The 72,089-nt window shown below is 40.8% G+C and overlaps 2 protein-coding genes across 2 annotated transcripts; both read left to right on the forward strand.

Annotated features, from left to right (window-relative positions):
- The first annotated feature begins 20,026 nt into the window (after positions 1-20,026).
- RPL34 (ribosomal protein L34) lies at positions 20,027-24,666 on the forward strand. The gene is made up of 4 exons (XM_057310000.1): positions 20,027-21,521; positions 21,604-21,703; positions 22,002-22,105; positions 24,541-24,666. Exons 1-4 carry the CDS (start codon positions 21,457-21,459, stop codon positions 24,623-24,625), a joined length of 354 nt encoding a protein of 117 aa, XP_057165983.1. The 5' UTR covers positions 20,027-21,456; the 3' UTR covers positions 24,626-24,666.
- A 628-nt stretch (positions 24,667-25,294) lies between these two features.
- On the forward strand, positions 25,295-58,167 carry OSTC (oligosaccharyltransferase complex non-catalytic subunit). Its single transcript, XM_026499154.4, has 5 exons — positions 25,295-26,391; positions 47,200-47,473; positions 51,305-51,398; positions 53,124-53,321; positions 57,590-58,167. The coding sequence occupies exons 2-5, from the start codon at positions 47,335-47,337 to the stop codon at positions 57,606-57,608; spliced, it is 450 nt and encodes a 149-aa protein (XP_026354939.1). The 5' UTR covers positions 25,295-26,391; positions 47,200-47,334; the 3' UTR covers positions 57,609-58,167.
- The last annotated feature ends 13,922 nt before the right edge of the window (positions 58,168-72,089 follow it).

Genomic DNA, 72,089 nt, shown 5'->3' on the forward strand with positions numbered 1-72,089 from the left:
ATATTGCCAAGGCAAATGGTTGCCAGGCGTTAAGGATGAGGGAGTAGGTGGAGGCGAGTGAACAGGTTATAAAAGGGCAACATATACAGTCTCTGTGATTCTGGAACTGTTGAATATCTTAACTGTGGTGGTGGGTGCATGAACCTTCCCCCCTTAAAAGAGGGAAGCAGAAGAGGGAATCGGAGAAATGACAGTGTAAGAAGGACTTGGCCAACATTGCTGGCCTTGAAATGAGGAAGGGAACCAAGAACCAGGGAAAGCAGGTGGTCACTAGAAGCTGGGAAAGGTAAGGAAATGGACTCTGTCCCCTAGAATCTCCAGAAGGAATACAGTGCTAATGACACCTTGATTTTAGCCCAGTGACACTCATTTTAAACTTCTGACCTTAAGAACCAACTGTAAGATCATAAATCTGTGTTGGTTAAGCCACTATATTTGTGGTTATTTGTTACAGCAGTACATAGAAAACTAGTACGAAGTATCAAACATCATTGTAAGAGCCCATGACATGAAGAAACAGTTTACTATGCTTACCCCTACTTTTACCCATTCCACCTTTCTTTCTTCTTTTCTGAAGTTCTAGGCCTGCTGTGATCATTACCTTCAGAGAATTTCCCTTAGCTATTGTTTAAAGGTAGGTCTGCTGACAATAAATTCTCCTCCTTTCCCCTTGCCTGAGGGCTAATTAGATTTAAATACCACTATCCTAATTCTAATATAATTAAATCATTTTTCTAGCCTAAAAACTAAATGAACCGATGTTAAGCATGAAATAAAGGCATACTCTGATGCAGAATCAAGGGGCGATACAGACAATAGGACTACAACTGGGCCAAAAAACCAGACTGGAAGTATATCACAAATTTATAATGAATGGAAACTAAAATTTGCTGCAGCACAGCAAAATGAAGAAAATTATTTGTTTTATAAAAAAATTTTAAGTAATAAATTGGACAATATGAAGAGATATTTTAAGCAAATATGCAGTGAATTTGATAAGAAATTTCCTCTTGATAGTAAAAAAGTATCAATAAAATTAGCTTGAAGTGGAAATTAAATGTCCAACAAAAAAACTTTTAATGGGTTTTTAACAGAATCTGAGTTTATAATATTAACAAGCTAAAAAATGTTTCAGATTTTTGCATCCATGAATCAGTCAATAGAAAATCATTTTTTGACAGATGTAGTGAAAGAAATGATTTTAGTTATGGAAATATTGCTAGAAAATTATGAAGAAAAGACTAAGAGATTTTCTAAAAAAAGTGAAAGATCACAACTGAGCCACCAAACACAGACCTTTCTAACAATATCAAAGATCAATTGCTTCCTAATTTGACATAATTTGACTAAGTCCTTTAGTTTAGCCTTAGATTGGTCATGTGAACATAAGAGACATTGGCCATCGACACTTTGGTATATTTGTTTCTCAAAGGACTTCCACAATTATAAAGTGTTATCAAATCATATGGGGGAAATGAACTTGTGGTGCAGATATTTTTTCATCTTTTATAACCTTCAAAGAAGAATTTCAGCTAGACATAAAAATCGTGTTTCTAACATGTCACATTATATGACATTTATATGAAGCCTAAAATCCAGGTTTATTGGAATTTTAAAACAAGGGGCTGCTGTTCCTTTACTGCCCCATTCCAAAGTATAATATATTGAAAATATTTCTGCTCAGTTTTCTTTTTTTTTTTTTTAAAGATTTTATTTATTTATTTGACAGGGAGAGAGACAGTCAACGAGAGAGGGAACACAAGCAAGGGGAGTGGGAGAGGAAGAAGCAGGCTCCCAGCAGAGCAGGGAGCCCAATGCGGGGCTTGATGCCAGGACCCTGGGATTACACCCTGAGCCGAAGGCAGACACTTAACGACTGAGCCACCCAGGCACCCCTGTGCTCAGTTTTCTGAAGCAGACTCTATGAAAAGTGTTATGGGTATACTTGTTCAGAAGTTATTTGGTATACACGTACAAATGCTACCAATTATTTCTAACTTATGGCACCGTTGAAAGAAATAGAAGACCATAATTTTAGTGATCTTGGCAGTGTTTGTTGCCAGTGCTTGTTGATAGTCTTGGAAGGATTTTCAAAAAATACTACTGGGGCACCTGGGTGGCTCAGTTGCTTAAGCGTCCAATTCTTGATTTCAGCTCAGGACATGATTTCAGGGTCACAATCTCAGGGTCATGATCTCAGGGTCATGAGATTGAACCCCACATCTGGCTCCATGCTTGGGAGGGGGGAGTCTGCTTCTCTCGTTTTAGCTCTCCCTCTCCCTCTGCCCCTCCCCTGGCTCAGGCAAGCACACCTGCATGCGCTCTCTCTCTCAAATAAATTAAATCTTTCTAAAAAAAAATAATAAAATAAAATAAAAAGATATTGTGAAGTCCGACTTCAGATTTTCCTGAAACAGAGGAATGCTTGCTAAATATTTGATAAGACAGAAAATAACAGTGCGATTTATATTTTCCCAAAGATATCAAACTAATTAAATTTAAAACTCTAAAAGAAAGGGTTTTGACCAGCTAGACAGGTACAAGAATTTTTGTTAAGATTTAAATGCTTCATAATACAAATTGACAATTATGATTTTACACATATTTTTAATATGAATCAAAGTTCAGGAGATTAACTGCAATCAATGCCATTATGTAATTTGATTGCAAAAAAGAACTCATGAGAAAAAAATTTGAAGAATGCTTTGTTATATTGGTAAATTAAGAATTACTTTTCAAATTATGCAGTACCCCCATTAAACTCAATGTTAATAATACTAAGTACACAACAGGTAGTGAAATTACTTAACTTGGATCAGTGTAGTTTTCTAAACTGATATGCTTTTGCTTCAGTGTCAAATCAGTTCTTCTAAAAATAAACCACCTTTGTCAACGTGAATGCAAATGTTAAAGGAAGATATCTTTTGGAACTTAATATACTTACTGGAAAAATTTTAAGTGTGTTTGGAATAACTGGGGCATGTGAGCCAACCTTGTATGAAAACAAATACAAATCATGTACTTCCAATGAAAATTTATTGTCTAAATTGAGATGTCCTGTAAGTATAGGACACACACCAGATTTCAAGTACTTTGTATAGAAAAATTTTAAAATATCTCATTAACAATTTTCTTTTGGGATTACATATTGAGATGCCAATATTTTGGGTTTATTGGGTAAATATATACTATTAAAATTAATTTCACTTCTTTTTTATTTTTTAATGTGATTACTAGAATATTTTAAGTTACACATGTGGCTCCCACTATGTTTTCAGTGGACAGCAATGACCTAGATATTAATCCCTTGTTTGCTTTTGATGCTGCAACAATTCTCTTCCTATTAACTTTGTTTTTGGTGTCCTTCACTAAACAAGAAAAAAAGCCTTAATATTGATGGAGTCAAATCATCAGTTTTTCATTCATGACTTGTGCTTTCACGGTTGAATACACTTCACAAAGATACTCTTCATTTTCTTTTACTCTGTATTTTCAGAGTAACTAACTTTTCAGTTAGTTTTTTAATTCATCTAGAATTCATCTTCGTACGGTGTAAGTCAAAGTCCAGCTCTTCTTTGGCTGATGAGAAGTTTTCCTAATACCATATACCAAACAAGACACCCTTTTCCATTTTCTGTGGCACCAAATTTATTAAATATCATATTCCCACATACGCAAAGATGTACTTCTGAACTCTGTAGTCAGCTCCATTGGTCTGTTTCTACACCAGACTGTAATGTTTTTTTGCTTTTAATATTCCTTAATAACTAGAAGTTTGAATTATTTCCCACCGTAATGGGTAGTAAGGAGGGCACGTATTGCATGGTGCACTGGGTGTTATACACAACTAATGAATCATCGAGCCTTACATCGAAAACCGGGGATGTACTGTATGGTGACTAACATAATATAATAAAAAATCATTATTAAAAAAAAATTATTTCCCACCGTAATATTAATATATACTGCCACTGAAACTTCCTTTGACTGCCTTTTCTTAAGGAGGTTGTTCTCAGTGAGTCTTGTTATAGAGTGAAAATCTGCCTGTTCCTTTTAGACAGTTATCTGGTCTCGTGAGCTGAATATGTTGGATAATATTTGAACCACTTTTAACCCAGAACCCAGTAGAATAACCCTCTCAATACAAGACTTGTATAGCAGCTTGATCAGCAATGAATGGCCATGAAGCTTTAGGGGTTTCCCTCCAGATTCCACTGTTTGAAGTGGAGCTACCAGCTGTTTGAAATTGTGGTTCCAAAGGTGAGTGGAAACAATTTATGACAAATGAGTAAATTCAAAATTATTTCATTCACTGCTAGACCATTCTGAGGGATGGAGCAGCCAGGGCCCAATCATTGTTTATAAAGAATCTTCTACATGTTGGACATTAGGATTTCAAATATAAAGAAATGCATTTTATTTATACATTTATACCTTGCTTCTTTCCTCAAAATAAACTTAAAGATGACAAAATGAATAAAATATCAAACTTCCCCTCAAGGATTTCACCATCTAGGAGAAAAACATATGTCAAAACCATTACCACAATACTGGGGCCCCTGGGAGGCTCAGTCGGTTAAGCAGCTGCCTTCAGCTCAGGTCATGATCCTGGGGTCCTGGGATCGAGCCCCACCTCGGACTCCCTGCTCAGTGGGAAGTCTGTTTCTCCCTCTCCCTCTCACCCTCTCCCCTCTGCTCATGCTCTCTCTCTCTCAGATAAATAAATAAAATCTTAAAAAAAAAAAACCATTACCACAATACAAAGTAAAAGTAGTACAATATAGATATTATTAACAAAATAAGGGACAATTAATACGTAATGGGGGGTGTCTGGCTGGTTTGGTTGGCGGAGTGTGCACAACTCTTGATCTCAGGGCCATGAGTTCAAGCCCCATGTTGGGCACGGAGATTAATTTTTTAAAAATTTTTAAAAATAAAAAAATACATAAGGGGAAGAAATTAAAGTATTACATTTGATCTGGGCATTTTAAAATGGTTGGTGAAAATTTTAACTCTAAAATGGAGTGATCTTGGGGCTATACGTTAACCAAGTGATCAAACTTAGCATCACTAATAGTGAAACAATGATGTGATGCGACCCCTGAGACGATGCAATGAGAAGTACACAGCATCTCCTGAGTAGTCTTGCGAGAAATGGTTAGCACGCATCTAATCAAACGTCTACACCTAACTTTCAGTTTATCAAAAGTACAGGAGATAGAGGAACTAGTTAAATGACAACATGAGAAAAATAATCAGACGAATCCCAAATGTGAGATATTGCACAACACAACCAGCAGCTCTCAAAAAGGCAACATCATGATAGAAAGTATAGCGCACTGCTCTTATATGAAAACTGACTAAGAAACGGAATAACCAAATGCAGCGAGTTAACAACTTGATTTGATCTTGGTCTAAAATATATATACAACATTCTTGAAACAATTGGATGAATTCAACATGGAATTACTATTAATTTTCTGAGGCATAACAGTGGAATTGTGTTATATAGGAGTATATCCTTATTCTTAGGGGTTTCATGATAAATGTTTGGCAGGGAAGTGTCGTGATATCAAATTTACTTTGAAAATATCTAGAGCAAATACAGGAAAATGTTAACAATTATTGAATTCCAGCAGAACATAGGTGAGTTTCATTGTAGAATTCTTTTAATTTTGATGTACATGGAACTTTTTCATAATAAAACTTAGGCTAACTTGATTCTCTTCTGTAGGTGATATGAATGTTAAAAAATAAGAAAAGAGTAGGCATTGAGCAACTGAGAAGGGCAGCAGGGAGAAAGACATCCTAGGCTGATGGGAAACCTTGAGTAGAGGCATGAAGGTAAAATGCTTGCGTATTGAGAGACTAGGGAGTTGTCCCTGTAGACTGTATAAAAGTCATTTCTGCTACACCATGTGGTTGATGAGTACACTTTACTGAGCTCCTGCTATTGTCACTGTCTCTTGTATCACTTTGATACTTTGGCTGCCAGTGATAAAAAAATCAGTTGAAGAAAAAGCTGAACAGCCAGGACTCAAGAAGAACTGGAACCCAAACATCTCTGGGGATCTAGAAATCCATAACAAGTCTTCCCAAGGGGAATGGATCAGCTCCAACCCTCTTCCCTCTTTGGGTTACTTCACCTATGAGTCAAGTCTTAGGAGAGAGGTTAAGATCTAGACACAAGCAGGTTCTCCCAGCATGGGCACTAAGGAATTGATTTCTTACTGAGTGGTATTCTTGCTCACCTAAATTCAACTCTATTGAATTCTATCTTCTATTCTTTGAGCAACCCTTGAATACTTCTCCTTTTGCTCGTTAGCAAGAGTTGCCTTCTGTTACTTGCCACTAAAGAACCATGATACAATTTCCTTTGTCTCATTTTTATTTGTAGTTAGACCCTTGGACATTTTGCTGTCACACGGTTCATGACACAATTGCTTGTTGTGGTTTTTTTGTCTGAATCTTTCTAGTAGATATAAAATTAGGAGATTTTTTAAATGTTCCCTCTGGATTCGGTAGGGTATAGGGGTTAAGGATGGAAAGTATAGTAGGATAAGGATACGGGATAAACAAAGAGAGAAAGACAGAGAAAAAGAGAAGAGAGGAAGGGAAAATAATTTGAGAACAATTTTGGTACTGGAGTAAGTTTGTTAAATACACTGTGGACCCTCACCCTTAAGGAGGCTAGGATAGGGAGAAGCAATGGTTTGAGAACTAGGACAATGCTGGAAAATGGGTACGGGGCAAGTAGAGTAGGAATTATGGTTGAACAGCCAAGGCTTTAAGGATTTTTAAATCCTCTGGAAAGGAGAATGAATATATACAAAGTCTAGATAGAGCAGGAAGGGGGCACCTGGGTGGCCTAGTTGGTTAAGCATTTGCCTTCGGCTCAGGTCATGATCCCAGGGTCCTGGGATCCAGCCCCCCCCCCCCAAAAATCAGGCTCCCTGCTCAATGGGGAGTCTGCTTCTCTTTCTCCCTCTGCCCCTCCCCATCGCTCCTGCTCTCTTCTCTCTCTCTTTCTCTCCCAGTCTAAAATAAATAAATAAAATCTTTAAAAAAGTGAAATGTTTAAAAAAAAAAGAAAGAAGATAGAGCAAGAAGTTCCTCAGGATTCAAGGCAATCCATATTGTCAGGTAATGATGCTTGGACCTGTAACAGCTATAAGAATTATTAACGAGAGTTTTGCTTTTAAGAAAGAAATTAAGGTGAATAAATAGATCTAAGGTTATATTTTGGAGTTGGAATTAGGAAAGATAAAAGTGAAAAATTTGGTACAAAAAATTTGTGGGCGAGGGAATCTTAAGGGGCAAGGACTGTGGTTTCACTTCTATGTTTGCAGCCCCTGCCACTGCACGTGGCACAAAGAGAACATTCAAATGCTTATGAGTAAACAGTTACGTGGATGGATGAGAGAGTAATGTAGGAAAAAATTATAATCTGTGGCTATTTTAAAGAATTCCAGAGATGCTACAAGTTTGCAAGGATAGGAATGACCATGGAGGGAACCTTTTCACACAGTTCAGTTTAGCTAAATATTTGTTAGATACACATTCTGTGCTCTGCACCTGCACTTGGGAAGGATACGAAGATAAAGTACAGTCTCCACCCTTATATAACTCACAGTCTTGTGTGTGCAGAGGGAGAAGTAAGTACATTAAGTACCTATAAGATTGGAGATACCACATAGCAAGAGAGAAGTAAAACGAATGTATGAGAAAGAATCTGAACGAGAACTCGTGTCTTGTTGAGTGGGAAGTTAGAAGACTTAACATCAGAAATATTAGGAAGTATTAGGAGGTATTTAGAACTATGCCCGAGGCACTGGCAGAATTTCCAAAGATAAAAGCATTCAGGAAGCAGCAGCAGCACCAACAAAAGCAGGGAGCTGGGAGATGTAGGCTATGTCCAGGAGGACAGGTTGTGATCATACTGGGAAGGTCTTGAATGCCGGCCAGGCTAAGGATTTAATTGAAGGTACTGGAAATCACGTAAGGTTTCTGAATGAGAGAGTTCCGTGGTTAAAAGCAGCGTTTTAAAGAGCATGAGTTCGTCGGGGTTTTGTAGGACCCTGGACTCAAAGTCCGGTCGAGGGCCCGCAGCACGAGCTTCACCTGGGAGCTTTAGAAATGCCGAACCTCAGCTCACCTCCCAGACCCACTGAATCTAAGCCTACAGAGGAGCGACAGTCCCCAAGCGATCCGATGGCACGTTCAACCTTGAGAAGCACTGGTGTAGAGTGGAGGAGGAAGATCTGACTTCAGGAGACCAGTTAGAGAACTCGGCCAAAGAGAGATGAACAAAGATGTCAGAAGGAGGCCCGCCGAGGCTCATGAGGTTGGCCAGAAAGGGGGAGCCATAAACGAGGCAGAACGTGGAGGCTAGATGGCGATGGGGTATTTCTGCCTCATTCATTTTCCTAATAGATTAATCTTCTTCCCTTTGTTCATTAAAGTCATTGTCTTAACACATTTTTCTTCTATTTGTTCCTTCTGTTCATTGGCAAGCACTGTTTCTTTCTGATTGTCCTCATTGCTCACAGGCCATAAAACAAGGGACATTTTCTCAAGCCTTGTTCGTAAGGAAGGCAGATTGCGGCTATGGCTGTGCCGCGTGCTGGAGTAAAGAAACCACAGGAAGAGATCAGGAGGAAGAAGGACAGTGCAAATACCTTCTCTCCTCCATCGGGGTTCGCGTCCCTTCTGAGTTTAACACGAATCAAACAGGTGTGCGTTCAAAGCATGTGAGTGTGTCTTCCTCAGCTTTTAATCATCGGCTTCAAGAAAATTCAGATCTCTCAGAAAGAGGGAAAAATAAACAGTGGAGCGGGGTGACTCATTTACACTTCAAATATACTTTGAATTGGTTATTCCTCAATTAATCAAATAGCTGGTGTATCCCTAAAGTAGTATAAAGTGACACGCTGTGTGAAATCAATTTTTCTTTCCCAAATCATTAAATCCAGTAGCCTGTGACTACATCCCTGCTAATTCTGGTACCAGTCCTTTCATCCTCCATTAACGCTGGCACGCCTAACAGCCTGTCAAGAATAATTTCCCAGGACGTAAATAATTCAGAAATTAAAAATTAATAAATAATAACAGAGAACTACTGGGAAATAGGCTGGGTCAATTAGTGTGTTCTGCATTCTGTTTCTTCGCAGTGGGGGGGGGGGGGCAGGCACATTCGTTACTTGAATCTTTCCTTCGATTCTGAGGTCTGATTTACAGCTCTTCATTACTGGATCCAGTCAGACACAATTACCTCCATCACTATCTCAGTTCCTAACTTCAAAGGAACGAACGTTTTCTTGTCTGCTTTTTTTTCTCCTTGCAGCAGGCTCAGCTTGACATCCCTGGAATGTCTTCCACGCAGACTAATTAATGAGTCTGCGACTTATATTCACTTCTCTTCTTTGATGTGCTACCTTAGTCAGTCGTCCCATTTAATTAGAATTTCAACGATAGCTTTACTTATCTTGTGGCTAGATGTAAATTAAAATAACGGGACTTTAATTCTCTTTCGTACGCGGTTATGACATTTTGGAAGAAAAAGTTTCAACACAAACATGATACTATGTACTTTCTGTGTGGGGGGGTGGAGAATTCTGCCAAATCATTTTCCTCTTGCTACAAAAGAGTATTGCTCTGGAGCAAGCAATAACGGAAATGCACTGGATTTTTCTATAGCATCGTCTCACCAAGTCCTTCACAGGGAGAAAAAAAATTGTCTCAATTTGCATAAATAATTGGATCAAAGCACAGGTCATGTCACCAGCCAAGGCAGTGACTGTTTTGAAGAAAAAAAGTAGCTCCAGAAAAATCAAGGCTTTGGTGTATCAACCCCTTATAGGCTTCTGCCCTTTTCTGTCAAGCCATGCCATTTTCAATTTTGGTAAAATTCTGTAGTGGCTTCTTTAGACTTCTTCCACAAAATAGCACAAGGAAAATTAAAAGGCTCCCCCAAGAACACAGCAAACATTAACAGAGCACAAGATGTGATCCTGATGTGTGATATGCAAAACTGGTTCCTAAAGGAGAGCAGAAAACAGCCTTTCATTTCTAGGCAACAATACTAAGGCCACTCTTCCTCAAGCTTCTGCTGTGTGCCAGCCTCGGTCGCGTGCTTTACCTCTGTTAAATCTCCCAGCACACCGGTACATAGGCTTCTTATCCCCATATTATAGGTGAAGAGAGAGTCTCCGCGAGGTTAACCTGCTCTGCTAAGGTCACAAAGGCAGCACATGAGGAGGACGACAATAGAGAAAGTGGAAGAATAAAGTTTCAAGCCTTGGAGCATAGCGTTTAAAGCCTTCCATCATCGAGCTTTATACTGTCTGTCTGCCAAACGCATGTTCTTTCTACTCAGTTACATCAGCTCATCCAAACGGCATCTTCAGGAGCGCCTGGGTGGCGCAGTTGGCTTCAGCTCTCAGTTTCAGCTCAGGCTGTGAGCTCAGGGTGGTGAGATCGAGTCCTGCGCTGGGCTCCGTGCTCAGTGGGAGGTTTGCTTAAGACTCTCTCTCCCTCTCCCTCTGCCCCTTTCCCTCTCTCTCTCTAAAATAAATAAATAAATCTTTTTAAAAAATGCATCTTCAGCATTAACCCAATGCCAGATTTTAGTATAATAATACCTTATTAATACATTGTTGATGGTTGCCTTAATGTTTATCAATATCGGCTGAAACTCGGTCATTGTACTTATAAACAGCGATCTCGGTCATCATAAGTACATTATTTTTAAATAGCAACTACAAACAGGTAATCATATGCCATATACATAAATTATAGAATAAGAAAACAAGCTTCACATTTTCTTATACTTTTTTTTCCCCAGGGATAAGATTACTAGCTTTTCTCTTTGTCACTTAAAAAAAAAAGTTACTAGCAAGAACATCACTGGCAATTTCACACAATTATTCTATCCTTGCTCTCAATTCCCCTCCTCTCCTCTCAGTAACAATGCCCAGTAAGACAACAAACAGAAGTTAGAGGGACCAATGGAAACTTACTTCATTAGTAAGACATGAAACCACTGCATTAATGCCATTTTGAAGCTAACCTTTCAGGGATTTAATACAGCTGTTCTTTAACAATAGAATTTGGTTCATTTGCTACTTAAGACATGATTATTTAAATTAAAGTTAATTGGTTTCCTTACTCCCCTTTAGGGCATTAGGCTCAGAACATTTCTATTAGAAAAATCTAATTTGTTGCAAATTCCTATTTCTAAATTTTAAAGTGGTTAAAATATTCCGATATTTTAACTCTTTGTAGCAAAAATCATCTCTGAATGATAGCTCAAATGGCAAAGCAGTTAAAGATGCAGGTGACGCCATTAGCACGAGGGCAGCATAGGCGGTGAGAAGACACAGAGCTCCAGGGTTAGGGAAGCCGTGGCTCCCTGGCAGGGCCTGTCAGAGATCCAGGAGAGCTCAGACCACCCCTGCCACTTTTCTTGAGGTTCCCAGTACAGAACATCCCCAGTCGACAACGGTTCTACTTGACAATGGTGCAAAAGCCATACACAGTCACTAGAAACCATCGTCGAATTTTGAATTCGGCTCTTTTCCCAGGCTGCCGATCCACGGTGGGGTACTCTGTCATGATGCTGGGCAGGGGCAGCAGCCAAAGCTCCCGGTCGGCTGCACGATCACAAGGGTGAACCGCTGACGCCCGGACGACCATTCTGCACCCAGGCAACCGCTCTGGTTTTCGCTTCCAGTACGGTATTTGATCAATTACAGAAGCCATTCAACACTTCATGAAAAAATAGGCTTTGCGTTGGATGGTTTTGCTCAACCGTAGGCCAATGTGAGTGCTCTGAGCACGTTTAAGGTAGGTTAGGCTAAGCGGGGATGTTCATGTATTGTTAGGTGTATTAAAGGCATTTCCAATTTACAATATCTTCAGCATATGATGAGTTCATTGAGATGTAACCCATCGTAAGTGGGGGAAGATACGTATAAATTTAAAAATGACGACCTGCCAAAGCAAGATTACCAAAACCACGACATATTTGAAATGTTTACACTGAACCAGTCAAAACTTTTAATACACAAAATACAGTGTGATATAATTCAGCTATTCACAAATAATCACAGGATTAATAAAATGCATTAATTCACGGAGCTCTACAACGGGTGACATCCAATAATGGGACAAACTGTGTATGAGTTCTACAATGAAAGTCTTTCTATTTCTGTCCTGCATCTCAATAACTACCTCTATAACCTCATCTAGAAATAATGTTGACATTCTTAAGTTCAAGCTCTTGAATAGGAAGCTCAAGTGCAAACGCTCCCTCTCACCATTCTTTATTGTCTCCGATCTCATTCATTCATTAAAAAAAGTATTTTGGGGTGCTTACTAGGCTCCATATACCACTCTAGGTATTGAAAATATATCCATCAAAAAAATGTTTTTAAAAGGACAAAATCTCCCTACTCATGCAGCATACTTCTAATGGAGGCAGACAAAGTATAATAAACATTATATATATAAACACACACATACATATATATACATACATTATACATATGTATGTATAGTATGTTAGAAAGTGTTAAGTACAGAAAAAAACAGAACAGGGTAGTGGCAGGGAGGGGTGTCTGGGGGGCCCAATGAAGGACAGAAATGAGCAATTTAATTAACATATAATGTATTTTTTGTTTCAGGGGTACAGGTCTGTGAGTCATCAGTCTTACATAACACCCAGAACTCACAACACATACCCTACCCAATGTCCCTCACCTAGCCACCCCATTCTCCCTCCGTCTACCCTCCAGGAACCCTCAGTTTGTTTCCTAAGATTAAAAGTCTCTTATGGTTTGTCTCCCTCTCTGGTTTTGTCTTGTTCCTTTTTTTCCTCTCTTCCTCTATGATCCTGTGCCTTGTTTCTTAAATTCCGCACATCAATGAGATCATATAATAATTGTCTTTCTATGATTGACTTAAGAAATGAGCAATTTAAATGGGAGAGTTAGAATAGGCCTCACTGAAAAGAAACCTTGAGCAAAGAAGCAGAGAAACAGAGTAAGCCATGTAGTTATCTGGGGGAAGAACATTCCAGGCAGAGAAATAGCAAATGAAACAGGAACACCATGATGCCTTGTGCAAATTAGAAAAGGTCCCCCACCTTTCTCTCATCGCCCAAATATTGACTATATTAATTGATCTGAGGAGAATATTTAAATTATCATCTTAATAGATACATAATAGATAGTAATACTTAATAGTATCTTAACAGATACTGAGAAGGAAATTAACATTCTTGACATGGTTTAAAAAAAAAACAATTAAATGGTAATTGATGGCTATTTTCTTAACACAAAACTTAGGAGATGCTTTCCTGCTAATGTCAGGACCAAAATAGAAATGTCCATTATCTACACTACTATTCAATATTGCATTTAAAGGATAAGCCAATGGAACTGGGCAAGAGGCATAATAACTAGAAAGGTTATCTGCATAGTATATCTGGAAAACACCCCAAAATTAATAAAAAATTAAATACCAATAATATGAGAATTTAGTAAGATAGCAGGATATAAATTAATAAACAAAAATTCACAGCCTTCAATAAAAAGAAAGCAGTTAAATGGAGTAATGGAAAAGAGGAAGCCATTTACATTAGCAACAAAACAGTAAAAAATACCTACATATAAACTTAATAAGAAATGTATAAAACCTATATGAATAAAACTTTAAAAATAGAGGTGAGTAAACAGAATGATATCCCATGATACAATGACTCAGCATCATAAAGAGGTCAATTCTCCACAAGTTAATATATAAATATAGAACAATAAAAATGACAACCAAGTTTTTGCTAGGAGCTAAACGAGTTGATTCTAAAATTTGCATATTGACATGCAAAGTTTAAAATTGACAATTTTAGTTGATAGGAAAGTTTAAAATTATTTTTAATGTTTTGTATAAAATATCTTAAAATCTATAAAAAGCAATCAGGCACATGAGAAGACAAGATAACAAAAGCCAAGAGAAATATCAGACAAAAGAAAGACATCTGTGGGGAATTCAGATAATGGAGTTAACAGTCATAAAACACTAAAATAATTATGCAGAATACACTCAAGCACTCAAGGTAATAGAAGTCAAGATTGAAAAAGTCAGCATATAATGGGAAGCATAAAGAGAAAAACAAATGGAAAGACTGGAACTGAAAAATAAAATAACAAATTAAAAAGTCATTGGGATGCATTTAATAGTGCATTAAATATACTGAAGAGAGAATTAATGAAGTAGAAGACAGGTCAAAAGAAAACAGAATGAAGCACTGAAAAAACAATAGTAAATACTAAAGAGAGGGTAGAAAACTGTGGTGGCTTTAAAACATAATCCTAACGGGGCACCTGGGTGGCTCAGGTCATGATCCCAGGGTCCTGGGATGGAGCCCTGTGTTGGACTCCCTGCTCAGTGGGGAGCCTACTTCTCCCTCTCCCTTCCTCCTGCTTGTGCTGTCTCTCATTCTCTCTCTCTCAAATACATAAATAATAGCTTTTAAAAATAAATAAATAAAATATAATCCTTAAATTATTGATACTCTATCCATCAAGAGGTGAGGATGTAAGTCCACTGTCTTTGATCCAGGTTGGTTTGTGATATTATGATTTTAAAAAGGAAATACAGGGGCACCTGGGTGGCTCAGTTAGTTCAACATACGACTCTTGATCTCAGCTGGGTTCATGACCTCAGGGTGGTGAGATCAAGTCCCTCGTTGGGCTCTGTGCCAGCAGGGAGTCTGCTTGAGATTCTCTCCCTTTCCCTCTCCTTCTGCTCCCCCTACTTTCTCTCTCTCTCTCAAATAAATAAATAAATCTTGAACAAAATAAAATAGGAAATATATATTCAGTCTTGTTCGGACACATGGCTCCTAAAACCCTTAGAATTTCCTAAGTGATAAGAGCTATAAAGTCTTTTGTTGGGGTAACATGGTGACTTTTGGACCTCACCTAAAGCTAGGGGCTGGTTGCCTGAAGAACCAACCATATGATTACAGAATTGGTTGGGGAACCAAAATGCTTTTATGTGCCACTGTGCTAGGCCTAAACTCCATGGGAACAAAAGATCCTTTTTTTGGGTCCTAACCCTATGTATGTCTTCATCTGGTTGCTGATTTGTAGCCTTTAATAACTTTTGTAATAAATTGGTAATCAAGTGAGAAAATGGTTTCCTGAGGTCTTTGAGCCACTCTAGCAAATTAATCAAACCCAAGGAGGGAGTGGTGGGAACTTCTGTTTTAGAGCCAGTTGGTCAGAGGCACAGGTAACAACCTGGATTCGTGAGTGGCATCTCAAGCGAAAGGCGGTTTGTGGAACTGAGCCCTTAACCTGTGGGTTCTGACATTATCTCCAGGTAGACACTATTGGAATTGAGTTGAATTGTAGGACATCTGGCTGGTGTCAGAGACTTGCTTGGTGGTGTAGGGAAACTCCTCCCTCCCCCACCTCCCCCATGCTAGAATTAGTGGCCAGATCTTGAGATGACTTCTAATAACTAGAAGAGAGACCTACAGATACAGTGATAGGAATATACTGTGGAGCTGGAGTCCCAGAAGGAAAATGAATGGGGCAGAAGCAATATTTGAACAGATAATGGCTGAGAATTTCTTAAAATCCATGAAAGATATCAAGATACAGATATAAAAGACCCTACAAACCTCACAGAATTAGGAAAATGTTGCCTAAGCACATCATAGTAAAACTAATGGAAACCAAACCTGAAGAGAAAATATTCCCAAAGACAGCCAGAAAAAAAAGACAAATTCCTTTAAAGAAGAAAAAAGTAAGAATAATTTGACTTCTCAACGGACCACAGGAAACCAAAAAACAACAGACTGATATGTTCGAAGTACCAAAAGGGAAAAACCCACCAACCTTGAATTCTTATTTAGCATAGCAGACGCTGCCGATGTCCTGCGTCATAATCCTTCGGCCCAATTCTAATTTTGGCTTTGTTTGTGGTCAACTGATTAGGAACCTTAATTACATTTTCAAAATCCCTTTTGCCACATAATATAATTATGAGAATATCACCATGAGACAGAAGTCACTGGGGCCATCCTAGAATTCTTAGCCTTCTTCCCACCACACATACTCTAAGACCCACCAATTCTACTTCTAGTTTTATACCCAACTGAAATGTACATTATCTTCACCAAAATACATGTACTGTAGTAGCAACACTGTTCATAATAGCCTGAACTTGGGAACCATGCTATGCCTTTCGACAGAAGAATAGTAGTTTGTTTGCTCAATGAAATTCTAGATAGCAGTAAGAATTTTTAAAATATATGGATGAATATTAACATAAGATTGAACAAAAGAAGCCAGATACAAAGCATGTTGTTAATTTACATAAAGAACAAAAACTGGCAAAACTTATCTATGGGGTATAAGTCAGAATAGTGGTTACCTTTGGAAAAGGGGAAAAGAATGGGAGTATGCAGAGAAGCCATCTGGAGTGCTGATAATATTGTGTCTTGATCTAGGTGTATTCAGTTTGTGAAAATTTATCAAATTATATATGTATTGTATATGCAAAGACTTAAAATTAGTGCTTCAAACAAATCTTAGAAAATCCAAAAGAATCTTCATACAAATTACTAGAAATAATAGAATTGATCAAAATGGCTGAAAGTAAAATTAATATACAAGTAATTGCATTTCTATATATCAGCAACAAAAAACTAGAATACATACTTTTTTTTTTTTTTTAAAGATTTTATTTATTTATTCGACAGAGATAGAGACAGCCAGCGAGAGAGGGAACACAAGCAGGGGGAGTGGGAGAGGAAGAAGCAGGCTCATAGCGGAGGAGCCTGACGTGGGGCTCGATCCCATAACGCCGGGATCACGCCCTGAGCGGAAGGCAGGCGCTCAACCGCTGTGCCACCCAGGCGCCCTAGAATACATACTTTAAAAGACACTTTTCACAACAGAATCAGAAAATGTTAACTTTAAATTAACCTAGAAATTAATCTAACAAAAAGCATGCAAATCTCTATAGAAAAATTATAAAACTTTATTAAGGGATATTAAAGAGGACTTAAGTAGGGGTGCCTGGGTGGTGCAGTCGGCTAAGCATCTGACTCTTGGATTCAGATCAGGTTACGATGGTTTCAACTCAGGTTGTGATCTCAGGGTTGTGAGATCAAGCCCTGTGTCGGGCTCTGTGCTCAGCACGGAGTCTGTTTAAGACCCTCTCTCCTTTTCTCTCTGCCCCGTCCCCTCTCTCTCTTTCTCAAACAAATAAAAAAATAAATCTTAAATATAGTACCACCAATCTGATACCTTAGTTGTGTCATATGCCAAAGTTCCATATCTGTGTGGGTCTGTTTCTGGCTCTTTAGTCTATTCCACTGATCACTTTGTCTTTTCTTTATTAGTTCCACACTCTCTAAACTGTTTAGTAAATCCTAACTGCTAGAAGTGCAAATATGCACTGCTTTTCCTTCTTTTTTGGAAGGAAAAATCTTAACCTTTTCTCTCTCCTAGATACATTTTAGAGTCAGCTACTCTGAGTTTTGCTTGCATTTGCATTGAATCCGGATCAATTAGAGAAGAATTAACATTTTTATGATATGAAGTTTTCATAAATACGAATACAGCATCCCTCAATGTATAAGTCCTCAGATTGGTGGGGAAAGGGGGATTCAAAAAGTGAAGCTGGAAAAAAAATAAGATTATACATAATGGAAAAAAAGAAAATTGTATCCCTAACTCACTCTATACACAAAAATCAACTCTAAATGAGTCAATAACAAGACTTTAAATCACTAGAAAATATAGGTGAATATCTTACAGACCTTTGAACAGAAAAGCATTTTTGAAACAAGATGCAAAAAGCACAAACTCCAAAAAGATACATTTGACCACACTGAAATTAATAACTTTTATGAAAAATCTCTCAGATAAATGAATTTTAAACCCCAAAGTTTCCCAGTCCAAGCCAGAAAAAAAGTGTGAGGTAGATTCATCTTATTTCAATCTCACAAAAGTTTATAGAATATTTAGTAAGAGGACTCAGAAGTCAATGCATGGGGAACAGAGAGAAAGATTAATAAAAACAAATGAGGTTCTTAGAAATGTTTAATAAGATGCCCACGTCTCTGACAAGACTGATGAAGAAAAATGCAAATACAGATTGAGAGAGAAGAAAAGTCACGTTATAGAACTGGGCTAAGTATGATACGGGAAAACTATGATAGAGAGACCATTGTTCTTTTCTCTTAGGGTAGAGGGGGGCATGGAAAGATAAGTAAACAATCTGCTGTGTGTTCAGCTTTCCCATCTCCTGTTGGTGTACTCATCTGTCCAGCCCAGTCTCTCTAGAGAAAGAATATATTCCAAGTAAATGCATTCATTTGTTCGCTCATTCAAAAACCACATGTGACTCTCTGTCCAATGCCTGGTACAGTGACAAAAGCGATTCCAGAAGGACAAAGAGTGAAGGACTGGAAAGGAGGAAGTAACGCATGACTAGGTCAGGGAAGAAGCAGCTATTTGAGAGCCAGCAGAGGGAAGGATGTAACCAGAGCCTTCCATCTGGTGTGGTAACAAAGATGTGAGGAACGAGGTAGTGAACAGGACTCACCATCCAAGACAGATCTCTAATACGAACAGGGCATCTGCCCTCACTCACTTGCCTGCTTTCTCACCTCGACAGTCAGGCTGGGAAGCCTGGAAGGGAACCTGAACGGATATTAGCAGGCTCTACTCAACTTCCTGCTTCTGGGCCAACGTAGCAGGCTCGCAGCTGCTCCCTCACTAGACATTGCTTTCAGCTTCAAGAAACTGCCTTACCCACGGTCAGAGGGCACCCAGGGTCAGGACTGACTGATGTGGGAGTGCAAAGGCTGGGCTCCTTCGCCCGTTCGGGACAACTATGAAGAGCCATCCTAATTCCAGAGCTCTGTATTGAACAGCCGAGGCCTCAGTTGTGGATCCCCTGCTCCCACTTTCCTCACTTCCTTAGGGGTGGCTGTATTTTTTTTTTTTTTTGAAAGATTTTATTTATTTGACAGAGAGAGAGAGACAGGGGGTGGCTGCATTTCTTAAGGGCATTCTCCAATACACCAGCATGCAACTCTCCCTCTGTTTACAGGGAGCCTAACCTAGGATAAAAATGTAAAGGCCCTTTTTAGCTTTTTTCCTTAGGGCCCAGTCAAAGTGCTCTTTACTTTTTTGGAGGTCATGAACCTCTTAGACAATATAATGAAAGCTAAGGACTCTTGTCTCAAAAAAAATACACATAGGTACTTAATGTAAACTTTTACATGCTGTTTTAGAGGGTTTTTTCCCCTTCCTCCTCATTTTTAAGGCCCAGCTCAAACTTTATTACCTATGTGAAGCCCTGTACATAATCATTAGACTAACCACTATTTACTGAGCACTTGCTTTGGACAAGATCTATGCTAAGTGCTTTAATTTTATTGTGCCTTTGATCATGGCATAACTCATTTAAAGCCTTGCTCAAAGTAACACTGCAAATAATTAGCAGGTACTGGATTTAAATCCAATTTGTTAACCTTGTGCTTTGAATGAATGACAGGAAAAAAGAAGGGAAAGATAAAGAGAGTAACTCCTCAAAGGTCACCTTATAACAAGTGTCAGAATTGGGATCTAAACCCACGACTAACTACAGAGCCGGTGCTCTTTAGGTTAAATGTGTCCTAGCGCCCTTCAGAACGAAAAAAACTGGATTTTGTCCCACCTCTGCCCTTTGCAGCTGCCTTTGTCAATTTGCGTTTGTTTCTACAGCGATTCCCAAAAGAGCTTTGTGTGGCGCTATTGTGGATTGCTGACGTGCATCCAGGCCCCCAAGCAAAGGCTGCACGCCAGTTGCCGTACAATATGGCGGCGCTACTCATCCCCCGCCCACGGAGGGAAGAGGGGTGGCATCCGTACAACAAGGCGGCGCTGGTTCTGACGTAACTTCCCGTCCGACGCAGTCATAGTTAACCTTTAAACTTGGGCCGCTTCCTTTTTCCTCTTCCGGGGACGGCGTCCATAGGTATGGTTGCTTTTTTCTTTTCCGTACCGCTACTCCCTTTACAATCGGCTGCCATCCGGGGAGTTGGGGGAGCCAGCATCTCTCAGGCTCAGCCTTTTGAACTGGCGTGAGGATAAAGGTTCAGGAGGAAAGCCGGCGGAGAGCAGGTCCCCGGCTTTTTAGCTTCAGACAACCATCGATCCGGACCTCCCGTCCCAAGGCGGGAGTAGCTGGAGTCTGAGCTCCGGGCTTTACCGCCTTCGAAGTGGCGTTTGGAGACCTACGAGTTGTGGTCCGGCTAGTTGAGACTCTGCGAAATCGCAGAACATTTTCATATCTTAGGCCCATGTTTTATCATTGCGCTGTAGATGCTCTCAGGCTTTGGGACGGCGGATGACCAGCATGTTCGGGTCGTTATTTCAAAATGTTTTCTTTTCCAAGGCCAATACCAAGGAAGATAAAAATGTTAATAGGGAGTATTCTGCCTTGGTTTTGGAGCTGTAAACGGAATGGTGGCTGTTTGGGCCTCACGCGTTAGCCTTCGGTGTCGCTTTTGATGTCTGACAATTACGTCTTAGTGTAATGTTAGGACCTTATAACAATAAATGCGGGCTATTTTCTTTTACATCACGTGTAATGAAGTGATTACGAAGTTTGGGATAAAAAAAATGAGGATTCAAGTCTTGTTTATGTGTTCATGTTACTTTGAGTGGTTAACTGAAAAACAGTTCCTGTGCGTACTTGCATATCCGATTTGCTAAGTGACCTCATTCAATATTATTTCCAGTTAATATATGAGAAAAAAAAAACAGATGCCATAATTCAAAGACACTGTAATACTAAAATAAGTATTATTTGGCGCTTGACTTGTCCCACATGCTACTTTGGGGCAAAATAGTGAGCCCTGAGCATCTTTTATGTGACAGGCACTGCAGTAGGTTGAGCAGGTTAGCTTCTGTCATTTAATCTTAATGACAGCCGTGTGAACTCAGTAAAAATATATTTTAGAGACAGGGAGTCTAGCTAGCCCCTTGTGCAGGATCTTCCAGTAGATGGCATAAGTGAGGATTCAATTTAAATGTTCAGATGCCATTTTCCTTTAAAAACTGTTCTAAACTTGTCTCTTAGTAGCACTTTTCTAGAAATCACTCCAAACAGAATCAGACTTACTGAGGAATAAGTCTGGCAAATTTTAACCAAGTGTCATCACTGGTGCTATCAGGAAAACAAACGTGGGCCTCCTAGCATTCTTACCAATCACTTTTAAATATAAGTAGTTTTAAAGTATGGAATTCTTTTCATAAGGTACTTAAAGGATTATTGTATATAAGAATATACATATGGAATGTATAAATTATGTGATGCTGTTTTGTTGCGAGGTTTGAATTATTTCTACAATGCAATTTTATTCCGTTCTTAATTTAGGCATTCAGAATGGTTCAGCGTTTGACCTACCGTCGTAGGCTGTCCTACAATACAGCCTCTAACAAAACTAGGCTGTAAGTATTTCTAAAATTTAAAATACATACTGTTGTTTACTCTGCAGAATGCTGAGCTTTTCCCTGTTCTCTCACTTGTTAGGTCCCGAACCCCTGGTAATAGAATCGTTTACCTTTATACCAAGAAGGTTGGGAAAGCACCAAAATCTGCATGTGGCGTGTGCCCAGGCCGACTTCGAGGAGTAAGTGATCCTTCTGCTTTGAATAACAAGAACTAGTGAGCATTAGTACCTTGTTAAAGGGAATGAGTGAAGGAGAGGTCACCACTGGGAAGATTGAGAAGTACTAAGCATCCATGATCCGGATCTGTCAAGAACATAGACTTTTAAACCCTATATGACAGATAACAGTGAAATGCCTTTCAGATAAATCAGGATACCATTTCCTGTTCTGACCTAGTATAGTATTTATACTTGCCACATGTCAAATCCAGGACAGTTTCTGTTAGAGCACAAAGTAATCTCAACATTGACTTTGCAGGTTCGTGCTGTGAGACCTAAAGTCCTTATGAGGTTGTCTAAAACGAAAAAACACGTCAGCAGGGCCTATGGTGGTTCCATGTGTGCTAAGTGTGTTCGTGACAGGTAAATATAACGTTCTCAAACGTGTGTGTGCATGTGTCTGTTCCATTGCATGCTGATCATAGAAGACTGGTGAAATTTAAACAGAAGTTGCATATTTTAGAATCCTTCCTAGACAGGGATAACGGGTGCTGTACTAACTAATAAATGATACTGGTTCAAATTAATTCACTTGGGATTTGGGGGTATTCTTATGCTAGATGTAGAAATTAAAATGACCTTGGTTTTGTAGGGCAGGCAGGTAAGAAACCATTAAGTTGTCAGTTGGGTAGATGGAGAGTGGGAGGTCTTAAGAGTGTGGGAACAAAATAACTACATGTAGTTCAGGTGTGGCTGGAGCAGAGCGGTGTAGGAGGTGACAGACGAGAGGTAGAAGTCACAGATCACGAAGGCCCAGACAGATTTTTAGCTTGATCCTTAAACATGGTGGGATTGATGGGTTTCGAGCAGGGCGGGGAGACCTTTGGTGGGCCAGAAACTAGAACTGCAGCAGGGTGGGTAGTAACCACATTCTTTCAACGAAAGGTGAGTCCTTGGATCTGTTCTTTGTGAAGGCTGAGGCAGTGGCACCTGCATTAAGACCTGAAGGCTGGGTGGGGACGATTCTAGGACCATGAGAGTGTTGGAGGTAGAGGACTGGGACTTGGGTGTGTGAAAGAATTGGTAGTGGCCTAGGTAGGAGTGGAAGCAGTGGAGTTTATGAAGGTAACATTTACCGGGTATTTTTATGATAAACATTGTCACAAGTCCATCAGGGAGGGATTTCTGTTCTACTTTCTGTGAAGACACCAAGGCTTGTTTAAATTCACATAGCCGGTAAGGGGCAGCACTGGGATTCATCTAGGTTTTATTGAGACCCTTGCTTTTAACCTCATTGATTTTATATACATGAATTGCCTCCAAAGACTTAAGTGGAAGGATTTGTGAGGTGGTTGGTCTTCACAAGCTTAAGGAACTGGTTCAGAAAGTGGGTTGCCTCCAGTGTATTCAGCTAGTTCTGTGGAGTGGTTGAGCTTAGTTTCTAAACCAGATCTGGCACCAAACCTTGCAAGTTCACTCTGCCTTTCAGGAGTTAATTCATAAGGGGATGGTAAGGCATGTTATGGTAATACAAATACAAGGTAAATAAATGTAACTTCCATGAAATACAAGAAAGCTGAACTATGATTGAAGTTTAGAGGAGAAATCACTTTCAAGTAGCTGGGACTCTGGGAATGGGATTCAAGGTGGAACCTGAATGATAGGTAAGTGTTGGCCAAGAGGTTGGAAGGGCATTGTAGACAAGGGATGTAAAGGAATGAGAAGTGGGATTGGAAAAGTATATTGGTGATGAGAGGGTCATGAGTTAGTTTTAAGCAAAAGGGGTTTGGCTTCTTACTGTTGTTTGGTTCCCAGACGTTGCTAAACATAATCGTGGGCACACTTATTAAAAATATGATTTATAGGGGTGCCTGGGTGGCTCAGTTGTTGAGTCTGCCTTCGGCTCAGGGCGTGATCCCGGCATTCTGGGATCGAGCCCCACATCAAGCTCCTCCGCTATGAGCCTGCTTCTTCCTCTCCCACTCCGCCTGCCTGTGTTCCCTCTCTCGCTGGCTGTCTCTCTCTGTCAAATAAATAAATAAAATCTTTAAAAAAATTTATGATTTATAGGCCCCAGCACTTAGAGATTTAGGTGTAGATCTATGGGTAGTCTGTAGGTTAGTATTAGCTGTGATTTTGAAAGGAGTCTGGTTTTTGGGTAAGTTTAGGGCATTTTTAAGGGTCCTGAGTAAGAGTGGCATCAGTTGTGTTTCTATAATGTAATTACATTATAGAGGAGATTAGAAGGAGTCCAGAATCCAGGGATTTTAGGCTGGGTTATTAGATAACCACGGGTACCAATAAAGAGCATAGGTGGAACAGGTTTTTGTGAGAATTTGCTTTCTCTCTGGAGGTAACTGCTTTTAACAAAGGGTAGTGAGTACCTGCCTGTCAGTCCTATACATTGTAATAATAGTGATTAATAAAATGTACTTCCTCTCTAAATGGAGGCTCAAAATACAGAAATTGCAACTCCTTCCAAGTTTAATCTTCATAAAGTCTTGTGAAATGGGTGTGAACATACTGCTGTACCTTACTACAGAGCAGGTAACTTGCCCAAGATCACAGCTGGCCCCAGACAGTCAGGCTGTAGAATCTTTATACTTGGGAAAGTGCCTCTTGCTAATACCTTTTAACCCACCATTTGGGTTCCACACATATAATTCCTTCATGACTCAGAAGAAGAGGGCAGGTGCAGTTAGTATAGAATTGAGGGATTATCTTGCTTTAAATGCCAGCGTAGGAAGGAAACCTTCAGCTAAATGGGTCTGGCCATCTAGTTTCGGCTCCTAAGTGTTCAGTCTGTTCTTGTGGGTTTCATTTACTTTTAAATATTCATTTAATATTTTTCTTTCTAGGATCAAGCGTGCTTTCCTTATTGAGGAGCAGAAAATCGTTGTGAAAGTGTTGAAGGCACAAGCACAGAGTCAGAAAGCTAAATAAAAAAATGAAGCTTTTTTGAGTAATAAAAAAAATCAAAAGGCTTGATCTGTTATTGCTATTGTAATTTGTTAGTATATGTGTTTCTATGTGGTATTTGGGGATTCCATGATTCCATGATTTTTAGGTGAATATTTTTCCGAAAGACAGAAATTGGAGGTCAATGATAGAATTTTTTGATGGCAGCTCTGGAAGACTTGGGACAGTTTGAGAAGAGTGGCCCTTAAAATATCTGGACGTTTCTGTTAATTACACTGAATCATTTCCATAGAATCTCCTTCACCAACATTGATAGGACAGAAAATACAGTGTTGAATAAGTTACTTGGAATGGAATCTTTTTTGCACCATCTTATTTATTTATCACCATCTTATTTAAACCTTCCATTTCCTTAGTTCACTTCAGTTCAAAATGGTCTATTTTAGAGAGCTCAGGACTTCATATTCGGCAAATAATGAGCTCCTCTTGTATATAAAACTTCATGTAATGGGTCTAGTGAAATTCAAATTCTGGTTGATGTTAAATTTATAATCCGTTCAGAAAATTAAAATAACAGACCTTAGTTATATTTATTCTTGAGAGCTATATAATACTCTTTCTAGCAACTCTTAATACAAAAGTATGTAAAGATAGTAATAATAGCTCATCCTTACAGCGCTTAAACTGTACCGAGCATTTTCTAATATTCTACATACATAAGTTCTTTTGAATCACCTTCCAAGACCAATTTTTCAGATCATGTCAAGCTTTTTTTAATCTCAAGGGAAGGTAGAGAGCAGACCCCCCCAGGCTATTTGCACAAGCCAAGAAATCTAGATGTCAAAAGAATTCTATATTTTTGACCCTTTTCCTCAATCTAGATGTTCCGGTCACTGGTATGATGTAACTTAGATGTCTTGGGCAGAGGAGTATTTCCTTTTATAAATGACTGCCCTTTTAGGAAGGGAAAAGCTAACTTCCTGGTAGACACAATTTTTAAACATTTTTGGAGAAGAGGAAAGGTGTCCTGGAAGTAGTAAGTGGCTAAGCTGGCAGAGAAACCGGCAGTAAAGAATTTCTAACACTGGGTTTGCCATGTGCCTGACACTTCAAAGTACTTCACATCATCATTTAACAACCCTGTGATGCCTGTGTTACCCCAGTTTACAAATAAGGAAACAGGCACACGGACGTTGTGTAATAATATCCGGAGCCATTTGTTTTTAGGATTTTTGCAAATGAGACACTTAATGGTTGAAACCAAATGACTGTCACTCCCCATAAACCCAAGAAGTAATAGCTGAGGCCCCTGTTGTCAGCATAGCCTCAGTTGAGATCATCAGGCTTTCTCAAACACCTGCCAGTCCTGAGGCTTGCTAAGCAACCAGGTAATAGAGCTACCTTCTGTAATGTGTAAATCACAATATAAAATAAGATTTCTAATGGGGAGAGAACTGAAAAACGCAATTCTGAGGTAGATTAATTAACCTCTCGTTTCACCATGACTTAGGTTGACCTATAGTGCAGGGACGAGTTTGGTGATCTGTGGTGTATTCGGTGTAAGAATGTAAAACGAGTACGTTTAAAATAACATTCAAAAACCTTGCCTTAACATTTAATTCAGTTATTTGCTTGCTTTGTAGACTAATCTAGTTTTTGAAAGGCTTGAGACGAAATTGTTTAATCCTTGCTGTGGAGGGAACAGCCTTCATTGGCCAGCCCAGCATCCGGGCGCTTACCTCTACCACACAGGGTGTCCTAGGACAGCTTATCTGAACACAGACTACCCGGTGAGTACTACTAAGCTTCAGCAAAATGAGTGGGTAACTGAGAAGTTTGAGAAAGCTAAAGCCTTAAAGTTACATATTTTCAAAGAATGTATTTGTTAAATGGTTTAATGTTTTAAATTTGGAACCTTCTCACTTTCATAAAACATCTTTACAGACAATTTGAAAAGTATGGAAAAACAGAATGAAAACCCTTTAATATCAGTATACAGGTTATCATTTAACAGTTTGATGTTTTCCCGTTTTCCAGGCGTAGGAGAGACTTGTAAATCAAAGTTGGAGGCGTATAAATTTTCAACCCACTTAACTGAAAAATATTTTAATGGCTGCATCTGCCATCAAATCTATGTGCCATAATTGACTTCCTTTCTTTTGAATTTCCAGTTTTTCTCTTTTTAAATACTTGTGAGCATTCTTATATATTTGATTGTTTCATTTATGCTAATCGTTTTTAAATTCATAAGCTGGCCCTGAAGTATGGTACATAAATACAGTTTAGTTACTGGGGTTACAGTATTGCTTGCCAAGTGTCTTAGTTTGCTCAGGCTGCTGTAACTAATTACCGCGGACTGAGGGACTTAACTACAAGCACATCTCACTAAGATGACTAGAGAATGGTAGGGCTAAGATCAAGGTGCTGGAGATGAGTTCTTGATGAGGGCCCTCTTACTGGTTAGCAGAGGGCTGTCTCCTTGTATCGAATGATGGAGAGGAGAGAGAAGCAAGCCCTCTTGTGTCTCTTACGAGGGCATTATGAGGGCTTTACCCTCAAGATTTAATTACCTCCCAAAAGCCCCCCCCCCCCGCTACTTATGCCACTACACTGGGGATTAGGGTTTTGACTTAGGAATTTTGAGGGGGACACAGACATGCTAATGTCCATAACATTAATGGTATGAGATGTGCCTAATGGGTGACCCATTTCTTCACCTGTGTTAGTTCAGCCACTGAAGTTCTTGACCACAGGCCACACTTCTTCAGCTGCCCTCTGCTAATGCCTCTCGTCCTCACCTTTTCCCCTCACACCGTGCAGTCCCCTTCCCCCTCCCACCCCAGCACTCGCAGTGCGTAGATCAAGAACAGATGGGTGGGAGTGTAGCACCAACTCTGCCCAAGTGACCAAAAGGAATTCTGTACTGTTCTGCGTGTCGATTTTGTAAAAAGCAAACAAGCTTTTATTGAATCCAGTTCTGTGTGTGTCACCTAAGTATTCTTGACGTTTCCTAAAAAGACAAGCGAATGTAGTCAGTGGTTTCTTTTTAAAGTCTAGTATTTCTCCTTCCATTGAATTGCTTATAAATTCTATTAGAAGGATGGGGGAGGGGACTCTTCCACCCTTAAAAGCAGAAAATCTCTGTATGTTTAAATAAGTAAATTAAGTTTATTTTCAGTGGTGTAATAACATACTTAACATTTTTATCCTAATGATTTGGAGCTTGGGTTCCCAGCATTTTGATAGTCGCGACGATGTCCAGCTTTAACTATAAACTGTATTTCTTATCACACCAATTAAAATCATATGGAGTAAGGTTGTGAAGCAGAGCTGAATATTAAGGTTTTTCTCTGAAGTGGATTACTTACTAAGAGTTTATAGGAGTAAGAGTTTGGTAAGAGTTTATAATTATTAGGTATTACCAATAGAACCAGTGGTGTGTGGAGCCCGCTCATTCCAGCTGTGAGAGCCAATTGTGTGCATCTCTTCCTAGCTTTGTGTTCATCGATGGCAGGTTGGTACCTTGACATTGGCATGGTGGGAGTATTTACACCTGGGAAATCAGCAAATGCTACAAAAATTCTTTCCCATCTTTGGGAGCTGGATGTTAAATATTACCAGCAAGCCGGGGCGCCTGGGTGGCTCAGTCGGTCAAGCGTCTGCCTTCGGCTCAGGTCATGATCTCGGGGTCCTGGGATCGAGCCCCACATCAGGCTCCCTGCTCAGCGGGGAGCCTACTTCTCCCTCTCACTCTGCCTGCCACTCCCCCTGCTTATGTGTGCATGCTCTCTCTCTCTGTGTCTCTCTGCCTGTCAAATAAAATCTTTAAAAAAAAAAGAAATGTTATCAGCAAGCCACTGTCTATTACTCAAGTTATAGTCTGTCATCACAACTTAAATATGATGCTGTTGGTTTCAGGAGCTCTACATATATCTGAGACATATTTGACAGTGATTTATACTTTAAAATTGTAATAAATGCTTATTAATGCTTTGATTCTGTGAATATTCTGGGATTTGATTTTATAAAATACAAAACAAAGTATTTATTGAATCTGGTTGTGTGACTATAGAGGAAAACAATTAAAAACCTTGCAAAGGTGCAAGTTTCATCTCTTTAAACAATGAGAACTAGATGTGATAAACACTATTCTAAGCCAGGAGTAGAAAAGTTAAGACAGTCTTTATGGATTTCCTTTCTAAAGGATAAGACCCACAATAATTCTGGATCAAAAGATGCTTTCTGCTTCCCAAAATATTAGCTGTTCAGTAACTGAGTAAATCTTAAATGTTTCTGGTTAATTTGAAGGATTATATAAATATTTTTGCCACTATATTTATAGTCTTACAATTTGCTTTAGCTTTCATTCGTTCATTCAGCAAATATTTATTAGAAACGACCATGTTCCCGAAACTGTGCTGTTGGGTAAATAGTAATACAGTAGTCAACAAAGCAGACTCTTCCCTGCTCTCATGGCACATAGGGGAGAGCGTGTTAAACGAGGAAACAACTACATTTTTAATTGCACACTTTGGGATAAGAATCATAAAGAGAAACTCCAGTGTTGTGAAACAGGGCAAGAAAGAACCCTCACGGGATGGTAAAGTAGGCTTTTCTGAGGAAGTGATGTTTAACATTGTGGCAAGGATAAGTAGATTTTAGCTGGGTGACAAGTGGGGAGAACATTCCAAACATAACCAACATCTGCAAATGCCTTAAGAAAGAGATTGTATAAAAAAATAAAAGCAATTCATGCAACTCAACTCACTCTCTTTGTAGCTGAATGAATCTGGTATGTATGAACAAATTGTTAATCACTAAGAGGGAACATCCCTGTTACTATATAGCTTTCAGTCCACCTACGTGGCCCCAGAGCCAAAAGATGTGTGCCTCCTTTCCTTCCTAAGGGAGACCAGTGAAAGAAAGAAAAGCTTTCCTAAACTGTTTAGTTAGGAGCAAAGACACTCTCCTCTGCATTAGAGGATATTTAAATTATGCAATCCCCTAGATAATTTAGGCATCAACCTACTATTGAGGAAAGGGATCAGAATTATTGACTGAATTCCCCTAATATTCATTCAGCTTCTGTATTCCTTGGCCTGTGCAAATAGCCTGAGGGCTTCACTTGCTCACCTGCGTGCTTGCTCGGTCTTTTTCTCTCTCTTGGGTTGCGAGTAGGCTTACAGCTTGACATTCTTAAAGAACAAGTGGCCTTAAAATTCAAATGTTTACTGCATCTTAATGGAAGTCCTATAAAGACGTTGTAAGCTATATGGTCTGATGAAGCTATTCAACTCTACTGATGGTGCAGAAGCAGCCCTAGACGGTACCTGTGTAAACGCTCGTGGCTGTGTTCCCGTAGAGCTTATTTATAAAAACCGATGTTGGGACAGTTTATAAAAACTGAGATTGGGCCCATAGGTTGTAGTTTGTGGACCCTCCCCGCTCTAGATGACCCCTGCTTTCAGCTACAGCTGCCATCTGATGGCCACTGCATGAGAAACCAGCAGAAAACTGCCTTGTTTAGTCTAACCCAAAGGATGATGAGAAAAAATAAAATGATTGTTTTACCCCAGTAAATTTGGGGGTAGTCTATTACATAGCAATATACCACTACAACAGTGGTATGGTGCAATGGTCTTTAAATATGATTTTGCTTGGGGCACCTGGGTGGCATAGCTGGTTGAGCGTTGGAGTCCTGGTTTCAGCTCAGGTTGCGATCTTGGAGTCCTGAGATCAAACCTAGACAGGCTCTGTGCCCTGCACAGAGTCTACTTGGGATTCTCTCTCCCTCTCCCTCTGTCCCTCCTGCTGGTGTGCTCTCTCTCTCTTTTTCTAAAATAATCTTTTTTAAAAAATAAGATTTTGTTTGCATAACCTTAAAAAATTTTGAAAACCTTTGTAGACCTTTTCCCATTTTTAGATTATCATCTAAGACTTTTCATTATAAACTTAAATCATTGCAAAGGATATAATTCCCAGCACAGTAAAGATGTGAATAATTTGAAAAAAAAATCACCTTTTAAATATATCCCATTGAAGCTACATAGCAGCCTTAAAAAAAAATAAAAAGACAAGAATAGATTCTTTTAACAGTTGGATGTTTTATATTCTTCATTTTTCTTCTTGACTCAAACCATTCCATTTCCTTCATGGGATTTTAAACTTCTTATGTTGAAAGTCTGTTCCTGATTGGTGCTTTCCACAATTCTATTTCTAAGAAAGAAAAGCGAAAGAGAGAGGCATGGAGTCATGCCGCCCATTTGCCCTCTGGGTAAAATAAGGCAGCACGACCCTTTTATCTGTGTTGCCTTTGCTTCACTTTCATGGGATTCTCTCTCAGGAATTAGCTATTCTTTTGACAACTTAAGGGAGATGAATGAGCGGAGGATGGTAAATGAAACTTGTCCTTCCCCATCATTCTGCATTTCATCTGAGGTCAGCCCATCCCAGCACCGGCCAGGATATCCTGCTCCAATGTCTAGCATTTCCCTTACGTGTAAGGCAGGGGAAGACAGAGTCCTGCCACTGATGTCTTATTTCTTGAACATCAATCAATCAAGCATTATTTATAATTCGTTTACTATTTATAAGGCAGTGTTCTGGGCAAGAGGATCAACAAAATAGACAAAAATCCCTGCCTTAATGGAAATTACATTCTAATGAGGGGAGACGGAATGAATGAATGAGTAAATACATGGAATATACAGTATGATCTATAGAGAGAAGTACAGCAGGGAAAAAGGACAGAATGCAGGGGGGAGCAAGGGTTTACAATTTAAACAGTGGTATGAGGGAAGGCTACTCTGAGAAGAACTGAAAACAGGTTATCTGGGAAAGAACATTCCAAGTAGAGAACAATCTGGAGGCCAGAGGGTGTCATGTGCCTGGAGTGGAGCGAGAAAAAAGGAGAGTGAGGTCAGGAAGTTCACAAGGGCCAGGTTGTCTCTGTTCTTGTAGCTCACTGTTCCGACCACTACAGCCCTCAGAGCTGGGCAAGAGGGGCCTCTGCTCTGGCTTCCCCCTGCCAATACCCCGCCCCATAAGCAAAGAGTCCAGGGGATTGGAAGGGTTTGCTCCCCCTGAGCATATGTTACCCCCTGAGGGTACATATGGCCTTAGATACCCATGCCCGGCCTGAGTTCTCCTCTCCGGCCTGTCTCTCAGGGAGAACTGTGCCCCTGAGGTGCTCCCTGGAAACCCAAGGGCATTTGCAGTGGCTGTGCCAGGAGCTTGGAAGTGTATGAGCTGAATTGTCCACACAGCTGCAAATGAGGTCCATCGAGGTAAGTAGGGCCAGAGGTCTGGAAAAAAGGGGGCTGGGCAGGGAACAGGCTACTCCTATGCTACCATGCTTAGAGAGCCCTGACAAGTTCTAGAATTCTAATGTTGGGCCTGGTCTTCAAGACCTTTGGAAGGTATGTTTGTCAAAGGAGAGGCTAAAGCTTATCTTGTTGAATCATTTATTGACTCAGTTTATACTTTCCTAGTGTTTAGACATGATATTCAGTGTGATATTACACATGTATTTGTACTCCTGTGCCGAGTCCTGCAAAACATGTGGTCCGCTCTGGCTCTTCAGCTCTTGAGTAGTTGGAAGCCATCAGAGGCTCTTCGTTTGAAGAAGACTGCGCTGATCCCAACATTTTAAATTATCCATTTACTGCCCCCCAATTTTATATGCCTCCAGTCAACGCACCATAGAACACCACCCTTTCTTTTGTAAAATGGGAGACAAATGATTGCACAAGAGGGGATGAGAGGGGGAATTGCTGTGCGCCTTCCTGGGGAGATGAGCTTTAGGAAAGAGTACATATGGAAATCGATAATCCAGAAATTGTTTTCCTTAAAACTGGTGAAGCCCCAGTTCCCCTTGGGATGTCTTCAGGTAACTCTGGAGATTAAAGGTGTGAAGTACCACAAACCACAATTTGAATATCCCTGATACAGGAGAAAGAGTTTTATAATAGAAGCAAAGAGGCCTGGGCTGTTGGCACAGTTTCTGCTACAGGCTACTTCTGTTATCGTGGCAAGTCACTTCCCTGCTCTAGAAGACTGGATTAGTAATCTCCAAAATCTCCCATTCATGGATGTGTGAATTCATTTCATCACCTTGGTAATGAATTGGACATCCGTGCTTCGGACACTGGATGGGGCTTTGAGGGTGAACATGATATCACCAGTGCCCTCCAAGACCTCGCAGTCTAGTTCAAGTGCTTATGGCTCTTGGTAAATTAGTTTAAATCAATGGTTCGAGCTCGGACAGCAGCTATGAGACACGTTGGAAATGTATTGGGCCACTGATATTACCCATTCTGTAATGTACGGGGCAGTCCTGCTCAACAAATTGTCCTGAGTCCTCCATGACCTTCCACTGTCCAATCAGATTTTTATGTAGGTGGGAAACCTACTTATTATATAAGCCTTGGTAAACTCCATTTAAATATAAACAAAAAAATATTTTTGCATGGTTTTAATGAATACTGAATTTTCCAGGAGTGTGCTGTGTAAAACCAAGGGAGATTATATTTTTCTTCTGAACATTATCAGGAGAAATTAAACACTTTGGGAAAAAGAAATAGCAAACCATAAAATTTTAGTCTTCTGTGAGGTAATCCAAGGTTCCCAGTTTTTAGGGAAAAAAACTATAAATATATGGATGAATGTGTTGATTTACATTTTTTCTTAAATTGTTGGTGCTGGATATTGTCTGCACAAAATCTGATTAACAATAAATTAATTCATGGCATAAAATATAAATCTATCATGCTCCAAAAAGAGCACCATGATTTCTAGGTGCTTTGCTTTCTGAATAAGTTAGAGAATTACTACTATGGACAATTGGGAGCTACCACAGGGTTTTAAGTACGTTAGTGTTTAGAACATTTCGATGGAATTCACATCAGTTCATTCAACAGACATTAACTGTGCACTGGCTGTATACTATGCTGGTACTGCCCCTGGGGAGAATTTCTGGAGTATACAAAGTCCCCTATCTTCCTTCTTTGCCCTCTCTTTCCATACACGCAGGCATGTGGCTTGGTGTAGTGGACAAAGCATAGTCTCCACTACTTAGTGATGTTACCTTGAGAAACTACTTGAATTCTCCAAGTCTCTGTTTTATGAGCCCCAAACATGGGTGTAAGAATACCTATCTTCCAAGATTGTTAGAAAAAAATTAAGTGTGACTGGCACCTAGTAGGTACTTAATTAATATTAGTTCTGGGTCCCTTTCCACCTCTCCTCAAAACCCAATCTCAGAACACATCTGCCATCAGCCATAGTGTGAACATGACTCAGTGTGTTCCCTTTAGGCCTATTCACATTTGAACTTTAGAATTCCTGATGGTGGGCTGAAAGACTGACTTCTGTCAAAGGGATTTTGAGCAGGTGAAGCTGGTGATTCAATCTGCTGGGAGTCAAGGATCATTCTATGAAATATAAATACAAAGCCTGCAGGTAAGGCCAAGGACATGGTCAACGGTGAAGAGCACACTGGGATTGCCACCTCTTTACAACCACACGTCAGGGACTCAAGTGAGGTTTGTCGTATGAAATGTCCCTTTCTGTTTTAAAAAACTGAGCACTACGATATGGACAAAGTTCTCACACTTTGGATTCACTGAAGAATCTGATGGTCAGATTGCTGAGCCCCATCTAAGACTTTCTCAGTCAGAAGAAACACCCAGCCAAGAACCTGCATTTTAACAAGATCTCCTGGCTGATTCTCACAGAGATGCATCTTGAACTGCCTTTGCACAAGATCGGGCAGAAAGTATACAGGATTCAGCGTTAGACAAATATGGGTTTAAACCGTAGGTTCCCTATTAGTCACCAATTAGGTGACTTTGAGCAAGTGTCTTGCCCTCTCTAAATCTTAGTCGCCACACCTATAAGATGAAAATAATATACCCGGAGCTGTTTTGAGTGTTCAGTTAAATATCCTATGTTATCCACACCACAGAATGTGTGATCCTTTCCTGCTTCTAGTATGGAACTGCTTCTTATGTATTTATGGAGAAACCAACAAGGCGCATCAAGACGGTCAGGATGGAGTCTTCTCATTTGAATGATCAAAAACAAGTGATAATGTTGGAAATAAACCAAAAAGTCGACTGATACCTTATCCTCCTCTATCATGTTTTATCCCAAATGATTTTTTTCTCTTTGTAAGGATTACACACACACACACACACACACACACACACACACACGCACACACAGCCTGAAAATCCCAAGCTGTATTTGATTAGTTCTGGGCAGAAGCAAGTTAGGGCATCTGAAAACCACAGCTGGAGACATCTATTCTGATGGGCCTAATGCTCTGGGTATTTCCTTTCAACCGAACTTGGGAAAGTACTTTGATATAATGTACATATGGAAATATTTTACAACATTCTTAAAAAGTTAGATATTTTATTCAGTATATATATAAAACATACTTGTCTCTTCAATGTGTGCAAATATGGATAAATCAATGTCTTAAGGAGTCCCTTGTCATTTCTAAGATAGAATTGTTTTGTTTTGTTTTGTTTTGTTTTGTTTTGTTTTGTTTTGTTTCGTTCAATTGACTTCAGTGAGTATGAAAGAGCCAGACTGACAGCCCTGGAGACCGAGTTCTTTTCTCTGGGCTCCCGGCAGACAGCTGCGGGTCAAATGTACCCCAAATACCTTACCTCTGGGAAGATCATTTCTGGAGGCGAGAAGACATGTTGATGTCTCGTTCACTCTGAAAGACGGCGGTGGGGATGGCGGTGGTACGGTAGGCCATTTACACAGGCCTTTGCTTCTGAGGCCGCTGCCGCATTTCCCAAGTGCAACAAAATTGTACTCTAAGTTTTGGTTCAGGAAAAGATTGAAGTCTTTTTTTTTTTTTTTAAGATTTTATTTACTTATTTATTTGAGAACGAGAGAGAGAGAATCTGAAGCAGACTCTGCACTAAGCGCAAAGCCCGACGCGGGGCTCAAGCCCACCACTGCTGAGCCAAAACCAGGAGTTGGACGCTTAGCCAACCGAGCCACCCAGGCACCCCTGAAGTTTGTTGTTTTAAATACTGTTCCTCATCTTGGGGTAAAACATTTCTTGCACAGTATTCTTCATCATAAGACTCTGTTAATAGTGGTTACTTTCAGGAAGAAGAAATAAGGAAAGGGGAACCTGGAAAGGGGAAGATGGCATTCGATTTTCATATTTTTATCCTTTGTACCGTCTGAATTTTGTAACTCCGAACATGTAATCTTATTTAAAAAAAAAAAAACAGGGACCATCTGTCTGATGGTGTTTCAGTCCACTTTTACTATTTATTTTTTATAAATTTCTGCATTTGAAAAATGAAATCTAATAAGGTTCCTTTAAAAAGCTTAACTGGAAATTATTCTTTCTTTTTTTTTTGTTAAGATTTAAGAACTCAAACTCACCAGATAAATACACATTTCTTTTTTTGCTTTTATAAATCTATATGGTTTGCAAGGCAACTAGATGTAAAAGAAAATATTCTGGGTTTGATATTTTATTCATCTGAAAATGTTGCTTTCACAAGATTTTTCTTTCATCATTAAAAGAGTAAACCATTTGCATTTTAAAGATATATTTGACTGCTGTGGGAAGCAGCCTTTTCCATTTTGTGTAATGTTTCCTTGAGTTTATTTGATCACAGAATTGAGGCAAGTTTTTTTTTTTAATAAGTTTGCCTTTTTATTATGCTTGCAAATATAGTTCGTAAATCTCAAGGTATTGAAAAATACATTTTGGGAAAGTACTGCGATTCCTGTAAAGGGGACTCCTGCCCTGCTGTGGCCACAGAAAGAAATTACATGTGAGCAGCTGTCAGAAAAACATACTGCTTGTTGAATTTTAATAGCTTTGCTGGAAAGGTAAATAGTGTCCAGATTTACAGTTATTCTTCTTTTAAAAATTTAATGTAAAAATATGTAATTATATATATTACAGAAGATTACATATATATATTACATGGAAAGATATAATTTAAAATATATGTATATAATTTTAAATATATATATATATGTAGACAATTTTTTAAAAATCTGGAGCCCTAATGCTGCATACTAATGCATTCTTCAAAGTGGCTGAAAGTATATACTGCTTCTTTTTTAAAAAATATTTTATTTATTTATTTATTTATTTGGGGGGGGGCAGGGAGGATCAGAGGGAGAGGGACAAGCAGATTCCATGCTGAGCATGGAGTCTGAATGCGGGGCTCCATCCCACGACCCTGAGATCACGACCTGAGCTAAAACCAAGAGTCTGACGCTCAACCGACTGAGGCACCTAGGTGCCCCTGAAAGTATTACTTCTGTCCCCAATCCTACCCTCACTCCAAGTGGCCTAATAGTATCTGAACATATAGAAACCATCCTTTGGCACAAAGCTTTAATGTATGTAAAAGTGTGGGCTTTGCAATCAGCAGGCCAGGGATCCGCCTCCTTCTTGACTGTGTTAGCTTGAGCATTTTGCCCAATCTCTGTAAGCCTCAGTTTCATCATCTGAAAAATGGAGTCAACAACACCTATTGGATGGATTAAATAAGATAACCTAATACAACCCCTGCGTATAGTGCACACGAAGTGTTGATTGCTTTATGCTTCTAATCTGCTCTTTTTCTTTAGAAGATGGCTCAAATCTTTTCCAAGGTAAACTTTACCTCTGGTGGGCTCCATCCACACACTTGTGCCATGGCCCCTACTTTGCTCCTCTCCTTAACACCCTCCCCTCCTTCTGCCACCTTCTGTCCCACTCTCTTCACAGTTTTCTTCCCCTAACTTATACAAACGGGCCCAAGTACTACCATCCTTAAAAACCCTTCTCTGCTACCACCTTAGCTCTCCTCTCCCTTTCACACCCAGCTGTGTTTGGAGGGATAAACCCTATATTCCTTCACGACACTTATTTTTTAAATTCTCAGTCACTTCTTCCCTCTGCAGTCTGGCTTCTCCTGCCACCATGCTGCTGAAATGAATGAATGAATTCACCAAACATTTATGAGCATTGATCATGATACCATGTCTTAGGACTGTGCCTTGTAATGGAGTCAGATCCGCTCTCAAGTCACTCTAGTGGCATGTACTTAATGATCACCAACGGTCACCAATGACCAATTGTCAAACTCGGTGGCTTCTGTTCAATTTCATCTGACTTGCTGGAAACTCCCCTGTCCAAGCCTTCTCTGCTACTGCTCTCCCACAACTCTTCTGTTCCTTTTATCTATCTAGCTGTATCTACTGTGTAGTATCGTCTTAATCACGTGGGCGATTCCCTAGGCACCATCCTCAGCTCTCTTCCCTCTCTCTTTCTACTTTAGTCTCTGAACCTCTTATAATTTAGCCGCACTTGGTGGGTACGTGTGGGCATATTCTGGGAAGAAAGCTCATAGCTTTTATCAGCTCTGCAAGGAGATCTTTTGGAGGATGATCCCTCTGAACAAAACCTCTGCCTGCTCCAGCTCATGTTTAGGCATGTTCATCCACCGATAAGACACCCTCCCCCCATCTCCCAGATGCTGCTGACTCCTGGATCTCTAACTTTCGCCTCTTTTTTCACCCACCTAAGTCCCCTCCTGGAGAGTCCTTCTAGAACAATAGTTCTCATCAGGTAGATGGCAGGACCTCAGCCTCCAGCTCCGTGAGAGGCATTGAGTGGGTTGGGGGGGATGGGGTCATGCACATATAATCAGAGACCCTGGGAGGAAGCAGCTCCTCCCTGGCTCTTGCTATCCATGGAAGCACTGCGTGACCTTGGCCATTTCCCCAGCCTCCACCTCCAGCTCCAGGAGAAGGCTTCTTCTTCGGTCCAGCTCTTGGACCCAGCTGCAGGGCTGCCCGGGACCATTATTACACAGCTCACTTTCATCAGAGCCTTTCCTTTCCAGAGTGCCCAAGTCTCATATCCATTTGTTGATCAAATTCACCTGACTCTACTTGCGAAAGATCTTTTATAGTTTTTCCATCACCACCAACCTCCCTGCTCTGTGTATTCTCACAGTCTATTCCATGCCCACATCATCTCTCATCCAGTCTTTTACAATGAGGTCCTGGAAGGTCTCTCCACCTCATGCCTTTCTGCTGTCCCCTCCATCTTCCAAACACACAACCGATTATCTCAATTTCATAAATCCTCCAATGTTTTCAGTCTATTAATTCAGATAAAATCTAAGCGGATCGTGGCATTGAAAGACCCTCTACCCTCCGGCTTCACCCTTCCTTTCAGAGTCATATCTCCAGCCATTCTTCCATTTGTCTTCTGTCATACACAACTGCTCATCTTCCCTTGGACTTTTCCACCTCCCTGCCCTTGTTCAGACTGGTCCTCACACCCGAAAAGCCTGACCCTTAAGGAATGTAACTCCTCCTTCAATGCTCAGCTGAAATCTCAAATGTGAGCTCTTCTGTGAGCCCGTAGTTTCCTACCTGCGAGAATGAGTAAGTCCTGCTTCAGGACTCGCTAAGCAATTGGTCCAAAACTCCAACAAGTGTGCACTTCTCAGACAGCCCTGCTGTTGATTGTGTGTTTGTGTGTGTTTCTCCCCTGACCAGAATGACAGTTTCTCAAGGAGGGAATCTGGCACTGGTTATCTTGTTCTTCCTCCACCCCCACCCTAGCGCTTAGAACAGAGCTTGTTCTCTGCTATATTCCCTATAAATGCTTGATGAACGAAGGAAGAAATGAACAGTGAACATTATCATCACCAGCACTACTGCCTGCCCTCACTGGTCCCCATCTCTTCTGAGGAAAGGGAAGAAGTGTAGGAGATTAGGCAGATGCTTTCAGAGTGCACCCATAGTTTTCACAAAACAGGTATTAAAATATGGAAAGGAATTTTGAGATAGGGAAAAAAAGAAGATAGTAATGAACAAAAACAAGCCCAAATTTTACTTTTTACTACTATCTAGTTAGCAGTAAAGATGGCAAGTTGATTGGCATACTGAGATTTTTCAGTCTCTTAGAAAGAGCACCTTGGCAGGGCACCTGGGTGGCTCAGTTGGTTAAATGTCCGACTCTTGGTTTCAGCTCAGGTCATGATCTCAGAGTCGTGACATTGAGCCGCATGTCAGGGTTCACGCTAAGCATGGAGTCTGAGAGTCTCTCTCTTTCTGCCTCTGCCCCTCTTGCTTGTGCTCTTTCTCTCTAAAATAAATAAATAAATCTTTTTAAAAGTGGGGGCACCTTGGCTTGCAATGTGGAGAAAACTGGGGCAGGAGATGGTTGGGTCTGGACTAACAAGAGGTGGTGGAGATGGAAAAGAGGGAACAAACTCAAGAAACACTAAGGAAGTACACTTGTTAAGGTGATACACTGAAGGATGAAAAGAGGTGGAAAATCCCAGGGTTCATTCATTGATTCATTCAACTAATATTCAAGGAGTCCTACCATGTGCCAACACTGTAGAGGTGCAGGGAATTCTGTGATGAAAATACTGTCCCTGACTTCAGGACACTGAGTTTCTGATACTATACATGGTTGTCTGCTGGTGCATAGTAATGAACATCCAAATACTCACTTAGAATGGACACAGATTTGGGACTTATTATCATTCATCCCTTACACGATACAGCAGTGAGCAATACCTGGGTGGAGAGACAGACGTGCTCATGAAAGACCAGAAAGAAGATGTCTGCTATGTTCCAACATAATACTATTTTTATTTACATATTTTAAAGCTTAAAAAAAAAGATTTATTTATTTATTTTAGAAAGACAGAGAAAGTGTGTGGGGGATGGGGCAGAGGGAGAGGGAGAAGGAGAGAGGCAGACTCCCCATTGAGCACAGAGTCCAGGGAACTGGATCTCATGACCCTGAGATCATGACCTGAGCCAAAATCAAGAGTCTGACACTCAACTGACTGAGCCACCCAGGCCCCTCCCATAATACTATTTTTAAAACTTTATTTTAATTGCAAAAGTAATATATGTTTATTGTAGAAAAATTAGGAAACACATTGCAGTTTCAAAGAAGGAAAAAATCTGTAATCTCATCACAAGGCTATTAATCACCTTTATGTCCTTCAGGCTTTTTCAATGTACAGTGCCCAGAAAATGCATACAATAACAAGTGAGCCAATTTCTAGGTACAATTTTGTGGACTGATTGTCATTATTTTAAACCTATTGTGGACATCTTCCACTTCAGAAGATAAACCACTACAGTATCATTTTTCATGGTCCCATAACTATTCTACTACATGGATGTTTCACAATTCATTTAATTAATCTGCTAATTTCAGTGCTTCAGAAGTAACTGATGATGAGGTAGAAATTTTTTCACTAACTTAAAAAATAATGTCTCTTAAAAATAATAATCTCTCTTGAGGCCCATACTAATTCGGAACTTCACAGTGAGGGATCCTGGGGAATGTAGTTCCAGCTTAGCCAAACTGACACGATACAAACCCACCACGGTCCATCCCTTATCAGCATGGTATCCACATACACCTTTCTGAACTGTATTTAACTTAATTTTCAAATAAGGGCAGTGGCAACAATATGCTTTGTCCTAACGTAACGCAACTACCCCTCATACAACCGTAACCTGCTCTCTCCAAAGAGAAAACAAAGTCCTTTTGTTTATTTTTGGATGAGAATCATCCCTCTTCTAGATTTCGAAATCCAGTAACTTAGATACGGAGAGGTCATATCTTATCAACCAATATTATACTATACGTGGTGGGAGAATGGGAAACAGAAAGAAAAAATATTGGTTAACATACATACAAATATATTGATATCGAAACAAGGAAGAAATGCTCATAACTATCACAGTGCTTATTTCTACAACTGCTCACATGGTCGCAGCTGGTAATTATAGTTAGTTTCCACTACCTATTCCATACTCCCTTTGCCCTCAGCAAAAACTACAGCTGGTTGTAGTTCTCTGTCTGCCAGAGTGACCTACAACTTAATTCCTGAAAGGTCTGAGCCATTACCGGTCCTGCCCCTACTGAGTTGTTGTTTTCCATGGATTTTAATCATAGAATATGGGGGGACTCAGAGGCACCTCTGGGGGTCTCCTGCATCCTAAACACACTCCTCCTTACTGACATTTTGTAGTGGTAATCAAATTTTCCCATGAATGTCAAGCTCAAACCCCCGAGTCAATATAGCACCCCTTACTTGCTTTTTGATTCACTGGCATGAGGGCACAGAAGAGGTGAGGTCATGGTTTCATCTCTGTTTAGTGGAACTACTGATGTGTCCCTTGGTGGAAGTATTCCTTTCCTGGGACTAAAACTTCTAGATCAGCAGAGCCTAAAGTTGTAGGGAATGGAAAACAAAAATCTCACTAGTGTGCCACTAGAAGTAACAGTGAGAGAAGCTGCTCCCATTTTCTATACTCGATTCCTGGACTTGCGAATCCTGGTTCTAAGGAAATGGGCACATATATTGATCACTGATTTACAGCACATGCTGCGTCTTGGCAGACATTGTTTGAGCTCCAAGAGGTGTTGACATTTAGCTGGCATCACAACTGAGTTTTCAAAAGACCATTCCACACACTGCTTCAGGGTGATGGGGCACATGCTAAGACCAGTGAATTCCTTGAACATGAGCCACAATTCATTTGTTGTCAAACAAGTTCCTTGGCCAAAGCAGTGCTGTGTGGTATACTGTGATAATGTGTAAGGCATTCTTTAAGTCCACACAGTGGTGATTTTTTAGCAGCATCGTGGGCAAAGAAGAAAAATTCATATCTACTCTAAGTGCCTATTTTAGTAAGAACCAAGTGCCTACTGGAAGTGGCCCTATGTAGTTAACCTACACCAAGTGGGTGGCTCATCTTCCTGGAGAATGGTGCCATTTTGTGGGCTCATTGTTGAGTTCTACTATTGGCAGTCTGGGCACTCAACAGTCGCTCTAGCCAGATCAGCCTTGATGAGTGAAAGTCCACGTATGACCTCCATCCCTGCTGCCACAGTCACTTTGTGGGCTCACTGGACAAAGACAGGAATGACTGGGGAAAGAGGATGACTGATGTCCACAGGATGGATCATCCTATCCACCTGATTATGAATATATTTCTCTACATATGTTGTTCGTTGGTGAGTATGCACACGGGGCACAAATATCTTCATACTTTGAAATTTAAAGTTAGGTCTATCTCCAGATCTCCTCAACAATTTTCCAGTTGTGTTCTAATTCCCTGGCCATCCAGCCAGCCAAATAATTAGTCACTGCCCGTGAGTTACTGCAACTCTGGCCATCGCTCCTTCCGGGCAAAATGAACAACCACGTAGACTCTAACATTCTGCCCATTGGAAGGATTTTCCCTCACTGAGCGGCCCCTCTAACGGAGGCCTATTGTGCAAGTCATTGACTTTCAGGTAGTGCAAGCACGTTGTATAGAACTACCTGTAAAACGCCCCCCCCCAACACACACGTTTTCTCCTTCAGTAAACTGGTCATAGGCACTTTCCATAATGCCACAGGTGTAGACCGGGAGAGAAGAGTCAGTGTGGCAGGGATGTGGGTCATGTACATCTGGATTATTTCTCATGCAACTTAAACGTATTTTTAAGGTCTCCCATATAACACTTCATTTGATGATGGAATGCTGCTGTGGACACCCACATTTATGGGTTGATAGGTTATACATTGCCAAATTGGTGATGGGAGTTCAGGTCTCATGGTAACTTGTTGCCCATGGTCAATAGCATAGTCTCCGCTAAGCTCCAGTGGCAAGCCAGAAGCTACTTCTCAGCGGAGATATTTATCTGCGGAGGATGGCGTAGGTTTGCTGAAAGACTCTAGGGCTTCGTGATATGATTCACCTAAAGGGACTTGTCAAAAGCTCCATAGAGCATCCCTATCTGCCACAGACATTACAAGTGATACTGGACCTGCTGGGTCATATGGCCCAAGTGACAGAGCAGTTTGCTCAGCAGGCTGGACCTGCTGCAGGGGCTTTGCTTATTCTGGGTCCCACTCAAAACTAGCAGTTTATTGGATTACTCATTAAATAGATTGGAATAGCATGACCAGATGAAGTCACTACATGATTAAATTTACTTTAATCCACTCTTGTTCCCCAAGATCCATTGTTTCTTGTAGAAGGGCTGAATTAGCTAACTCAATGGAATGCGGTAGGGATGGCCACTCGGCATCTTTCAGATCTTTGATGGTGGCATCAGTCTCTGCAGCCATCTGTTTTTTTTTTTGTTTGGTAGGTAAAGGCAGTTCTATTGGTTCCACTTAGTCTTTCCTGCCACAAGAGCCCTCACTCTATGGGTCAGGAAACCAATGTGGGGATTCTTCCCCATCTGCATATGTTTATGCCAACTGTACATTTTAGAGTTAATCCCAGCATTCTCACTACCTCTGGAAGGAGAAGTAAGATGAAAGCAGTGGTGAAAGGAAACTCGCTCCACGCATCTCTGTTGTTACAATGGGCATGTACCTGTGTTTTACTTGGGAATTTTCATTTTCAAAAATTTTAAATAATGACGATGATAACAACAAAATTCACAATCTAATATTGCATTAGGAAGAGTCTGATAGAACATGAGACATAATAGTGCCTCACCCAGTGCCTGGCACAGAGTTGCCACTCAATACTTGTTGAGCTGGGGAAACAAACATACTCATGCTTGTACAGAACCCAGAGGGAAAGAGCATCGTTCACAAGACCGTCAACACAACTGCAAAATGTCTTTGCAGATTAACCCGGGTTAAAATTGTATGTTATTATCTGACAAAACAAAACAAAACAAAAACAAAACAACAACAACAAAAAAAACAACACACACAAAAAACACAAAGCTACTTATTTCCTCCCTAATACATATGCAAAAAAAACCACCCTAAAATAAGTAGTATTAATAGTCTTGGTAGCTCTAGGTTGTTTAAAATTTACTTAAAAACTTACTTGTGGGATCTTCCTTCTTTTGCCCGGCAAAGCCATTCCTGATTTCAAGGCTTTTAATTAATATTTTCTACATTAAAGATGAAAATCTTTGCAGATATCAATTTTATGCTCTTTTCTTCCTTGAGTTTATATTTGCTTGTGCACAGTAAGACTTAATCATTTTTGCTTTTATGTATAAATAGCTTAAAATGATAGGCTTTACTGTATATAATGCTTTAAATCTGCATTTCTTCCAACATTTGCCCTTCTTCATCTATATAAAATATCCACCCACTGAATGATTTGATTGTATCGTGCTAAAGGGCATGCTCTAATGTCCATGGTTATATTCATTATTTCCTTGGTTCTTGGTTACAGAGTTTATGTTGTGTTTAACTAAAACATTTTCTGCAGAACTATTTTTGGCTAGGACACAGATGGTAACGGATGTACATTTTTATTCATAATCTTTTTTTTAATAATTAGCTTATAGAATATTACAAAGTCAAGTTGGAAAATATTTCAAATTTTAAGATGTTAAAAATAATAATGAATCGGTTTCTGGAAAAAACTTACATTTTGGAACAGAGTAAAAAAAGTGACAGTAATAACTCAGTACATAGATGAACGTGAAGTTCTAATTAGGTGGTTTTATTTTTTTACTACAAAATGTATATTTTTAATTGAAAGCTTCTAGGTTTTTTTCCCACAATGCATATAGAATTATTTGGTCCTAAAATAATAGGAAGAAGGATAAACTTGTGCCATCTTAAAGATCTCAAGATTATATTTTCAGGGATCATTTCTATACTTCATTACTAGAGAAGTTTCTCTGAACGTGTAGAGTACCGATCTTAAATATCTCAAATCTTGTTTCCATTTACAGCAACCGCCTTTAGGTCTCATCCAATCACAGACTATACTATACTTCTTAAGTTTCACTTCTCAAGCTTCAGTTTTGTCATATGTAAAGTTCTGAGAGTAGTATTTCCCTAACAGAGGTGTCATGAAGATTAAATAAGAACCAGTGTAAATCATTTAACGTAGTATCTGTCAAGCAGTGGTTAATATTAGTTTCCCTCCTGAAGCTATAAGGGAAGCTTAAAAACTTTTAATTTCTTACAAATCAAAACCACAATGAGATACCACCTCACACCAGTCAAAATGGCTAAAATTAACAAGTCAGGGAACGACAGATGTTGGTGAGGATGCGGAGAAAGGGGAACCCTCTTACACTGCTGGTGGACATGCAAGCTGGTGCAGCCACTCTGGAAAACAGTATAGAGGTTCCTCAAAAAGGTAAAAATAGAGCTACCCTATGACCCAGCAATTGCACTACTAGGTGTTTACCCCAAAGATACAGATGTAGTGAAAAGAAGGGGCACCTTCACCCCAATGTTTATAGGAACAATGTCCACAATAGCCAAACTATGGAAAGAGCCCAGATGTCCACTGACAGATGAATGGATAAAGGAGATGTGGTAAATATATACAATGGGATACTACTCGGCCATCAAACAAATGAAATCTTGTCATTTGCAATGACATGGATAGAACTAGAGGGTATTATGCTAAGTGAAATAAGTCAGTCAGAGAAAGACAATTATCATATAATCTCACGCATATGTGGAATTTAAGAAACAAAATAGGATCATGCTTGAAGAGAGGAAAAAAATAAAACAAGACAAAATCAGAGAGGGAGACAAACCATAAGAGACTCTTAATCATAGGAAACAAACTGAGGGTTGTTGGGGGGGGGGGAAGAATAAGTAACTGGATGATGTGATGAGCACTGGGTATTATGTAAGACTGATTAATCACTGACCTCTATCTCTGAAATTAATAATACATTATATGTTAATTAATTGAATTTAAATTAAAAAGTACCTCTCAAATTAAAAAAAAACTTTTAATTTCTGTGTTTTTCCTTATTTTTTCAAGGCAACATAATTTTAATTGTTCCAAAGTTTTCCTTATTTATAAAGCTATGAACTTTAGAAACATTCTGCTTTATAATACCCAGAAAAACTTCCTATGTATAAATACTGATTCTGCTATAAACCCACTTCATTATTGCTGACATTTTGGAGATGGAATTTGAATAAAGAGAGAAAGCAGGATGACTTCAAGATTTTCGGCCATAAAGATTTTAGCATTTATGAAGATAGGGACGGCTGTAGGAGAAGCAAAGTGGAGGGGAAGACACGGGTTATTTAAAATAGTATTTTGGTCACCTCAAGGTATCAGCTTTAGGCATCCTGTGGAGTTGTCCTCGATATTTTTCATACATCTGGTCTGGATATTTTAAACATTCTGATAATATATTAGTTTAGCAAATATTAATAATAATTGTTATTACCGTCCCCGCAACTACATCGGGAAGTAAAAGTTCAGCAACTAGGGCTCTCTCAGGCTCTTGAAAAAACCGCTAATAGAAAAGGTAGAACTTCCCAAAAGTTCCCATTCATCCTCCAGCTCTGGGAACCTAGAGCGCCCCGCGTCCAATCAGCTTCCAAATCCCCAGCGCCGGCGAGTGGGAGGGGCTCCGAAGGATACGGTCCCTTCTGCTGCTCCGGCTTGGCCACGTCTGACGCCCTGCAGGTCCTTGAAGGTACATAAATCACCCGCTTATTCATTCGCAATAATTGAGCTTCTTATTCAAATTTATGTTTAACAAAATTTAAAAATACATAGCTTAAAGTCCTGTTGTTTATCCGTTCTTCATAGTTTCTTCTTTTTCCCCGTAGGTAGACAACCTGCCGTCTAGAGTTGCGGACCTGCAATCCTCCTCCCGGCGCAGGCGCCGGCGAGCGGGAGGGGCGGACTTGTTTCCGGGTGGCGTGTGGGGCTTGAGGTCGAGAGAAGCCGCTGCCGCCACCAGCATGGAGACTTTGTACCGCGTCCCGTTCTTAGTGCTCGAATGCCCCAACCTGAAGCTGAAGAAGCCGCCCTGGGTGCACATGCCGTCGGCCATGACGGTGTACGCTCTGGTGGTGGTGTCTTACTTCCTCATCACCGGAGGTAACTCGGGCTGGCTCGGGCCCCAGAGGCCCTGAGACGGGGAGAGCCGGCCCGCCCCGGAGGCGCGTCTAATCCGCTGACTCTCAGCCCCGGGGGAAGCATCTCTGTGCTCTCGATCTTTTTGGAGGGTGGAGGGAATTTCTGGGGTCTCAAGTATTAACGGCCCAAAGGTTTATTTGCCCTCACGCCCTGTTCTGTATTCTGAGAGGCTACTCATTGTTCTCACTGTTCTCACGCCCATCGCCTTTCCGCACCTCTAGCCTCTTAGCCTAGGGATCCGAATCGAATATATTTTTCAAGCCCATATTGTTGCTCTATTGCCTGCCGTAAGTTTTTTGACAAAGATCCCGGAGGAGTCTAGTCTTGTCCGTTTTACTTCCATGGTTGGTCAAGAAGGTTTGGGACTTTTACCGTATCTTTGTCTACAGTCCCTGGAACGTTGGGAGAGACTTGGCAGTCCTTAGGTTTGTTAGGTCACGCCTAAGGGTCTGGTGTTGCTTTTTGCCCCGATCAACAATGAATGTCAATGGAATTTTCCGAATCCATGGTGTTGATAAATATTTGAGATTGGAGTTAGATTCGCAGAAGGTATTGTATTTCAAAAAGCAGAGGTTGAGAGTTTAAAGAATTAGGAAAATAGCAGTACTGTTGAACACTGCAGAATGTCTTATCCTGTTTGTTTGTTTTCAAATAAAAAGTTGCAAAAGGGGCGTTGTTTTGTATAGTGATGAGTTGGCAATCCGGCTACAGTCTTCCAGCCACCACCCTTTCAAGCCACAGATTGAAGATTTACTCAAGACTGTTCTGCACTTTCAGATTTTGGAAAGTGGAGTACTTAATTTGGAAGTTAAAAAATTGAAGCTTACAGATTAGGGACAGCAAAAGTGGCTCTGTTTTTAAGGAAATAGCCATAGACATCTTTATTTTCATAGGTGTGAAAAGAATTGGTACTGAAGACGGAACAATCTGAAACTGAGGGCTTGGTACTGGAATGTGCCTTTGAATCTACCCCCACTCCCAATCCAGAATCGTGATGGTTAACTTGTACTCATTTAAGTAAAACACATTTTGAATATTTTTTATATTGCTAAGATACTATCCTAGCATAACATTAGGATTAATATTCCTCAGCACATTAATAGGTACTGTATTGAATAAATGAAATTTAAAATGCATGTGATTAAAAAAAATAATAGTCTTCATCTGCTTTGATCTGCTAGTCTCTTTCTCCTAACCCTTACCCCCTTGGAGCCCAAGCCTTCGTTAGAAGCCTCACAGTTTTCCTTCTGTCCACTTATTCCCTGTTGATTGTTGTAATGGGGAGATTCTCCGCTCCAACCCCAGGGGCAGATTGCAAAGGACACCTTTTAGTGGCCAAGGCCATGAGGTATCTCATACAAGGAATCGGTTTTGCCACTGGAAAGGAGTCTCTTCTAAAAACTGTGAGTGTACCTCTATAAATAAATAATATTTATTGCTGAGAAATAGTCAGCAAACAATGCATTGAGCCCCTGTTAAGTTCCAGGCACTAGGTACTGGGAACAACAGTCAACGAAACATAAGGATGCTGCCCTCCTGAAGCTTGTAATATCATGGTTGAGACAGGTTAAATATCACAGAAATCTTTTTCCCTGCATTATTTTTTCCATTACTAATCACCAGAGATTCTTTGAAGAGAAAGAACAAGAAGTTATGAGAAAATAATGGGAGTTGGGAATATCATTTATATTGGAGTGTGGTTCTTAGGGAAATGACATGTTAGCCAAAATCTGAAGAATTGGGGGAAAGGAAATACTAGGCAGAGGGAAAAGAATGGACACATACGGAATCAAGAAACCAATTAGGTGGGTTTTGTAGTTGATTGAGACTAACTAGTTTGGTGGCAGTAGAGATGGAGGAAAGTATAACGAAAGATAGTTGGAAGTAGATTCAGTAGGTCTTGATGGATTGATTGGATGTATGGATTGGACAGAATGAAGTATGAAGGAATCTTTTTTTTTTTAAGATTTTATGTATTTATTTGACAGACAGCAAGAGAAGGAACACAAGTAGGGGGAGAGGGAGTGGGGGAAGCAGACTTCCCGCTGAGCAGGGAGCCCGATGCGATGCGGGGCTCAATCCCAGGATTCTGGGATCATGACCTGAGCCGAAGGCAGACGCTTAACGACTGAGCCACCCAGGCGCCCCAGTATGAAGAAATCTTAACTTTGAGCATCTGAGTAAATGGAAGGGTCGTTTTCTGAGATTGAAGAGATGAGGTTTTTTGGTGGGGAACGGTGAACCAGAGGTCCCTTCAGGATATGTAATAGCAAATAGTAAGTTTGCAGCTATGAGTCTAGAATTGAGAAGAGGTCTCTATTGAAACTGGTTAATTACAGATGTTTTTTGAAATCCTCTCATAAGCCAGATATTGAAGAACATAGAGAAAGTCCCTGTTCTTAGGGAGCTTACATCTAATTCTACTGGTGCTAACATTATTTGATAGGTATTGGCACACTGATAATCATTAATCATTAGCACATGGAATTAAAACCCTGGGAAGGGATGAGTTCAGTTCAGGAGAGAATTGTAGAAAAAGGGCAGTGGATCAAGGAGATCCCAACATTTAGTGGATTTACAGAAGAGGAGGCCCTGCTAGAAATGTAACAAGAAAACACAGGAGTGTCACAAAAGCCAATTTTCCTCCAAAGAAAATGTATTTAGTAAGCTGGATTGAGTGTCGCTGGGAAGCCTCCTAAGATAACTGAAAAATGTCCATTGAATTTGGCTACATGGAGATTATTGGCAACTTTAGCAAGAGTGAGATCAGTAGAGGCAGATGCCAGGTTGGAGTGAGTTGAAGAATGAAGGGTAAATGAGGAAGTTTACTTTTTTTTTTTTTTTTTCCAGAAGAAAGTCTGACTTTGTTTCAAAAAGGAAGCATAGAAATAGGATGTTAACTAGGAGGATTTGGAGTCAAGAGAAAGTTGATGTAGGGAAGGAGAGGTTGAAAATACAGGAAGGAGGAGAGATAGCCAAAGGATCCAAGTCTCTGAGAAGGGGGAGGGGCTGAAGTCCTGATAATTGCAGAAAGAATCCCACATTAATAGGAGTAGGGACTCTTTCTGTCTTTAGCTGGAAGGAGGGAAGGAGGTAAGGATGGGTGCAGATGCTAGTTTATAGATGTGGTGATGGTGGAGAGATTAGGGAATTCCTGTGTGATTGCTTTGTTAGTCCAGGGTGAGGGAGACACAGTCTTACTATGCTTAAGAAAAGGTGGAAGTGAGCATGTTAGAGAATATAGGAAAGATGAAGAGTAGTTGTTGGCAGTGGGAGGTTGGGAAAACTATGAGTGTTGATGGACATTAGTAGTAGTGATCACAGTGACATTATGACCTCAGTGATGGACATTAACATTAGTGATCACGGATCTCTAGTATTGCTTGTCTGCCTGTTGGTATGATTTAAAAATGTCTCCTTATTTTATATTTAAGCAAGAAAATTTCTCTAGTTACCTCTCAATTGATAGAAGCATATCCAAGCATATGTGGAACATTTTCTTGAACTAAAATATAGCCTTTAATATTAAATCTCCTTTATTGTGGAGTAATTCTTGAGTATTAGAAACAGTTACTGAATGAATTTCTTATATCAAATACCTGTTTTAAAGATAATATTCTAAAATATTGGGTTGAATTTTTGAATGGTTTACAGTTTAGGAGATTAGCTGGGCTTCACTTGATTGTCATGTCATAGCAGTCCTGTTGAAATATAAATGAACCTTTAGAGACATGAAAACTCTAATCCTTTTTGAAAATTAGGAATCCACTCTATTCTATTGTCTTTCTATAGGAATAATTTATGATGTTATTGTTGAACCTCCAAGTGTTGGTTCTATGACCGATGAACATGGGCATCAGAGACCAGTAGCTTTCTTGGCCTACAGGTAACACCTACCTTTTTGAATGTTTGGTGTAAAGGAAGGTTGCTGGGGTATGGGTGTTTTTAAGAAATATAGTGAAACCTGTGGGTCCATCTGCGTTTAGATGATAGCTAAAATGCTAAATTCAGAGATGGCAAGAAGCGGGCAAGAAATAGATGTTACTTATTTATTAGGAAATAAAGTATTTCATAGTGATTGACATGATTGCTTATTTAAAGGAAGGTATTGGTTTAAAATACATTTGGCTATTCCGGGGATCAGCAAACTGCAGGTACCTATTTTGTAAGTCAGGTTTTATTGGAACTAGGCGTGCCCGTTTGTTCATATACTGTCTGAGTATGTAAGCTACAGTGGTATATGTGACACAAACCATGTGGCCTGCAGGCCCAAGACATGTACTGTCTGGCCATTTCAGAAAAAAAATCTGTGGGCCCCTGGATTATACTGCCAAATAAAAGAAATAATTTTGGAGACTTGGGCATTCCATTTCCAGAACGGAACACCATTGCAGTGTGGTTTGGTTCATCTGAGCAGTGCTTATTGTATTGCTTTCTAACACCCACTTGGTGACTGTCTATCAAATATATCTGTATATTTGCATTTACACTTACTTTAATGGTATTCCCTGCATAGAATATTACTGAAAAGATTATTGTGATTCTCTGGAAGTAGGGGAAATCTAGATGACAGGAGGTCTTGATGGTAGGGAAACCTTCATAGTGTCGTCATTGGCACTGTTTGAATTTTGAGCCTAGTGCATGTATTGTGTTTTCAGTTAAAGGAATTAGCTAACAAAAAATATATCTCCATTACATATACCTATGTATAAATTATCCCTTTAACAGAGGAATTTGCTTTTGGGGGATCCATGAACTCAGAATTTTAAAAGCTCTGTATTCCAAGAAAAATCAGATATATGTGTATATAAAAATTTGCATATAATTCTAAGTGTTTATAGATTGCTGGGAATCCTTGTGGGGTTCATGGAGCCCTTAAAAATGCTTGCTTTTAAAATTTTCCCTTTGAAACAAGACATCTATTTATTTGTCGATTTTTAAAAAGATTTGTATATTTTAGAGAGAGAGGGAGCATACACACATGAGAATGGGGAGAGGGCAGGGGGAGAGAATCTTCAAGCAGATTTCCTGCTGAGTGTGGAGCCCCACACGGGGCTCGATTCCATGACCCGTGAGATCATGACGTGCGCCGAAACCAAGACACTTAACAGATGCTTAACCATCTGAGCCACCCAAGTGCCCCAAGGGGTTTATTAATGCTCATAAAACTTCTAGAAACATTTCTAACCAATTCAGAATTTGAAATTGATAATAGAAATTTAAATGCCATCATTTAAAAAAGCTAAACAAAAGTTCTGGGTAAAGAGTTCATATACATACACTAATTGGCTTTTTAAGCTAATAAAATCTTAGCACTGATTTTACATAGACAGTTGTGTTAGTTGAGGTTTTCAAACTTATGAATAAAAGAGCAGTGAAGGCACAGATTTTCATTGTTGTATCCCCAGAACCTAGAATACTGCTCGATACATAATAGGCTCTCAATAAATTTTGTTGACAAGAATACACAGAAATGTGGTAAAATAGTTTTAAGGTTAAGAATAAAAATTAGCACAAAAATATTTTAGCAGAAATAAGAATTTCAATCTAAAGACAAGTATTTTATTTTTCCGGGAATTTTCACTTACTGTTTTGCTGTGGTCTTTTTCAGAGTAAATGGACAATATATTATGGAAGGACTCGCATCCAGCTTCCTGTTTACAATGGGAGGTTTAGGTTTCATAATCTTGGACCGATCGAATGCACCAAACATTCCAAAACTCAATAGATTTCTTCTTCTATTCATTGGATTCGTCTGTGTCCTATTGAGTTTTTTCATGGCTAGAGTATTCATGAGAATGAAACTGCCGTAAGTTACTAAGTACTTTGTATAATCAGCAATTTCACTTCTGTTGCAAGTTGGTAAAATAATTACTTGGATCACATGAAATCATGGGAGATTTAATTTAACCTTCATTTAAACAGATGACAGTTCTGAGAACCAAAGAGATTTGTGACTTGCTTGAGGTTTTAACTATGGTTAGTAGTAAAATTGAGATCGGTAGGTCTTTCTGAGTATTATCTCTGTGCTGTTATTTTTCTGTAACATCACTGACCACTGACTGGAGATACTGTTTCTTTAAATTGCTTTTCGGATTATCTATAAAATATGGGATTCCAGTAGTAGTAGTGATAGTAGGGAATATTTTCAAGGCATTAGTCATTGCTGCTCTTTGAATACGGATATGAGGAAAACCCATTAAGCCTTGGACAGGGAGTTACTGCCTCTCCAAAAAGTTGGGAAAAGGATTTCGTGTGTGTGTGTGTGTGTGTGTGTGTGTGTGTGTGTGTGTGTGTGTTGCAGCTAAATTTTTAAGAGGAAGGAATTTATGTTTGCAGGCCTGATATATATGTATGTATATATATATGAACATTTTGTTTCAGAAAACATAAAATATCTTTAGAACAAAAACAAATTAGTTTTAGTTTTACAGCAACTTTTATAATTCCATTTGAGATCGTTAATTTGAAATGTGGACAAGTCTGATCACATTTCCCTATATTCTGGTTTCACCTATGGATGTATTAGTAACTGCAGGAACTTTGGGCAAACACATACCATACAAAGATTGGCTCTTAGTAAATTCATTTTTTAGGGAATATGTTAAACATCAAGTGTCACCGGTACTGATTTCTTAGAACCGATATCCCTTATTTTATTATAAGAGACATTGAAAGGGAATACAGGAATGTGTGTGAGCTTCACAGGTTCACTTGTTCTGTGGCTTCACCTGTCCAGTGTCTGTAACACATCTGGAGTGGAGTGGGCAGACCTCCCCTAGCAAGTCAGAAGTACTTAATCCTGCAGTCATGTTCGAATCTTGGCAGGGTGGGAAAGGAGAGCAGTGTTCTTTGTCAGCTGAGTATCTGTGTGGCCATATAGTTCCCTCAGACTCCTCTGCCAGTGGCTCTTATTTTTGTCTCAGGAAAATAGTTTTGGGGTGCCTGGGTGGGTCAGTCGCTTAAACTTCTGCCTTTGGCTCAGGTCATGATCCCAGGTTCCTGGGATCAAGCCCTGCATGGGGGGGGGGGGTCCCTGCTCAGTGGGGAGTCTGCTTCTCTCTCTGCCCCTCCCCCAACTCATGCTTGCCAACTCTCTCTCAAATAAATAAAATCTTTAAAAAAATAGTTTTGGCCATTGGCTACACTGTATGAAGAATCGCGTACTTCAGCGTCCTCTTTTTTTCCTGTCGCTGTTTGAGAAGGTATATTGGTATGGAAGAGGCTGAAGTTTTCCACAGCAAAACAAGAAAAGAGGAGGCTCCCAGAGAGATCAAGAGGCTACTACGAATTAACCAAAACAGATGGAACTTTGGAGGCACCTAGCAGAACAGAAGTGGGCTGGTTTTGCCCATAGAATGAGATTTATTTTTATTCTACTTAAGCTGCTCATTCTTTCTTATGGTTTTAGGTCCTCTCCTTGGGATGTGAGTGCTTTCTTTTTAGCTCAGACGTTTGATTGTAGGATAATAGACCTATCTACTGCTTTAAAAAAAAAGAGCTTTGGGAAGTACTTATTTCTCTGGATTGACTCCATCTTACGGTTTCAGTTATTTATATAAATATTTGTCTTCTTGTCCTCATTTGTAGGCCAGCATCCAAGATTGCTGACTAAGTGAACAATAGGAAATAGGGTATTCTCCCTTTATATATAATCTCCCAGTGTAAATTAGATTTAATCTAAGCTGAACAATGATCTAAACAGATAATTACTTCTTCCTGTGAATTGTCATGCAGCTAAATCTAGGATTTAAATTTTTAAGAGGAAAGAATATGGTTCCTTCTTTGATATGATTTCTCATCTGCAGTTCCTAAAGCCTGGTTCCCTGGGTGCGGAGTGGGAAGAAACAACGGACAGTTTTTTTAGAAGAGAAAGAGAAGCAACAGTATTGCATTTTCTGGAATGTTTGCAGGCCCCAGACAAGACGATGAGCCATGTTTGTGGGCCTACGTGTTGCACACAATAGGGCTGTGGTTAGTACCACCAGCAAGGAGGGGATATGTCTGTCTTTTTGCACACAAATGATCTTTGATGTTCCAACATATATAAACAGTTTGATGCATAATGAGTGGAACAGCAGCAACAAAAAGACATTAAAAACACTGGTAACCAAGGCTCTTTGCAGATCAAATAAGTTGCTAGCGTCTGAGATAAAGGTGGCTGTGCTATATAGGATTGATCGTGATAACTTCCAGGGTTGAAGTCTTCCACAGAGAGTTTGATATCTTTAGTAAGAGGAACCTTTACAAAGGAAAAAACAATAGCAACGAATTGGTACTATTAGTTTTATATTTTGGGTTTATGCTTTTTTAGAGACCTGATGTCTCCCCTACAGATGTAGTTTGACAAATCAACATGTGGCTTTATTTGATGCGTTGTCCTTTGTAGAAACATGGACGCTAATAAAATGAGTGACTGTTGATTGACTGTTTGCATATGTGACAGTGCGCTTAAAGTGAAAAGTCAAATTTTAGTGCCTGATATTTTTATGGTACTAGTACAAAGTTACAGAAAAGCAGTTTTCATTTTGAAAGTAAAATTTTTCTCATATAATTCATAAGATAATGTGGGTGGGACGGTGTGTGTGTGTTAGGTACCTTTTAAATGTGCATAGTTTTAAAGAAATGAAATAATGGTTGGATACCGGGTAGGAGACTTTGGTACGATTTTGTACTCGTTTCTTCTGAAAAATAATGGTCATTAGATTCTCTTTAGTCTTCACTATTAGGGCAGTTTTGACCTAAAAGAATCATAAAAATTAAAAAAGTAAAAGATGGTGTGCTGTGCCATGCTGTGATGTCCTAAAATGAGGCAAAGTGGACGGGAGTGGAGGGATGGGTTTTCACTTTCAGGCAAGTCTATTATAAAGCTGTATAAAATAGTCTTTTGAATAGGTATTATGCAATTGAGAACAAAAGGCCTGTTTTATTTTCTATTTATTTGTAAAGATTGATTTGAGAGAGAGCTCTAGAGAGCGCGAGGGGAGGGGCAGAGGGAGAGGAAAGAGATTCTGAAGCAGACCCTTGCTGAGCATGAGCCCGACTAGACTCCTGGTGATCCCACGACCCTGAGATCATGACCTGAGATCATGACCGGAGCTGAAACCAATAGCTGGACGCTTAACCAGACTGAGCCACCCAGCCACCCCCAAAAGGCCTGTTTTAGTCAGAGTGGCAAAAATTGCCTTTTTAGCAGTTTGAACTAATGCTTATTAAACCTGATGGGAAAAGCTGGGGAGCTCTTGCGTAAGTGCTAAGATCATAGGATCAGTTCAGAGAAGAAGTTCTGAAGGTAAGGGAGGATGAAAAATAAAAGTAAGAAAATAATAATACTTTACTCAGTGTCATTTAGGAACTAGGAGAACGCATATACATGATTTTTCCTTGTAATTGAAATTTAATTCTTCATGTACTAAAAAACTTTTATCTTACTCCTTTTTGACAGGCCACTTTCTAAAGTGTTCTATTGCCTCTGTAACATTCACATTTGTATTTAGCACATACTTATTATTTGGTAACTATTACTTGCTGGACTCTGAACATGAAGCGTAATTTTGCCTTCTTGACTCAGGGTCCTTTTATTTTATACTCAATTAGAAACAGCAGCACTTTCCAGTTTTTTAGTTGATTTCCTTAGTGTGACCTGCCGTTTCTCCTTGTTATCATCGTATACCTCTTGTCATTTTCCTTTCCCTCCTCTTCTTCATTTGTTGTTAATTCTGTGATTTGAGGAAATAGATAACTAGCTGCCGTGCTTGCATTTTAAATCAGTCCTGGTTGAAGGAGAGCTTCATGGCCTGGCTTTTTAACTGCCCTGCAGGTGTGTTGAGTGTCTTTTTATTTGCCTGCAAGTTTGGAACGTATTGGTTTGTAACTTTATCCTTTGAGGGAAAGGGTAATGGAAATGAAGCCCAGTAATGTATTCATTTATTGTGGAGGCAAGATTCGAAATAAAAACCATAAGGAGGAATCACACAGTTACATTTTCAGATTGTCATTTGATTCATTATAAAATTTGGGCACTTTGAAATGTTGCTTGCTTTTCACTTTTTGTGTTTATGAATTTTATTCCTGCAGGGGCTATCTGATGGGTTAAAAATGCCTTTTGAGAAGAAATCAGCAGATACTGGATTTGCTCCTGTTAATGAGGTTTTAAAGGCTGTACCAATCCTCTGATGAGAAATATGGAAAAAGAGTGAAGCAGCAGAAAAGAAGCATCTAGTGAAAAATAGGAAGCATATTAAAGCTTGAACTAGAATGTGTGCTTGGTATCCGAGACAAGCTTATCACAGTATTTTTTCCTGCTGGCCTATACTGACGTACCAACGATGTTAAGTGGCATTTTCGTCTTAGTTTTTCATTTCTTAAAGAAAATCTACTCCATTTCTACAACTATAATATTGAATAAAGTGATTATTTTTTACAGTCCCCTTAACATTTTTTGGAGTTGACATTTCTGACTTTCAAAAATTAATGTAAAATCAGGAAGCAAGATCCCATAAGCTGAGAACTGTGGACAGATGATCAGCTTTACCTATGGTGCTTTGCCTTTAAACAGAGTGTGTGACAGTACATTATTCAGATGTGTATGCAAGACTGTTTCGTGCACAATAAGATGTGTGAAAGGAGCAGAAATAAATAATTTTTCTAATTAATACCTTTCATATTTGTGTTTTATGAGACTGACATGCCGCCCGCAGCACCAAGAAGGCCACTTGTGTATATGATTTAATTAACTGGTGGTATTAACTTTTTGGTTCATAATTATTCATTCTTATGACTCTCCTAAGCTACTGTTAGTAGGTCTAAGGTCTCAAAATGTAGTTGACAGGTTGTCCTTGGGGTCGCCATCTTGTATCCCTATAAATATTCAAGCACGGGCTGCATATATATGTGAGAGTTGTTGTGAATGCGGTTGCGTGAGATGAAAACTCCCTTCAGGCATTCATTTTCAGTAATTAACACAATTTTGAGCACATCTAAAAACACCTCTACACCGTCTGGTGTTGCCTTAATTTCTTTTAGCCAGGCCTTTTGGTTCTCCCTGACTGGCTGTGAACGTCACTTCTCCGGTGGCTCCATTAGTTCCTACCCCAAGATCTTTATGTTTACGGGAGAATTCTCTCTCAGGTGACTTTTTCTAATTCCACGGCTGATTTATATGTAGCCATTCATTAAGTTGAAAGATTCATTTATTCAAAAAGTTCCTATTATATATGCCAAGTGGCCCTGAGGTCTATAAGGGTGAATAAGACAGGTAAAGGCTCTGTTTTCCTAGAGCCTATGTTCTTGTAGGGAAGCCAGATAAACAAAAGATGGAAAATGTTTATGAAACGTCAGATACTGATACGCCACAAAAATAAAGTTAGTCTGGTGCTACAGTGATGAGAGATGTGGGGAGAGGCGGTGGTTCTACCTCAAGGCTCAGAAAAAGGAAAACAAGACCTGTATGTACTCACCAACTTTAAAGGCTTGATTTGACTTTAATTGTGTTTTCTGTTACTTGGCCGTATTTTGAAACCTTGGTAAACTATATGGACAGAAGGTAACGGGTGTTAGGACTTCAGAAGGCCTTTTCCTAAACTGGGTAGTGAACAGTTCCTACTAAACACCACAAGATGGTGCTATTAAGGTTTGGTGTGCTTTTTGTCACTGCTCTTAAGGTTTTGTTTTTATCATAAAGTAAATGTATCTTTACTGAATACAATGAAATATACTTAAATAACCACTGGTAAAATTGCAAGGTTTTATGTGAAGAAAAAGATCATTGTGTCTGCACTTCAAATGCTTTTGGGGACACTAAAATGGCACAGGTTGAAGGAAAGCCTTTCAAGTATTATGAACGTCAGCAGAGGTTAAGTAAATGAGAAAGAGATCACATTGATAGGCTATACTGGAAACAAACCAGTCTGATTTTAGCCTGGGATTCTCCAGGAGTCGATGCCAACTAACGTGGAGTGAGAAGTGCAAAATGGTCCAGTGAGGGGTAAAGCAGACATGCAGCGCTAACCGGGGGACGCTGCCAGTCGGTGACGGTGACGCGGAGCTGACCAAGTAGCCGTCAGTCCCATGCGGAGCTCCGGAGAGGAGACCGCCTGTCGGAGCAGTTGGGTGGAAATGGCTAGCCCTGGTATCCCTGCCGGGTCTTCGGCGCGAGCACCTCGAGATGAGCAGGACCGTGGCCAGGATGCCGCGGTGTGAACCCTGACGGAGCCCCCAGCTGCGGGCTGTCACCCAGCCCGATGCCTTGCAGGTCGGCAGTGAGTTGGTCAGACGGATCTGAGTGGCGCAGCTCTGCCACAGATTCATAAAGAGAGCGTTCTCTTGACAGGATTAAATAAGAAATCCTGTATGTCTGGATAGTAAGAGAAATCGTCCTCTGAGCGTCCGTCATGCTTGCCGGAATAGGGAAGTGTGACGGGACGTAGGTTCCTAGTAAACGGCGCCTACCTGCAGTGTGAAGCCGGACTAAAGGTTAGCTTCCCATTCTGGGAGTGAGTTCGGATTCACCTGCTGCAGCGCTTACCTCCGCATAGCAGACCGCTTGTTTCCGTGATGCGCTGCTGTTTTCTGGTACAGAAGGTCAGTCTTTGAACACAGGAATAAGTATACACTTGTTTATAAAAGACCTAATGCCAGACGCTGGGTTAAATCAATGAGAGGTTATACCAAAAAGGAGGGGTTCTATAAAAAATACAAACCCTTGTTAATGTGGAATTTATAATCTAGTGAGTATATACCAATTGGCCAATTCTCTCTGCTTGTAGGAGCACACGGGAGGAGCACCTAAACCCAGATGCGGGGTGAGGAAAGCCTTAATTTGTTCTGGGAACAATGGGCCTAAAAGTTTCAAATACAAATACACTTTTCTCAAAACTTTGTTTTTCCTTGTTTTGCTTAATGTACAATATACTAGTGCTTACGTACTAAGACTCGTAGCTGTAAGTGAGAGAAAACCAGGCTTTCTGAAGCAAAGGGTAATTGATTGGGATACTCGAGTGTCACGCAATGCTGCTGGGCATTAGGAGTGTGAGGGTCGAGGACTTACTACTATAAGGACTCGTGTTTATTTCTGACAGAGTCCATGATGTGTCTGCTCCATGCTCTTCTCTGTAAAACTGGCCACTTCTGTGCTGTAGTTCAGAGCGGTGGGAGTCATGCCTGTCAACCTCGCTTGATCATTACTCTTGACAGCTTCAGCCACTCTAGAGGAAATTGACTTGATTCAGTGATTTTTTTTTTTAAGGGTGTCTCTTTCAATGGAAGCCCTACCTCTTCCCTCATCTTTGGTTAGCCCTTCCTGCCCCAGCCCTAGCCCCAGCCCCACTGCACCCAGTTGACTAGCTGCCTCTTTACAAGGTTATCCAAAGTCCAGTTGTTATTAAATTGATGGAGTTAGGTTTACATAATTTGTTATAAATTATGTGAGACAATTCAAGTCCTAATTTCATTGTCTATGATGAGAGATGTCCTCTAGCTTCTGTTGAACCCGTCAGTGATGGAAATCTTTTTACCTCTCAAGGCAGCCCATTCCATTTTCAGGTCTCTCTCTCTCTCTTTCTTTTTTTTAATGAGGGAGAGAGAGTGAGAAGGGGAGTGGGGAGGAAGGGGCAGAGAGAAAGGGAGAGAGAGAGAACCTTAAGCAGGCTCCATGCCCAGTGCATGAGCCCAGGGCGGGGCTTGATCCACAACCCTGAGATCATGACCTGAGCTGAAATCAACACTTGGAGGCTTAACCGACTGGGCTATCCTCAGACCTCTTTGTCTTTTAGAAAGCTATCTCCTGGTTTGCTTTAGTTCGTTGGTTTCAGGTCCACTGCTTGTGTCTGTACTACATAATGACAGCCAACAGTTCAAATATCGAAACTCTAAGGAGCCTCCATTTTTTCAGGCCTACCATTACTAGCTTTCAGTCTCAGAAAGGTGGTGTCTGAGGATCACTGTTCTCTCACTGCACTCTAGGTTGTTTCTATTGCTTTAAAAATAAGTTCCCTGAAAGATTATATACTGCTTTTGGGGTTCTTAGATTGGCATAGCCATTTTGGTGGCTGCATCCCCTAAGCTTGGTTAATTATCAGGGTTTCCACAATGGTTACCATGGATCATGATGGACGATACCATGAGTTATTAGGCGCTCAGATGGGGGATCAAGTCAGATTTGGATTCTTATTTCAGCTCTGCCGATTATCAGCTGTGTCACCATGGACAAGTTACCCAGATTCTCTGAGCCTCGTCTTCTTCTTAGGAAAATAAAGATAGCAATACCTACCTTATAGGAATGTTCTGAGATTAAATGAGATAATGCACAGCCCCTGGAACCTCTCAGGTGCTCCAGAAATGTTAGGTCTGCACTTATCTTTAGTTATTTTCCCTTCACACCCTGTAGTTTCAGTTAATGCACGATTATGCGTTCTCCTCCCCGGGGAGAGGAGGGGTGGAAATGTGCACACATAGGCATGTGTGATAAATATAATTGAAGCGTGGAATGTCTGCTTTTTATGTCCATTTAAAAAAGTGTTTTTACAACTTACGTTGTATCCGTTGCAGGATGGAAATGGTTCCACGCAGCGGGCAGCGTGACGCCACCATTCTGCTGAAGGCCAAGGAGCTGTCTTTGGGTAATGGATGGCGTCGCCTCTTCATAAAGTGCCTTTCCTCAGACGCGTCCTGACAGGGATGAACCTTTACACACGCCCTTAAGTGCTTATGTTGGCGATCGCTCCACCTCAGGAAAAGGGTTTTCTCTTGACAGCAGCGTGTGGGCGTCAGTCTAAACACAGAGCACTCAAGGCCTGACCAGGGTCCTAGGTTGGAAGAGCTGTAATTCAGAGTCCTCTGGACTGTTGGACTATTTTAACTGAGATGACAGGAAATTATCTAACAATCTGAAGCCCAGAGAGCACACGCTGTACTGTAACTTTCACCTAACACTTCATATTTGTAGAACATATTTCAACTTTTCACAGCGCCCTCACATCTATTATCTCATTTAAGGAGTAGCGAGGACCCCCCAGCTATCTTCTGGGTCTCTTAGTGTCATAAGAAGAAACAGGCTGAGTCAGCAAGGGGAGGTACGGGGCTGGGTATTTGATCCGTAGTATTTCCAATCCTTACAGCAGTCCAGCCTAGTAAATAGTACGTCTCCATTTCATGGGGATCGGCTGGGATGGAACCAGAGTGTGCCTAGTTCTAAATCTCGCGTACTTTCTACCAGGACATCATGTAGGTTTCATCCTATATTCTAATTCATCGTTTTAAAAGTCAGCGCCTCCCCTGATGGTTAGAGGTCAGGATGGTGGTTGCCTTGAGAAGTGGGGCAGTGACCGGAGGGGATGAGGAGCGCTGCCCGGGTTGCTGCTAATGTTATTTCTCGATCTGGGCCCCATGTCGTAGGGAGTATACACTTTGGGAAAGTGAATTGAGCTGTACGCTTAGGATCTGTGTGCTTTATGAATGTTACATTTCAATAAAAAGGGTTTTTAAATCCAGTTTTTCTTTTGAAAGTGAGCTCTTTACTTATCCCTAGAATCTAACACTGTGCTTGTTTATTGCAGTGGCTAATTTTAGCTCATGTGCCTTTTGCTCATTTATAATGGATAAGTGAATGCTAAATGCACAGAATCAAGGGACATTATTGCTTCTTCTAAGAGTGCTGCTCAATCATTTGGGTCATGGACCAGTTGAGGATCAGATTAAAATTATAATAAAAAGAGTAATATTCAAAGCATAGACATTCTATACCAGGCCCTGTGACAAACTCTGTACTGTTTTCTTTTACGCGCACCACACCCTGTGAGGTGGGCATTATTATTCTCACTTTACAGTTATGGGGATCAAATCTCAGAGACATAAGCAACTTGACCAAGATCACACACTAAGGAATATTTAACCCAAGATTCAAACACAAGTTTTCCTGCTTCCCAAATCCATTCTCGTACCTGCTGTACACTGGTTATCTCTAGATACTCTTGCCAGAAGAATGGACTCTTTCCTCTCTCCCACCCCCTCCAACACACACACACACACACACACACAAACACACACACACTCTTGTCTGTTATTTCAGGAAGCTCATAAACCTTCTGAAGTCCATCATCCATAGACAGACTAAGAACCGATTAAAGAAAACGTTCAGGTTGAAAAATACGACAGAAGAAACTTTTTTCAAAAAGGACTAGACCGCGGAGAAACACTCAGATCATTAATTTGATGAGGTTGTGGTTTTGATATCTCACATTTTCTTGTTTCCCCCATAAAGCTTGATTCATGTCATTTTCCGTGTTAACATTTTATTATATAATATGTAATATAGTCAAAGGAAAATAGAGAACAGACATGTTAAATTGAGGAGCGTAATAAAATGAACAAAGTCCTGAGAACCCATAACCCAACACAAGCATTAAGATATTACCAATACCACGGAGGCTATCTTCGTATTCTCTCTTATCTAAACCCTTGCCTTCCCTCCACAGGCATCCATTGCTATGAACTTGGTGCTTATCACTTCTTTGCTTCTTAAAAAATGCCACATTGGTAAAACTATTGAAGTAATATATCATTTAGTTTGCTTGCTATTGGGTTACTGCTTACCACATAATTTAAAATTGTGTATAGTATCTTTCACTATGTTCATAATTTAAAAAATACTTTCAGTTTTCTAAAATTTGGTTGTCAGATCTTTCTGGTGAATTGAAGTTTTCATCAGCATGCAGTGACTCTCTTTGTGTTCGATAGTGATATTTGGGTCTCAAAAATCTATGTAGTCTCCTGTTAACGTAGTTACCTCAGCCCTCTGCGGGGTAGGATTGGCCATATCTATTTTTCTGTCACTTTCTTTCAGCCTTTCTCTGTTCTTACATGTGTTTTAGGTGTGTTTCCTACGTGTATCATGAAACCTCACGTGTTTGTGTTTTACTCTGACAATCTTCTTCTTTAATGAGTGAGTTTATTTTCAGGAATGGTGACGATGGCATATTTGGACTTTTCTGTATCTCTTTGCTTGTCCTATTTGCCTCATTTTTTCAATGCTTCTTTTTCCTCCTCTCTCACGTTTCTTGAGTTGATAGAATTTTTTTTTTTTTAGATCCTTACGTGGCAGATTGTAGTTTCCAATGATGGCTGTGACAATACTCTTGTCTCACTTGTTTTATACAGCGTGACCTTGCCACTCCCCATCAAGTGGTAGAGATGGCGTCTCTAGTGCTTGCAAATTTGCCGGCCCCATGACCACTTGGGTTAACAGAAACTGGCAGAAGTGACCGTGGTGGTGCCAGATATGCTTTAGACTTGGCTTGGCAGCTTCTGTGTCCTGCCTCTTCGTATGCTCACTCTTGGGGTACGCCCTCTTGGAACCCAGCCGCAAGATCACGAGAAGCCCAAGCCGCATGGTAAAACCACGTGTGGCTGCTCCTGTCTTACACCAACTGAGCTCCAAGCCGGCGGCCGCCATCAACTGCTAGTCCTGAGATTGACCCTGTGGCCATCCAGCCCCAGCTGCCCTCTGACAGGGAACCTGCATGAGACACAGCAAGGAAGAGCGGCCCACTGAGCCCAGCTGGCCGAGAAAACCTTGGGACATGTTCATAAACTGTTGCTTTTAGGCACGGAGTTTTGGGGTGGCTTTTTATGCAGCAATAGATAACTGGGACGGAAGGGTGGCATTGGCTTTGGGACTGAGTGATGGGCGGAAACTGATAGGGTCTTGAGGAGCTGGAGAATGCAAGCTAGGAGGGTTTCGAGAAGACCATCAGTGACAGTTGACAGGTCCTCGGGGAAGCGCTGGTGGGTGCTGAAGACAGTGAGGAAGATGACCTCGCTGGCTGAAGGAAAGGGATGTGTGCTACATAAAGTTTACTGATGTGGAGACTAGAAAAGGCATCTAATGCACTCATGAATCCCATGGGGAGATTTCCAGGCAGAAAGTAGCAATTGTCAAATGGCTTCTTCTAGCTGCATATAATGACCTGGGAGAAGAGAGAGAGAAACCAGAGGAGTTGTTCTCTTTTTGAGCTCAGTTTAGAGCAATAGAGAGCCCAGAAGAGTCTTTCCAGGCAGCAAATAAAAGCTTGTGTTTTTATTTAGTTTTTAGAGAGGGAGAGAGAGAGAATCCCAAGCAGGCTCCATGCCTCGCGCAGAGCCCGACGTGGGGCTCCATCCCACAACCCTGAAACCAGGACCTGAGCAGAAATCAAGAGTTGGGTGCTTAACCAACTGAGTCACTCAGGTGCTTCAAAAGCGTGTGGTTTTAAAACACAGTTTATCCAAGAAATGTTCCTCATTTATCCTCTTTAAAAGATTTTGTGTTAAATTGATGGTTAACGTGTAGTTTCTAGTACATCGTGTCTCTCACTCATAACTCTTAGCTGTATTGCCCGTTTTCAAGGTACAAAGAGCTTTCCCGCCGGTACCTCTCTCCTACTGACAGTCCCGCTGCTGGGCGTGTAGGAAACTACCCTTACTCCACAGCGTGGATTCGAGCAACAGCCACAGCCATCCTTCCTTCTCCTCCAGTTTTGGGGCTCCTGCTGTGTGCCCACTAATACGCTTTAGACATGTGGTCTCGCCTCCGCTTAGTGGAGTATTTTGACTCACGATTCAAGGATGAAGGATATGAAGCCAGAGAGCTAAATATCTCTACCAAGAAACAGCTAGGAGAGGTGGAATCTCGATTCGAACATTAGTCTGACTCCAAGTCCAAAGTCCTCTTTTACCTTTGTGTCTGGGAAGGGCGGGGAGCAGTTTAAACCAAAAAGCATCTGCAGGGGCGCCTGGGTGGCACAGCGGTTAAGCGCCTACCTTCGGCTCAGGGCGTGATCCCGGCGTTATGGGATCGAGCCCCACATCAGGCTCCTCCGCTATGAGCCTGCTTTTTCCTCTCCCACTCCCCCTGCTTGTGTTCCCTCGCTCGCTGGCTGTCTCTCTCTCTGTCGAATAAATAAATAAAATCTTTAAAAGAAAAAAAAAGCATCTGCAATGCGGATTATTTTCACCTTATCAAATTTCATACTTGCTGTCTCTCGCAGTCAATGTTTTTTAGACTACCTCTATGTCAACCATAATTTCAAATGACTTTCTCCATTTCTTCAAGTTAGGAATATGCTAGTAGTATAATAAGCGTCTTTGTGTGTAAAGGGTTTGGGTCAGGATACCCTTTTCGTCTTTTTTCTACTTTGACACGTGGGTTTTCTCATCAGTATCTGCAGGGCTACAGAGGAATTCCATTTGACCAGCAGAGGGAGCTCTCGCTAATTGAATAGGAGACCCGTTTATTGTGTCTGCTGTACGTGGCCAGGTCCAGGCCTACAACCCCGGGGCTGCTTCTGCTTGTGCTCTCTCTACCAGGCCTATCGCAAAGTATTGTTTTTACACGGGGTAAAGGTTTAAAAGAACACACACTATTTTACCAAGGAAAAAACTCCCTGTGGAAAACGGGACTGAGACCTCTCCCAATGCTTCAGTGCCTGATTTGAAGCCCAGAGTTAAGTGACCCTCAGGGCCCGTGACTCCTCTGTGACGGATCCGATATGTCAAACACCTCCTGGGATCTCAGGAGCTGGAAACTGCATCTTTTTAAGGCTGTTGTGCTCAGAAGTGGTATACAGACGCCAAAGAGAGTTCAAGAATATTTTCCATTTATACATACATTTTCAACACTTAATACTAATACTAGTATCATCTTTTTTTTTTAGGTATCATCTAAATGATGTTTCAAAGCAGGAAGGATGAAAGTCCGAGTGCTGGGCGCCTGGGTGGCTCAGCCGGTGAAGTGTCTGCCCTCAGCTCTGGTTAAGATCCGAGGGTCCCGTCCGGGGCCCTCTTGGGCTCCCTGCTCAGAGGGGAGTGTGTTCTCCCTCTCCCCCTCCCCCAACTTGTGCTCTCTCTTGATCACTCTCTCTCTCAAATGAATAAATAAAATCTTAAAAAAAAAAACCAACGTTTCTGAAACTTTGTTTTCTCTTTGTTTCTCTCAAAGCTTTAGATTTTCCAATATCAGTGATTACTGTTTTATCAACAGCCGCATTCACAGGGCGTGGTGGTTATACTGTACTGTGCGCTGACATTTCTAAGTAAGAGAGTTCTCAAGACAGGAGCTGCAGCGAAGCTGACAACACCACCCAAAACTGTCAACCATCAAATAAAAGATTTGTCAAATATTTAGTTAAACTTGCTAAGGTAGGCCAGGCCAAAGTTACCACAGGTTCTTCCACTTACTAAGCTTGGACATGTGTCCCCTCATGAAAGCTCATGTCCCCCCTTCCCGTGAGAGTCTTCCTTGAGGGGCCCGGAGGTTGAGTAATTCGGGCCGGTCTTCACGACACGCCGGTCATCCGCCTGGCTCATGTGCCTGGGTGTCCTCTGGCCCGGGCCCTGCGGGGTCAGCACTTTGAGAACAGCAGGCAGATGTGCCAGAAAAGCCTGGATACCGACCTGTGTGTCTGGGTCTTCTGGGTCTAGAACACCCAGATCTGCTTCTCCTCTCTCGCCTTCCCCCTCCCGCTCCCCCCACGTCACAGAGCCTGGTTGTTACTAAAGTGAAGCCTTAAAAAGGAAATTGCCTGTTTCAAGGTTTGTTGTTTTCCTTGTCATTCAAATTCATTTTGGATCTCTTCCCCTGAGTGCAGTTAATCAGTGTTTCTGAGCAAACAGGGCCTAAAGAGGGAGAGGGAAGTGCTGATTCACTAGGCCCAGATTCGCAGCACTAGAGTTTCTAGGGCTGTTAACCCTGGAAATACCGAATTCTTGTCCCCTCAGGGATTTTCTTTTACTGTCAAAAGCTTCGCTGTTCAGGAAAGGATAGATATTAAAAACAGCCCATATTCACGGAGGGCGTGCTGTGCTGCGGGCGTCCTTCCAAGGGCTCTCAGCGTGAACTCTGCAGCCGCACAACCGGTGAGGCACAACCATTACGCCCATTTCGTAGATGAGGAAACTGAGGGTCAGACAGGTCAAGTCGCTTGCTGAAGTTTGCACAAATACTCAATGTGGGACCTAGAGCCTGGCTCTGAATCCTCTGTTCTGAATCACAAAGGAATGGTCCCCAGGAACGTGTCCTTACCTGGCCTCAAAGGATTAGGAAACTTTTTTTTTAAGATTTTATTTATTTATTTGACAGAGATAGAGACAGCCAGTGAGAGAGGGAACACAAGCAGGGGGAGTGGGAGAGGAAGAAGCAGGCTCATAGAGGAGGAGCCTGATGTGGGGCTCGATCCCAGAATGCCGGGATCACGCCCTGAGCCGAAGGCAGACGCTTAACCACTGTGCCACCCAGGCGCCCCAGGATTAGGAAACTTTTAATGTGACTGAGTCAACTAGCTTAGAAATGGCTTGAGTTCAGGATCTGATTCTGTTTCTTGTTTACTTCTTTTTTTTTTTTTAGGACCTATAATCAGTTGACTTTATTTTTTTAATTCTTTTAAAGTTTTTATTATGTTAGTCACCATACAGTACATCCTTAGTTTTTGATGCAACGTTCCGTGATTCATTGTGTATAACACCCAGTGCACCATGCAATACGTGCCCTCCTTACTACCCATCACCGGCCTAGCCCAATCCCCCACCCCCTCCCCTCTGAAGCCCTCAGTTTGTTTCCCAGAGTCCATAGTCTCGTGGTTCATTCCCCCTTCTGTTTAGCCCCCTTCGTTCTTCCCTTCCTTCTCCTACCGAGCTCCCTGCTGTTCCTTCTCGTTTACTTCTTTGCACAGATGTCTGCCCCACAGATCTAGCTCTATGCTCACACTCACCTGTCACAGCACTGACTACATTTTGCCAGTTTAGTCTCACTCATTTGCATCTGAGAAAAGTGTGCAGAACTTAACATATTAGGAGCTTGGTTTATGTGAGGGGACGTTAAGTAGAAATAGCTTCAGGAGAATGCTTTAAATTTCACAAAGTACATGCACATCACTCCACTTGTTACTATTTATAGATTTTATTTATTTTTATTTATTCAACAGAGAGAGAGACAGCCAGCGAGAGAGGGAACACAAGCAGGGGGAGTGGGAGAGGAAGAAGCAGGCTCATAGCGGAGGAGCCTGATGTGGGGCTCGATCCCATAACGCTGGGATCACGCCCTGAGCCGAAGGCAGATGCTTAACTGCTGTGCCACCCAGGCGCCCCTCCACTTGTTACTATTTATAGATATTTCACAAGGACTCCATTTCTCTGGAATTTAGAAAGGTATAGTTTTTATACAGTTTTCCTTTGAAAGCATGTTAGTTAAATCCCACCCAAATTCTATGTAGCATATTATACGTATGTCCCTGGCTTCCTTTTTGTCATGTAGCTTCTGCATTTCGTGTTACTGAGTTCAGGCATGGGAACAGAATACATCAAGGAATCTGCTCACGTAGGGGGTTCGTGACGTCGGCAATGAGGTGAGCTATAAGACCTTAGGAAAATGGAAAATGAGAGCACTCTAAGTAAGCCGGAAGAAGGTTCCCTTGATGGAGGTAGACTGTCATCTTGGATCTTAAAACAGGGAACTAATGTAGAACTGGAGTCTGGAGACACCAACCCCAATCAAGGAGGTCAAGGTCAAGTCCCTGGAGACTTGTCCACGTGTGCTGTGCTCGGTGGGCAGGTGGATAAGGGATATAAAATAGGGGAGGAACATCCTGAACCATGAAAAAGAAAATCCTGCACACCAGTTGGTAAGATTTCTCCTGTACTGTCCAGGATAGAAGAGCCTGCTGCCGAGGACGCTTGAATATCGACCTGGTTGGCAAGATGGTTTCAATAAAGGAGAAAGTGCCTCTAACTCTTCTTTGAGAGACATCGTTAGGATCACTGAGTCACTGGAAAACCTTCTCCATCTGACACCATCGTGACTGCACCTACTATGTCCGTCCTTAAAGTCCCCAGCTTCTTTCCTAGCCAAGTATGTGCATTTCGCTTAACATAGTATGCTGGGGCACAGCTAGGTCCTGTCCAGGAAGGAAATTAGCTTCTCTCCTTTTCCGCCATATCCCATGATGTGTCAGACAGATGTCGATTCCACGTGACTAGCCCGTGGGCACCGTAGTTAGGTCGGAATAGTATTTCAGATCTTAATAACAGGGCTGTTTCAATTAGCAGGGTACTAGACGGGCAACGGGACTTGAACCCTCTGGATTTTCCCTCACCCGAGTCTCTCAGGGTACCAACACGCACTCGGACTTGGGGTTCATGGAGCGCGGGCTCTTTCCCTTGCTAGCCCTTTAGGCTCCTCGAGACAGAGCCTGGTCTCGCACGCCCTACGGCACATTCATAGTGCTCTGCACGTCGGAGGGGCCCGTGCGTCTTGTGTAAAGGTGGTTGTCATTATTTGTTTACCTTTTCACTTTTGTCACGGAAACTTTAAACACAGGCAAAGAGGAGTGAACAGTAAGCCGAAGCCTCCCCTCAGCCGTTGCTTAGCTTCGCCTATTACGAACTCATGGCCAGCCTCGCTCACCAGGGCCCAGCCCCAGTCCCCAGCTTCCATCCCAGATTAAATTTGCAGTGAGTTCCAGAGAATGACATATACTTTCATCTGTAGAGTAACCTTTAAAAACATATAAATATATTAGCAACTAGCTGTTCGACCAGAGCCACGGACTTCACTTCAGGTTCTATAAATGTCAGTCACATGTCACGAAGTGCTGTAAAAGAGAAGTGCTATATTATATAAGTCTGGCTCAAATACATAATTTGGATCCTACTTGAATTCGATCACTCTTCTCTTGACGTGTTTCCTTGTGACACCAGCATTCTTGCCCAACCATCACACCTTAGCCTCCAGCCATTTCTGTTCCCTACAGGTTTCATGTTGACCGAGCCGTACCTGGGGTTGTGTCCTGGGAGACAGTCCTGGCACATGACAGTTCCCACTGGCTGCAAATGATGTCAGCCTGACACTCACTCTGGCGTCCATGTGGGGCATGCTTTCCTTAGTGTTTCTCACGAGCTGATGGTTCCTTTTTTGGCCAAACAGGAATCAGCTGTCAAAAGGTCCTCTTTGTACCGTAGTCGGGATTACAGCCCACTGGGCAACCACCCTGTGGGGTCAGCTGCCTTCGCTTTCCGAAATGCTGGTCTGGTATCACTTCCACCAGCCTTGCAGGGCTGCCCTGGTAGCTTGCTTCTCTCACCTGCCAGCGGCCCCTGAGCAGATACGTTTCTGGCTGCGGTGATCGTCATGCTATCCTGCCTCCAAGCCAGTGCTCTGCTGATCGTCAGAACCAGCACCAGATCCAAAGGGAACAATTATTTTATTTTACTTTATTTTATTTTAATCGATTCTCTTCTCTTCTATTCTATTCTAGTCTTCTATTCTATTCTATTCTATTCTAGTCTTCTGTTCTATTTCATTTTATTATTTTATTTTATTTAAACCCAGTCAGGGTCTGCTTCTTATAGGCAGGGGCTGAAAAGAAGGCTTTCTTCGCAGAGCGCACAGGCAGGGTGACATGAGGCAGCAGGGCACAGGACAGAGCCTGGAGACTCTGGGGGCGGTCTAGGTTTTAATCTGGCCTCCACCATCTACTTGCTGTGTGACCTTGGCCAATTTACTTGACCCCTCAGTGCCTGTTTTCTTACTTGAGAGAAGAGCGAATCATAT

The sequence above is a fragment of the Ursus arctos genome, unplaced genomic scaffold, assembly GCF_023065955.2.
Source record: "Ursus arctos isolate Adak ecotype North America unplaced genomic scaffold, UrsArc2.0 scaffold_11, whole genome shotgun sequence".
Lineage (NCBI taxonomy): Eukaryota > Metazoa > Chordata > Mammalia > Carnivora > Ursidae > Ursus > Ursus arctos.

Coding starts and splice junctions, on each gene's coding strand:
- RPL34 (XM_057310000.1), top strand. CDS start 21,457: ATGGTTCAGCGTTTGACCTACCGTCGTAGGCTGTCCTACAATACAGCC. Junction 21,522..21,603: donor GCCTCTAACAAAACTAGGCT/GTAAGTATTTCT, acceptor CTCACTTGTTAG/GTCCCGAACCCCTGGTAATA. Junction 21,704..22,001: donor GCCCAGGCCGACTTCGAGGA/GTAAGTGATCCT, acceptor TTGACTTTGCAG/GTTCGTGCTGTGAGACCTAA.
- OSTC (XM_026499154.4), top strand. CDS start 47,335: ATGGAGACTTTGTACCGCGTCCCGTTCTTAGTGCTCGAATGCCCCAAC. Junction 47,474..51,304: donor TTACTTCCTCATCACCGGAG/GTAACTCGGGCT, acceptor GTCTTTCTATAG/GAATAATTTATGATGTTATT. Junction 51,399..53,123: donor GTAGCTTTCTTGGCCTACAG/GTAACACCTACC, acceptor GGTCTTTTTCAG/AGTAAATGGACAATATATTA.